Genomic DNA, 61,488 nt, shown 5'->3' with positions numbered 1-61,488 from the left:
GTTTAAATCCATTATACTTAAAATTTTAAAAAAAATTTGACTGACTGTTTTTGATATAATATGACATAATATTAAAAAAAAAAATTGACAGACTGTCTTTTAGTGTCATAAGATGCCTTCAAACTATACTGTTTTTTACATTTTAACTATAAATATTAATATAATATAATATAATAAATATTATATAATATAATATAATATTTTAAATATTAAATATTAATATAATGTGTTTAAATCCATTATACTCAAAATTTTAAAAAAAAATTGACAGACTGTCTTTTAGTGTCATAATATGCCTTCAAACTATATTATTTTTGACATTTTAACTATAAATATTAATATAATATAATATAATAAATATTAATATAATATAATATAATATTTTAAATATTAAATATTAATATAATGTGTTAACTATAAATATTAATATAATATAATATAATATAATATAATATTTTAAATATTAAATATTAATATAATGTGTTTAAATCCATTATACTCAAAATTAAAAAAAAATAAAATTAATATTAATAAATGTTTCTTTTGTTTGATTTAAGGGCAAATGAATTAGAAATATTTTCATAGAAAATTAATAAAGTTAGGGGTATTTTGGTAAAACGAACCGTTAGATTTTGACTCCCCGCAAGAAGAGTTTTGAGAAATAGGTTTTCTTGACTTCTTCATAAAGAGTAATTTCTTGCTCTTGCGCGGAGTAACTCTTCGAAAGAGTAGTTCATACAAACGCATCCAAACGACTTCTAACTCCCCGCAAGAGTCAGAAGTAGCCAAGGAGTCCTATCCAACGCCTACCTAGATTCCTAACTCCAGAAATAATTACCAGACACTTCCACGATTTTGCAGAACATATAAAAATATATATATTAAAATATATTCATTCGGTGACAGCCAAGATGATTTATTGATCACAACTCTCGCATTGAAAAGAAGCTAAAATTTATGGGGAGATTGAAGATGTCTTAGAGTAAAAGAAAAGCATAGAGACAAATAGAAAGCCTAAAGAAAAGCACGGAGACAAATAGAAAGCCTCATTAGTTATTTCTCTTGTATATATACGTAATCAAATTTCTCAAATAAATAAGTCGTACATTTACATTTTGGTTTGCCAAACCAATGAAAAAATTCAGCAACCACAACAATTGGGTTCGCAGATTTGTTGATGTGGCTCATTGTATTTCACAAACCCAAAACAAACTGTACTGAAAACCGGAGCGGGGTTCTGTATGAGGGTGAATTCAGTAATATAGTACCCAACCATTGAGTTTAAGGGTTTATATGTATATATATGTACTAATCCCAAACACAATGAACTAAATAAACAATCACCTGTATCCTTGACTAAAATTCAAAAGCACTGTGCTGAGAGCTTCCATAAATGCTACAGAGAGCGTAGCGGCCGATGCAACTTGTGAAGGAGAAGCTTCCTGGGCAAAGACATTTACATCGATATTTAGCAAAAGGAAATTGTTCACAGCTACCAAAAGTACAATTGGGATAAGTTCAAGCACAAGAAAGAGTCCTTTAACATTTTCATTTTCAAGTTGTTATTTTGCAATAAAAAATCACCATATACATCAAAATTGATGACAAATCATAAGATACAAACAATGACATAGTTATTGCTGGTTCTACAGTCCCTAGTGATCCTTATTTAATTATGAGGAAATGATATAATCAAGCACAATGTCATAAAGCCACATGGATTAAATACATTACAAAGACTGATTTTGCCTTGATGTCTTCCTTGTAATGCATTTAATGTGGCCCTTTGGAAAGTTATGTCTGGACATATCAATCCCCTACTTATATTTTGATGAACTATGAATCAATCAATAACATGTTTCTTGATTTTACCCAGTTTTTGTTCCATAAAGCACAGTTGGTCTGATAGATGTCTTGGAAAATTACTGGCATGGATCAATCTCAGAAAATTCCAGAAGTGGATGTCCACTTTAAAAAACTAGGTCTAGTTTCATTGAGAACATCCTATTCAACTTCTCATTCTACAAGGAAAATTGAATCTAGATAGGTGGAATTAACAGAATTTAGTGCCATCCATAGTCACCAAAGTCGCCGACTTTTTCAAAATATCGTGTTTAAATCACGATTTTAAAGACTGACAATTAAATTATGATTTTTTGAAAAAGACGCGATTTAATCCCTACTTTTTGAAAAAGTCACCATTTAAACACAAAATGTGATTTTTTTTTTTTTTTTTTTTTTGGTGAGACAAAGACCATTTATTCTTAAGTTTAAAATAGGATTTGATGATATAAATGATAACATCACTTAGTAGAAAAAAATATATACTGTCTTAACACTACTACAATTTTTTCCCCATTTTTTTATTTTTTCTTTTTCTTTTTCCGTTGCCGACTTATTCCCGAACCCCAACTTGGTGACTATGGTGCCATCAACTCAAGTCTCAACTGCCACCTCATATATTTGCAGGCTCTTTCTAAAGTTATATTGCTAGTACTCTATCCTGGTTCAACTTATTTTAAAACTTTGGTGTCTAATGTATCCTCTACCATATCTTTATCTTCACAATCACTCCTTATTCTTGTCTCTTGTTTTCCTCTTTCACATTCTTTAAGTTGTATCCCCTTACTTTGGAGGCCAGATATCTATTCCTCCATTTTCAACTAAGTTTCTAATATATATATTGGATTTTGTTAACGTGCAGCCTAAAGGCACACATTAAAGTGCAATAAATATACTTTGGAAATTAGAATCTAAGGGTATTTCGGTAAAAAGTAATTTTTTTAAGGGCCTTTTCGGTACAAAATTCAATTTCCAAAGTGTATTTATTGCACTTTAACGTGTGCCCTAAAGGCACACGTTAACAAGAACTATATATATATATATATATTTTGATGAAGACATTCAAGAGTTGTTATTTAGTTTTATGTTTAATAAGAGGGTCTATTTCAATAATTAGGGTTGGAATGTGGGCTTATTTTTATGTTTATTAGTCCATGATCTTAGTATTATGACTTTTTATAAGTTCATATGGGTTGAAAATTTAAGGGAGATAAAGTTACGATAATTTGGGTATTTTTTGTAATTTTCATCTTTATGTTAAGGTTAACTTAAGCATTTTGCTCTTTAGGATTTTGTTTGACTTTCAATATTTAAAGACATCCTTATGTTATTTTACAGAAGAGTGCTTAATAAAATTTATAGGATGTTCTCTTACCTCCATGGTTAGACTGCTTAGTGTGAGGCCCTGCTCCCTTGGTGTGAATCCAAGGTATAGAAGACTTAATAGTGTGATTCTAGGTAAATTTTCTACATATCTCATCTTCTTCTCCACATTAGTTTCTATTTTATCACCCATAAATTGTTGAACCTATTGGCCAAATCATCTCTAACTTTCATAGAAACAAACTAAACTTGTTTCTAAACCCTAAATCTATCTCTACACCTTCTTGCCCATCAAATACAACCCAACCGAACCCTGCATCCACTAGAATAGGCCCTAAATACTGCCCAAAGCAGCCTAAACTCAGCCACACCCTCTTACCATCCCAACACATAATTCCCAACCTATAACCCTAATCCTACTCCAACCCATAACCAAACCCTACTCCAGTGATGCAGGACGGATAAGAGGAGATAAAAAAATGGAATTTGATTTAGGTAAAATATGGGATTTAGGGAAATCTAGTTGGAGATTGGGTTAAGGATTTGGGTGGCGATAGGAGAGACAAGAAGATAAGAAAATGAATTTTGATTTTGGATTTTGGGCAAGTATGACCACAATCTCAATGAAAATGGTTAAAGGTTAAAGTTTTATAAGATTAAAGGTTAAGGTTTATTGGATAATGATTAAGGGTTAAAATAAAATGAGTATTAAGAATCAAAAAAAGGACTTCAAGAATCAAGAATCAAAAAAGTTAAGAGAAAATAATAAAAAGAAACAAATAAAGATTAGGAAAAAAAAAATAGAAATATAAAACATTTGAATCACACTAAGGGTTTCTTGGAATCACACTAAAAATGGTGGAGAACTCACTTCACTCCATTAAAGAAAATCATTTTTTATTCATCAAATTTTCATTGTTTATTCATTAAAAAAATTTCTAATAAAATTTATATAAAGAAAATAAATTTAAGAGTCCTAATCAAACTAAAACACCAAATAAATCAACCTAATTTTCATAACTTTCTCTCTCCTAAATTTCAAATCCTAATAAACTAAAATAAAATATCAAGTAGAATTACTAAACTACCCCTTAATATTAATACTAAGACCATGGGCCGATAAAACATCAAAATAAACCCAAAAAATATGAAGATAAAATCCTAAAACAAAATTCTAAATAAAAACTAAAATCTACTCTTTAAGATTTGATATCCCCATCAATCCTCCTTGGCTGGGGTTTCACCACTGGAGAAATAAAATTGTAGTAATTCTCATCATCAGTTGCGTTCCGCATTATTCCCCTCTGGTTGGAGAAAATTTGTCCTCGAGTTTTAAGACAATTTGTGGTTCATCCCTTTTAGCGAAGATTTGTTCCCATATCTTGATGTTGTATTGAATCATTTAACTTCAAATTATGATCTTCTATCTTCGCAGTCTCTATTATACCCACCTAAGATGATTAGGTCGGTTTGAGATAGTGATGGAACAACTACATCATGAACAAAAACCATAAATGTCTATAAAAGATCTTCCTTAGGCTTTTTTGACGTATTTTCCACTTCATGATCTTGTTCTCACGTTGATTCTAGAACTGTAGGCACAATATTCTGAACTTAATGTTTGATCTATCTTTTCTTCAATCTGCACTTAAACTGATGGTATCACAAGAGTTGATTTCCAAGGACATACCTTGAGTAGATACTGTCTATCTGAAGTAACATGTAAAATATTTCGCTCCACATCGAGCGTAGCTTATACATGTGAAATCCAACCTCAACCCAACACAACATGACAATCTTTTAAAGGAACCACCTTGCACTCAGCACCATGAATAAAACATCCCTAATGGAACTGAGCGATATAGTCGTAATCACGATAACCACAATAAGTCTTATTGTCAACATTCTGCAAAATCTTCTCAAAAAAAACTTGTGGAAATCAAGTTTTCCTCATATTCATCACTACATAATACCCTGAATGACTTCCCAAAAGGTAAAACAAATCTAGTTTTGACTTCCAATACCATCTCTATTTATTCCAGGTTCTTAGCTCTGATATCAAATTGATGCAAGACAGATGAGGGGAGATTAGAAAATGGAAGTTAATTTAGGCAAAATAGGGGATTTAGAGAAATTTGGTTGGGGATTGGGTTAAAGATTTGGGTGATAATAGGAGAGATAAGAAAATAGAATATGATTTTGAAAAAACAAGGGATTCAAGGAAATTCTAGTTGGAGATTGGGTTAAGGATTTGGGCAACGAGACAAGAAAATAGAATTTGATTTTGGATTTTGAGCAAATATGACCACAATCTCAATGAAAATGGTTAAAGGTTAAGGTTTTATAGAATAAGGAAAGGATTAAAGATTAAGACTTATTGGGTAATGATTAAGGGTTAAAATAAAATGGGTTTCAAGAATAAAAAATCAAGGATCAAGGATCAAGAATCAAGAATCAAGAAAGGGGTTTCAAGAATCAAGAAAGTTAAAAGAAAATAATAAAAAGAAACAAATAAATATTAGAAAAAAAAAAAAGAAATAGAAAGATAAAACCTTGGAATCACACCAAAAATGGTGGAGAAATCACTTTACTCCATTAAAGAAACTCATTCTTTTATTCATCAATTTTCATTGTTCATTCATAAAAAAGACCCTAATATATCGATCAAAAAAATAGAAAAAAAAAAGACCCTAATACAATCTAATATAAAGAAAATAAATCAAACTAAAACACCAAATACATAAACTTAATTTTCATAGCTTTCTCTCTTAAATTTCAAATCCTAATAAACTTAAATAAAAGACTAAGTAAAGTTACTAAACTGTCCCTAAATATTATCCATGGACCAATAAAACATCAAAATAAACCCAAAAAAATATGAAGATAAAATCTTAAAACAGAATTCTAAATAAAAACTAAAATCTACTCTTTAAGATTTGATATCCCCATCAATCCTCCTTGGCTGGGGTTTCACCACTGGAGAAATAAAATTGTAGTAATTCTCATCATCGGTTGCGTTCCGCATTATTCTCCTCTGGTTGGAGAAAATTTGTCCTCGAGTTTTAAGGTGTTTGACAATTTGTGGTTCATCCATTTTAGCAAAGATTTGTTCCCATATCTTGATGTTGTATTGAATCATTTAACTTCAAATTATGATCTTCTATCTTCGCAGTCTCTATTATACCCACCTAAGATGATTAGGTCGGTTTGAGATAGTGATGGAACAACTACATCATGAACAAAAACCATAAATGTCTATAAAAGATCTTCCTTAGGCTTTTTTGACGTATTTTCCACTTCATGATCTTGTTCTCACGTTGATTCTAGAACTGTAGGCACAATATTCTGAACTTAATGTTTGATCTATCTTTTCTTCAATCTGCACTTAAACTGATGGTATCACAAGAGTTGATTTCCAAGGACATACCTTGAGTAGATACTGTCTATCTGAAGTAACATGTAAAATATTTCGCTCCACATCGAGCGTAGCCTATACATGTGAGATCCAACCTCAACCCAACACAACATGACAATCTTTTAAAGGAACCACCTTGTACTCAGCACCATGGATAAAACTTCCCTAGCGGAATTGAGCGATATAGTCGTAATCACGATAACCACAATAAGTTTTATTGTCAACATTCTGCAAAATCTTCTCAGAAAAAACTTGTGGAAATCAAGTTTTCCTCATATTCATCACTGAATAATACCCTAAATGACTTCTCAAAAGGTAAAACAAATCTGGTTTTGACTTCCAATACCATCTCTATTTATTCCAGGTGTTTAGCTCTGATATCAAATTTGAAGCAAGATTGATAAGGGGAGATTAGAAAATGGAAGTTAATTTAGGCAAAATAGGGGATTTAGAGAAATCTGGTTGGGGATTGGGTTAAAGATTTGGGTGACAATAGGAGAGATAAGAAAATAGAATATGATTTTGAAAAAACAAGGGATTCAAGGAAATTCTAGTTGGGGATTGGGTTAAGGATTTGGGCAACGAGACAAGAAAATAGAATTTGATTTTGGATTTTGAGCAAGTATGACCACAATCTCAATGAAAATGGTTAAAGGTTAAGGTTTTATAGAATAAGGAAAGGATTAAAGATTAAGACTTATTGGGTAATGATTAAGGGTTAAAATAAAATGGGTTTCAAGAATAAAAAATCAAGGATCAAGGATCAAGAATCAAGAATCAAGAAAGGGGTTTCAAGAATCAAGAAAGTTAAAAGAAAATAATAAAAAGAAACAAATAAATATTAGAAAAAAAAAAAAGAAATAGAAAGATAAAACCTTGGAATCACACCAAAAATGGTGGAGAAATCACTTTACTCCATTAAAGAAACTCATTCTTTTATTCATCAAATTTTCATTGTTCATTCATTAAAAAAGACCCTAATATATCGATCAAAAAAATAGAAAAAAAAAAGACCCTAATACAATCTAATATAAAGAAAATAAATCAAACTAAAACACCAAATAAATCAACCTAATTTTCATAACTTTCTCTCTCCTAAATTTCAAATCCTAATAAACTAAAATAAAAGACTAAGTAAAGTTACTAAACTGTCCCTAAATGTTATCCATGGGCCAATAAAACATCAAAATAAGCCTAAAAAACATGAAAATAAAGTCATAAAATAGAAATCTAAATAAAAACTAAAATCTACTCTTTAAGATTTGATGTCCCCATTAATTCTCCTTGACTGGGAAGATTTCGCCACTGAAGAAATAAAATTGTAATAATTCACATCATCAGTTGCGTTCCACATTATCCAATCCCATACCAACCCTTTAACCTTATTACAACATATCTGTAATTGCAAAACTTCACGTTTAACCTTTTAACGTATAGCCAAAATCCCTTGGGCCTAATCTAATTCTTGAAAATCCTTGAAATGGTCAAGAGAATTTAAATTGGCTATTAAATTTAGACCCCAAGTTTATTTGGAAGTTCTATCTTCTTTAAGCTCCCTCATTTTAACATTTGAGAGTAGCCTTGTAGGATTGTAAATTAACTTAGGAATCATTTTTTAATTACTTATTAAATTTTCTTTAATAACCTCTGGTAGAATTAGTTTATTTTATGATTTTTTATTGTTTTGATAATTATTCTTTATCTCAAAATCACAGACACGCAAAGAGGATGATTGTGCCGGTTCCTCTGGTAGAATTAGTTTATTTTATGATTTTTTATTGTTTAGATAATTATTCTTTATCTCAAAATCACAGACACGCAAAGAGGATGATTGTGCCGGTAGGCATAAGCAAACTCTAGTCTATATATATAAGAAAAAAAAAACTATCTAGCTTGTTTGTTTGTAATATAATTGTACAAAAGGGAAAACACAAGGAGAAAAATGAAGGTAGCTAACAAATAGATTGAAAAGATGGCCTAGTAACAACACAAAACTACAGATGAGGAAGAGGGGCTGGCATTCAATGGGACCCATGTGGTTTTCCTAGTTCAAAAATTCCAAGTTGGATTGTTCTCACCATTTAGTCTATCCAAATCTTCTTTGGGTTTTTTGCCTTGTTTGTAATAACCAAATTAACGAGGTAGACTAGAACTTATCTTTACAATTATAATGAGAGAAGGTGGAATTAAGAGGTTCAACACCAAAATTTGAAAGACTAAAAATGCCCCACATTTGCATTTAACCTTACTATCATCAAGGTTATTTTTGACAAAACAAACAAACTTATAATCCCACTCCTAGAATCACGGTAGTTAGTTTTCTAAAAATACATAGATATCATTTTATTATGTTACCTTTGAAAGTTCCTTAGTTAATATTTTAAATTACAAAAAGGTTCTTGCAATATATTAAATGATAAAACATAATAGATAATTAGATTATCTCTTTAAAATTTTAAAATAATTATAAAAAAAATATTTAATCATGCATAGATCCTAGTTTTTGTTATACATGTGCGTTTGCACATGCCACCTACTAGTATCCGGTCAGGGGCAGAGCTAGTAAGGAGCTGGTGGGGGCCATTGCCCCCACAGAACTTGAGACACCCCTATATTTTTAACTAATTACATGCCCCATTTGTCGCCACTCCCTCACCTCTCTCCCCATTTGCCCCAACACCCTCGTCTCCCTCCAATTTTTGCCCCCACCCCCTCACCTCCCTCCATTCAAGTTCTTCAACTATATAACTAATCATAGCTTGCCCCCACTAAAAGAAAATCCTGGCTCCGCCCCTGTATCCGGTAACGGGATTGTCTTTTCTTTTCTCTTTTCTCTTTTCTCTTTTCTCTTTTCTCTTTTCTCTTTTCTCTTTTCTCTTTTCTTTTTTCTTTTTCCTTTTTTGTCCGTTAAGAGATCTCCCAAGACCCATAATATTGTGGTTCACTGCATCTAGCAGGTTCTTTAGATTTTCTCCACAGGAATCATTAACATTAACAAAACCACATTACTCAGTTCCACAAAACTGGTTTATTCTTATTTTTGGGAGGACAACCCACATTTTTAGGGTACCTAGTTATTCAAGTTTTCAACTAAATTGACAAGGAATAACAAAAGAGTCATTTTGCTAACTACATTTAGAAGTACATTGACTAATACATATATCAGACCAAGTATAAAGCCTAGGGGTGTCCAAGTACAAGGATCAAACATAAGCATTAATACTCTAATTCACATTACCTTGAACCCATCAGGGAGGACCTCAGCTACGACCATCCAGATCATACATCCAGCAGCGAAGCCCGTACAGAAGGGCAGGAACTTGTTAAATGCATCAGCGCACATGAACGAGGGAACTGCTACAAGTGGCTGCAACGATGAAAAAGCATTAGCGGCTAATGAGTAATGGAGAAGATAAGAGTTATGAGGAGAGATGAAGGAGAAAACATTACACCTTCAATGCTTTTCTCTATTCCAATATATAAGAACTTGGTTCATTTCAATTTGGGAGGTATAAGTATAAAACTGTAGATAGTAATGTAACAAGTGCACTCCATTTCTAAGAGTTCTCCATGTTGGACACCACATCATACTCATGCGTCAGCACATATTTGCAAACAAATCATCAGACTTAGCAGGAGCACGTTTTCCAAGCAAATATCATTTATGACTTGTGCTAATGATGATTTGTTTCAAAAACACACCGATACAAGTATGACACAGTGCCCCTCATGGCAGAACACATAGAAATGGAGAACTTGTCACTTAACTACTGTTATATATTCTTCACTAGGGGAATGCATGTGTTGTTTAATGGCATTGTTTCCTCTCTCTTTTTTTACTAATAGAGTTTTCTAAGCGAGAGATTTAAAAACAACAAAAAAATATTAAAATAAAAACAATGGAAAACTTGCTAAAAAGCTAAAATGGTAGGTAAAATAACTTATATCACTTTTATATACATCATGCAAACTATAAAAATAAAAAATAAAATAAAAAAAGGTTCCTAAGAGGATTATAGGAAAAAATGTAAAATATTAAAAATATATTTAACAATGAACATCAGCTTCAAGATCTCGGCAAGCGCTCTCTAAAGTATACAATTTTATGAAAAACCAACTTAGAAAAAAAAATCATTTTTTGATGGGTAACTCTAACTTAGAAATTGAAAGTCACGGCATTTTGAAAATATTCCACAAGAAGAAAAAAATACATTTTAAAGAGTGTGACACTAGGTGTAGTATGGTTGGGTGCAATTAAGTATCTAGGAAGTTTTGCAAATTTGGGTGATCAATGGTTGGTTTGGGTTGTCTCGTCTAACACAACAGTCTAAAAGAAGTTACAGAATTGCGTAGGGCATTTTTTAAAATGTAAGTGGCAAAAAAGCTTCACAAACACAAATGGTTCATGTAGTAGATATTAAAAAAGGTGGGGAGCGGCATTGGATTTATTAGTCGGGACCATTTTGATAAGTTCTTGTTTGGTGCATGGGATAGAAGGAACGGGCAGGATAGCATTTTCATTGAGCTTGAAGCGAGTGAGGAAGCTATTAAATTTGCAATAACAAGAGGCTTTTCATCGGGTCTTGATAAGTGCGTTGTATGCTATCCATTGCATTAAAGGGGAACAAGAGATTTCATGGAAATATGAAAGAATTGCACGTAGGATTAAGGGGAGTAGTAGGCAACTAGCCTTCTGAATTATACTGGAGAGAGGCAACTGTAGCGGCTGAATTCCTTCAAGAGCCTTATTGAGTATCCTTGATGAGCCGTGTAACCGTCAAGAGCTTGTAATTTTGAGCGATGATGTACCTTGTAATTACTCTCGCTTGTAATCGAGCTGGTTTAACGTTATGGTGGATCCCATTATAACCCCAGATTGCTGATCAAAAAAATATATATGTTTTTGTATACATCATTATTGATCGTAAAATATCTAGTTTCTAATAGGAATATCGAAGACCTATATTTAATATGTATCATTTTAAAGATCTTGATGATAAATTTCTAGTGGTATTACTTTTTATTACAAACCAATTTACAGATTGGCAATTTTGGATAATTATTATTAGTTGATAGTATGGAGCACTTTTAGGGTGGGGGGGAAAGGTGGCCACAGTGGTAAATGTCACAAAAGGTCCCTTTCGATCATCTATTGTAGATACGTCATTTTAGTTTATATCAGCCTATCTACAAAAAATTCTTACTTCATTGTATTCTTAATATCTAATCCATTAGGTGTTACCTGTGGTAAAGATGTAATCACACTCCATAACATTGCATTCTGAGGAGAAACCCCTCTTGTTGAAAGAACCATACTCACGGCTAATCCTTCTGGGATGTTGTGCACAGCTATAGCTAAAGTTACCAAAAGACCTTGAGAAAAACCTTTGGAGCCAGCAAAGGAGACTCCAACTCCAGAGCCCTCACCAAAAGAATGAAGAGTCATTATTCCAATAACAAGAACGACCTTACTGGCATCTGCACCTTTAATGTCCAACATGCTTACTTCCCCATATTGTTCAAGAAACTGCACATAAATAGAGATGATATGATATGGGATGTATTAGCACGGTTAGTGGTTCAGAATCACTCAAGCATATGTGGATATCATACTCAAGAAAATTTAATAAAATTCATTGATATGGAGTTCAGGCTGTACCACTGTTGTGAAGTACAGGATTAGGCCTGCTCTTCAATTGGACACCAACATTGGCAAGCTTATTTTTATTTTTATTTTTATTTTTGGCAACCTATCCTATTGAAAAACTTCAACAGGTTGAAGACTGTGAATTTAATTACAAAATTGGATGCTGCAGTTATATCAGAAATGGACATATCAATGTAACAAAAAAAGTTGCAGTTTACTTACCAAAAAAAGATGTTGCATTTAGGAACTCAGAACATATTGAGGGATATGCATAAAAATAAAAAGGTTCAACCAAATAACATCACACAACCACTTGGAAATGAATGATTAAAACAAACAATAAGATGAGGAATATCCATCTTAAGTTAAGCTTGTTTGCAATTAATTGAAAGTATTGACTTCAGAATAAGGTAAAGTAGCTCTTTGATGGGGAATTACTCTCGTTTTTACTCAATCAAAAACTCTCATCTGAAAATAGAAAGCATCAATCACACAATATCCTCATCATCATTTTTCTATCGTCCTATTTGTCATCATCATGTCCTATCCCAACTTATGGGGGTTGCTTTATCCTTCATTCAATTCTAACATGATTAGAGAACAAGCTTTATAACTTAACACAAGAACCAGATTATAAATGGAAGAAAAGTAAGTAGTTGAAGACATCAGAATTGAAGTATATCAAATACATGAGAACTCAAAAACATATTCTATGCAATCGGAATAAGAAATAGTCCGAATTCTATATAGAGGGATTTATTTGTTTGTTGAGAATAGATTTTCTTGCGAAAATCATACACAGTAAGTGATTAGTCGAGGAAATGATTTTCTCAAGAATATGGATTGGAAATGTTTAATGGACATAGAAAATCAGTTCCCACAGAAAACAGATGTTATTGCAATGCCGGAAAAACTAAATTTTCTCGGCTAAACGTAAAAAAGATGTACACAATTTCACATTTTCCCGAGAAATTGATCTCTTTTTTTGTTGCTTATTATGGGTATCCCCACCCTTCGGGTGAGACTAATCTCACAATCACACACACCGCATCAGAAAGTCCTATGCACAACTGGTTGAGTTGAGGGTCAACCAAACCCTGGAGGGTGGCCCCAAGGAATTCATTGCTACGCGGGGTTTCGGACACTTGACCTACCCTTCCTAAGGAGCTTATCAAGGTTCGGCTTGCCACTAGACCAACCCCTAGGGTTCCTGAGAAATTGATCTTACCAGCGGACTTTTCCAGCAAACAAACATACCCTAAAAGTAAAAAAGAAAAAACAAGGAAAGATCACCAATCACCTTCTTACAAAGCCAAATGAAAACACCTCCAGACAGAATTCCAATCACAACCCAGTTGCCACCACTACCATGGGTTTGACCTTCCTGCACAAGGTCAAAGCTTGCGGCCAACATCACCCCAGCAGCCATTCCATTGCATATGCCTGCCCATTGTGGATCAAGCTCCAGAAAGAAGAATGGCACCGCACCTAAGCCGGTTGCAGCAGCCATTGCCAAAGTAAACCATGCAACTGTGGACACAGAGACTCTATTACTCTCATAAGCATCCTCAGAACTGTGAAAGGTATCCTCAATACCAGAGCCATCTATAACACTACTTCCCAAATTCCTATGCGGAGCAGTCCTTGTCCTTTGGGTAAGTTCTTTTTCAGGATCAGCTAAGACAGAACCATGCAGCACTATAAAAACCACTGTGAAAAACAAAACCTGCTTGAACAGCAAAGCCATTGTCATTCATACAGAGTTCACCACAACAATCACACTAACTCAAACACATCAAAACCCACTTGACCCAGATCACAAGAAAACGTAATTTTGCTGAAGTTCGTTCCTCAAATAAATAGAGCCCATCTCAGAAAATTTCTGAAATAGATTAATCCAAGCCTCAATATCCTTGAATGTGGGTGTAATGATCCTGAGCGAGCTTGCATTTAATTATAAGTTTGAGTCCCCTGGAAAAAATCTGATAAAAAAAAAAAAAAAAATCGTCAGAAAAGTTAGATTTTCAAAAACTTTCAACAACAGTTCAAATTTGTCAAGAAAATTTTCTTAATGGATAAAAAAAATGCCTAAAATAAGCATAGAATACTACCTTTGCATATGACAAACTCAAGGTTGCTTAACAACTTTCAAGAGGCAGAGAGCAAGTCCATACATTTTCTCCAACTAATAAATCAATTTTTTCCACATGAAATGGTTAGCCTAGACAAAAGAGTTTAATATCTGAAAGTTTTTTTTGCACGAATCCTGAGCTGCATAAGATCAAACAAAAATCATAAAATCAAATTAAATTAAATGATTGAATTTGATTAGCACAACAAACAAGAAACACATCTCTAAACAAGATCGAACTAGATATCTCTTTAACAAAAACCAAAGGATTCTCGTAATAATGCAGGCTGATTTTTTGCAGGCAGAACTACAATTACAGAAAGATTTAACAATACAAGCTCATCAAGATAAGCCCATTCCCGCCACAAATAACATCTCCAAAACCCTAATTGAAGAATTATCTTCAAATACTGCGAAATATTAAGATAATCGATCATTTCTTGTCAATGCCGATTACAAGGTTAACAGAAGATCTCAACACAAATATGTCAAGGAACCCTAATTTCAATAAAGATTATTTCTTTTCAAATTCCAATTACATAGAACTGATAGAGGGCTAAAAGAGGAGCCCCCCCCCCCCCCCCCTTCTCTCAACGCAAAAAAGAGGAGGTCATGGAACCCCAATTCAATAAAGAAGATTCATGGAGAAAACTAGAAATAATGCGTTGGAGCTACCGATTGATAATAGAAAACTAACAACCCTAATCTTCCAGGAGAAACCTGAAAGATGGACATTTGATGAAAGAAAGAAACCCTAATCTCAATCAAAAAAACATTACTTGTCGATCATAAAAGTCCCAAGAAAAATACCTCATTTCGATACAAGAGGCACAGAGAGAGAAAGAGAGAAGAAGAGTCAACGAATAAACCCTAACTCAGATTATATAAAAGAAATAGAAACTAAACTGAAATGAATCCATACGGAAACCGTCGATGGGAATACAAAACCGCTTACCTGGAAGAGACGACCAGCTAGAAGTGTTATAAGGGGCGGAAACCCGATTTGACGCGGTTTCGAGGAGACGAAAAGCGGTTTTCGGACAAAGATAAAGAAACAGCGGATGTTTTGCTGGTCTTATCGATAATCACGGAAATGCCCTTCTGATTGTCAAATGGAAGCTTCTAGTAAGTATATTCTTACTAAATGGCTGTCTAATTGTTATTAGAGTCTGTTCTTTACAGAAGTCAGTTCCAACTTTCAAAGTTGGCTTTTGAAAGAAGTAAAAATTCAGAACTTGAAAAGTCACATTCAGTAAAAACTTATTCATTACAGAAGCACATAAATTAAAAAATTAATGTTTATTTGATAGTTTTTTATTGCTGGATTCTGATAAAATAATCAGAATACCTTTAATGTTGATAATGCACAACAAATGAGTAGGTAAAATAAAAGGAAGAATATATATATATATATTATAATTCTATCAAAATTTCGACATCATCTCCTCTTAAAAATGAACATATGAAATTTTTTAGATAAAAAAAATACCTGCATGATACACAATCCAACATCCACATAGAGATAAAGAGTGTTTTGGTAATAAAGTAGTGATAATAAATTGCTTTTGGTGTTGGTAGTAAAGATGAAGGGTATTTTGATAATAATTCCCTTTTGGAAGATGAAGGGCATTTTGATAATCCCTTTTTATTTTTCAAGGTTAGATTTGGTTGAAAATTTGATTAAAGATTAAGGATATTTTAGTAAAGATGAAAGATATTTTGGTAAAAATGATAGGTACTTGATAATTTTCTTTTGTTTTTTAAAGTTAAATTTGGTTGGAAATTTGATTAAAGATGAAAGGTATTTTAGTAAAAATGATGGGTATTTGATAATTTTATTTTTTTTTAAAAAGTTAAATTTGGTTAAAAATTTGATTAAAGATGAAGGGTATTTTGGTAAAGATGAAAGGTATTTTGGTAATTCCCTTTTATTTTTTAGGATTAAATTTAATTAGAAATTTGATTAAAGATAAAAGGTATTTTGGTAAAGATGAAGGGTATTTTGAAGGTTAAGTGTGATTGGAAATTTGATTAAAGATTAAAGGTATTTTGATAAAGATGATGGGTATTTTATCATTTTCTTTTTTTTTTTTAGTTAAGTTTGGTTGGAAATTTGATTAAAGATGAAGGGTATTTTGATAATTCCCTTTTATTTTTTAAGGTTAAGTTTGGTTAGAAATTTGATTAGAGATAAAAGGTATTTTGATAAAGATGAAGGGTATTTTGGTAATTCCCTTTTATTTTTTAAGGTTAAGTTTAGTTGGAAATTTGATTAAAGATAAAGGGTATTTTGAAATATGAAGGGTATTTTGATAAAGATGAAGGTTATTTTGGTAATTTCATTTATTTTTAAAGTTAAGTTTGGTTAGAATTTTGATTAAAGATAAAAGGTATTTTGGTAATCTCCTTGTTTTAAGGTTAAGTTTTGTTGAAATTTTGATTAAAGATGAAAGTTATTTTAGTAATCTCATTTCATTTTTTAAGGTTAAGCTTGGTTGAAAATTTATTAAAAATGAAAAGTACTTTGGTAACTACACTTGAACCGTTTTACATTTTTGGCTTTCCGCAAAAGCCATTTGAAGAAGTCTCTCTTGGACAACTTCTTCTAGGAGCTATTTTTGAGTTTCAATTAAAATCTGTGGGAGTCAAAAAAGTCCAAACGAACATTATTTATCTGATTTTTTCAGCTTAAAAGCAAAAATAAAGAAAAACTGACTCCTGAAGCTCAAACGAACAGTGCTTAAAACTTTTCCCACTAATTGCCCCTCATCTACATAAGATTTTTTCTAGTATTTCATCTGCAATGGAATACATCTTCTATAATACATAAGATTTCAACCTCTATTAAAAAGTCTAATGATTTGTAAAGACGACTAACAGTCTCCTAGACTTCCAACTTTAAATCCAAGAAAATGTGTTTAGGAGAAGCAAAAGTCTAGTAGGTATTTGGATACAACTCCTTGACTACTTCTGATTCTTGCATGGAGCTAGAAGTAGATTGGCGATTGTTTGGACAACCAACTATGCCCAAGCCTTTGCAGAAGAGCAAAATTTGTTCCTTGTGAAGAAGTCCAAAAATAGGGGTTTTCAATTTGATCTTGCGAGGAGTCAAATTTACACAATAAAATTATTGTCGATTTCCAAAAATGCCTTCGATCTTTTTCTCTTTTCTATGAGAATATCCCTTGTATGTTACCCTAAACAAAACCTTTCAAAGTTGCCCTAAACGCACAACAAAATCATTATTCTCCCTTGTATGTTATCCTAAACAAAACCCTTCAAAGTTGCCCTAAACGCACAACAAAATCATTATTCTCCTTTGTTTAGTCAACCCATTGAATTCACACATGAAATCAAATTATTATGCAAGAACCACTGTGGTTTGAGGCACTATTGGGTTCTCCCTGTTCGTAGTCAGCACACCAAGACCACTGGTCGTAGGGGGAAGACCGTTGGTGTCTCTAAGAAGTGCTGAGATTTGTATTTCATCTCATATTTGATTAATAATGTAGATGTTGAGACTACTGTTTCTTTCAAAAGTTCAAAAGTTAGAAAATCTTATAGAATGGTTCCCTTATTTTGTTCGATTCATAAAAATGCCTGGATTGTTTTGTAGGTTTGTTACTCAAATCTCATTTTGTTATTTCGTTTGATAACTAAATGAATATGATTTAGTGAAATCTAAAGAAAAAAAAAACAATTTTTAGATGTGGGAATTGCATTGCAAGGCATCTTTTTATGAGTTCCTAGTGAATTAATGTACTGGAGATTTTTTTTTTCTTCCATTTTTTCAATCATTTTTTATCTTTGTTATGAGACTTATGTACTCCCTGTTGATTGAAATGGTTGCTATGTCTTTCTTGTTCTTTAGAGGGGTTAATTGCGATAATAGATGACATGGTTCGGTAGTAGGGACACCACATCGTATTGAGGGTTCTCGCAATATAAGGAACAAGTTTTTTAAAAAAAAATCTTAAAAGACTACTCATTCTTCTTGTTTGTATGTTTGTGGGGAAAACATTTTCTTAGGAAAAATCAATTTCTATAGAAAATGGTCCAATGGAAAATCTTATTTCTTTTGATTTTCATTTCAATGTGGTGATTTCCTATCGACCAACCAGCCTACCGAACATGACCCATCAAAAGGAAACATACACTGATAGTTTGCAATCCAAAACAACCCAAACTTATATGTTTGTGCTGCCAACCAAAAACTTCTGAATTCAATCCTGAACAAATATAAATTGCCTTAACAGTCTGTTGTGTAATTTGTTAGATCAAGTATAGTATTAGGCATAAACCATCTTTCTAACTATATTTTCAATTATAAAAATAATTGCTCAAGAAGCAAAGTTGTGTACCATATAATCAACTTCAAATAAGATTGCAACAAAGGCAGTTAATGCCTCACCCCAAAGAATGGGCATATATAGGTACACACTAGCTAATTATACTAAGAAATATTTAGAAATACTACTTTGCAATACGACATTACTACAATTAAACACATTTGATTACAAAGTTGTGTAACATATAATCAACTTCAAATAATATTGCAACAAAATCAATCAATTATAGAATTGGGGATCATATAGGTATACAATCCCATTGTGTTAACCATTCTGATATCATATCAAAATAAGTCAACTTTTATTTGTGTCATTGAAAGTTGATTTTCTTCTAAAGCTTGATGCCTTTGATTTTATATGTATTTCTTCTAAAAATTTCAACATCAATTGTGTATAAACTATAGATTACACGTCAATGTATATAAATTTCAACATCAATTGTGTATAAACTATTTCAAATCTCTATTTTTTTGTATAAATAAACTCTAAATTACACATCTCACAAAATAAATTCACTATCATCTAAGTTTTGTGCATTGGATTTAATTAGTAATAGAAAATGTCTGGAACCCAACGTAAGGGGAAAGAGTTGACTTTCGAATTAGACAAAATAAAATTTATCTGGATACGAGAAATCCATAAGATATTTGTCGATATGTCTTGAATTGATCCAACAAGATCATAGAAATGGCCCCTACTGGATAAACTAAGTTGGAAAGACCTTGGACGAGAGCTTAAGAATATAACAAATGTACATATCGAATTGAAACAACTTAAGAACCATTAAAATAAAACTAAGCTTAACTGGAAGAGTCGGAATGGTTTGATGAATATGAGTGGGATTTGATATAATAGAGTAAGGAATGTCACTGTTATAGACGATGCTTGGTGGATTGATAGGTGATCAATGTCTCAAAACACTGATTTATTCGTACTTTTCCTAGGCATTTATCTTGATTTCCGTCCTTATTTTATTAGATTAGGTAAATATGTAATACCCCGAGTTTTTAACTCGTATCTCGAGGGAATCTAATAATAAAATTTTAGAAAAATTCTAAAAGAAAAACTTAGAGTAAAATACTCAGATTTTGTTATGTTCATTTTCAAGGAAAATCGATTCCGCTATTAGATTCAAAATGGTCGAAAAATATACATTAGCTTATAAACACGCTCGAATTCAAATTCAGATGAAAAAGTTATAAAATCCTTGAATTTCGTGTTAAGTGGGACCTAAAAGAGTGAAATATCGTTAAAGCGAGAATCAATAAATTTTGACATCACCATTAGGTTTGCAACGAAAAATTATTCGAAGTGAAATACTCATTTGTCATTTTTCGAGTCCGAATGGTCAAGTTACTGTTGAAAATAGAAATAAAGGAAAAATATAAAAATACCCCTTCTGCCTTTATAAAAAAACTAAGTCCCTCTTTTATTTTATTTTCTCCTCTCCAACTCACAAAGAACCAGCCCATTTCCCCACTCAAGGGTTTTGACCCATTCTCATTGAGATCCATAGCAATCAAATTTGTGTTGGTCGTCAACGAAGAAGAAAAAGTCGTCGACATCAACGAACTCCACATTTTCACCCCATTCAATCTTCACTTTCTTTTCTTTATCTTGGTCTCTCACCAAAAATAGTGTGTGGGTTTGATACTACCCACTTAGAGTCTCATGTATTTAGAGGAAAGGTCATTCATCGTCATAGGAGGAGGAAGAACACCTTCACCGAGGGTTTCACAATCAACCCGATCGTTGGCACCCAAATTCACCTAATTTCAAGTTCCGTACTGCCGATCCTTGACTTCCGAGGTAGCTCATCATCTTTAACAACCATAAACCAAGTAGGGGACTCTCAACTCTTACAAATAGCCGTAGATTTTGAAAATGTGCATTTAGATTTTTAACAAAACTTATTGTGTGTTTAAATATCGTAGAATGTCATTTCATTTATTTCAAATTCATGCTAGAACCTTCGTGTTTGATGTATTTTGTCGTGATTTAAACATTTGATTTGTAGATGGGTTAGTAGAATTGAAGAATGAGTAAAAAACCTGAAAAAATGACGAAAATTCACGAAGTTGCAACTTACTAACGGTTCCACCCTACCTTGAAAAAGTTTAACAAAAACTGCTTTATGCTTTTGTTTTAAACTCCTCTTCACTTATACATGTATTTTTATCCTTTATTTCATTAAAAACATTTAAGTAAATGTCCTCTTTAATTTTTACCCCCCATTTCGGAATAATGAGAATGGTTTAAAAATCCAAATCTTGAAACAATGAGAATGGTTTCAAAATCCAAGTTCTTTAATGAAATTAAGGTTTTACCCCCCATTTCGGAACAATAGGAATAATTTCAAAATCCAAATCTCAAATGATCAAAATTCAATTTTTGATTTCAAGAACAAAATGTAAATTTCAACATTTTCGTTAGATTTTCAAAATCAAATATCTTGTGCATTACTTTGAATTAAACTATAAAATTTGTATGATGTCAAATCTCGTGTTCAAAACTTTCATTTTCAAAAATTCATTTTCAATTTCAAGAACTTTGAAAAATTGAGTTTTCGACACTTAGCCAAATTTTCATCAACTTTTCTAGTTTTGGCAGTTTGATTTCACTCACTTATTGGGACTTGATTTTAATTAAAATTGGATAATTTTTTGGTTGAATGATCAAAATGAATTTGAAAACTTGAAAAAGAAATATTTGAAAATTTGAAAAGTGAAAATACCGAAAAGATGAGATGTCACACCCCGTGCACGTGCCGAACTGGGCCTGTGATCAACTAGGATAGCGGTGTGATAGTAATGTTACACATGGCAGGCTCTATGAGCTGACACGTGACTGCAGGATTGGAAATATGGCCAAGAGGTGATGTCTGCATTTTATGTTGTTGTGTTATGTGTAGGTTGGTGAAGGGATATCTAGGGATAATGATATTAGTTGCATGTTTATTTAAATTCTGTTAGTACAAGGCACTGAGTTATATTTCTATTTTGTTATTTATTTTAAGCTGCGTGGCCATAGTTGTCTGGTAGGAAACTGGATATCCATTCTCAACCTTGTAATTTTAATTTCCCTTTTGTTTTTAAAGAAGAACGATATATATATATATATATATATATATAGTTATTTTGTTAGCTGTTAAAGAGTTTGTGCATGCCTAAAAGAATAGTACGTCATATCATCTGGAGTTGTGTACTATCCTAAGATATACGGTAGGGACAACCAAGCTCATACGTGGTATAGGACACGTATGAGAGTGGAGTCACAACTGGAATTCGGGTCCATTCCTCTCTATCTTTACTAGTGAACTTGTATTATAAAGGTGGTTGTACATGAATGGAGTTGTATATTTGGGAATCACATGTACGCCTGATAGGCATAGATAAAAATGATTAGTTAGTGATCACTAATAATCTAGAGTAGTCGAACGTTCTGACACATCGAGAAGAGACCCATTGCTTACGGTCACGTCAACAACCCGCCTGAGTCGGATAAATGATCACTTAAGGGTGGTAAACGCAACGACCGATCACAAAATCAGGAACTAAAAGTCAAAAAAATGTTGTAACATCATGTTCTAACTGGGAGCGATCCAATTGTGAATCCCAACTCTCTAATTCTATTATTCCACCATTATGTAATATTTATATGTTGTTCTATTTTGAATTATAAACTAAAAAGTATGCCTGTCATTTAAATGTTGTCAATTATATTTGTATAAAAATGAGAATGTATAGTGAGTACTGATGATTGATGTTATATAGAATTTTAAACTGTTTAGTTGCTCATTCCTAGCTATATATACCAGTTAATCGTAGTTTAATTTATAAAGTTTTACATGTATTGAAATTATTCAGTATGATTCTTCGATCACTTTAGGTAAGGTTATTAGTAGGAATTGTTTGTGGATCTACTGGATAGCCATTGTTACTTACGCTTTACTCTTTATTTTTTTTAGTTATAGAACCTGTTGTAGACATGAGAATATTCATCTTTGAACCTCAATACTACGTTGTTTGGAGTCGCCACCATTCTTTTTTGAAAATGTGTGTGAATGGGTACCCGAATCGATTTTTTAAAAATCATTTTTTCTATGGCATTGTAGTGACTCTCATGTATTGGAAATGGCAAGGTCTACATAAGATCTAGGTAAGGGGATTCGGTTAGAGAATGGGGAAGGTGTTAAGCACCCCATTCTCTCCACCTATGGTGGTTACCTTTAGATTTGGTCATTTTTAAAAAGATTAACAAAACAAGTGATATGCATGAAGTGGGTGGGTGCACATAGTGTGTATGCACCCCTTTGAAAGAGGATTTAATGTTTGTGTAGACATGAGGAATATCCTATAGGAGAGGATATCCCATAAAGTCATCACAATTTTACATGAATTAGAATGTTGGTTTAGGATTTTAGAGAAGTTCCATGAATAGAGTTTCCTTTAGATCCACAACCTTAATGCATGCATGCTTAGCTAGAAACTTAGTGTTTTAACCTCATCAAGAGAGTTACACATTTCTTCATTATAGCCAAACATGTGTGAGGTGTGTGCATAGTGTACATTATGATGCATGATATGAGAATGAGTTAAAAATGGCTTCAACCTCCATCCTTTCGATCAAATCGCCACAAGCATTCCATGCCCAAGGTTGAGGTTCAATCTACTTGAAATGAAGGAGGATTTTCCATCACATCCTAAAGATTTCTAAAAAGAAAAAGAGAGGGATAGAAGAAGAAGATGCAAGTTAAAAAATAAATAACAACTACTATACCCACCTTGTCCCCTTGGAGGTCTTGAATGAACTTGAGCTTGAGAAATGAACTTGAGAGTTGAAGGATGTAGTTGAGGGTTAAGAGAGTTGAAGGTTGAGAGATGAGTAGAAATTTTAGTAGAGTTTTAGGTTGAAAGATGGGGGCTTGAGAGCATGGATTGTTCATAGAAAATGAGGGTATTTAGAGTTTTTGGAGAACTTTTGGAGATAAAGTGGTCTAACCCTAAAAATAATGAGAATTGACATAAGGTTTAGGTTATTTCTTTTTGGATTTTTTATTTGTTTGAGGGCAAAGATGACATTTGTGAAGAAACCCTAAAAACATTCTTTGATCTTTGGTTTTTTGATAAATAGAGGTGAGAGAACAAAAAGTACTTTTGGGATGATGAATAAGGGAGTGACATGTGTAAAGGTGGAGTGGTAGGTGAAAAGTAGACCTTGGTTCATTTGTAAATAACTCATAAAGCAAGGGTGGAAGTATAATTTTGAAATGGACCAATGGGAGAACAAAAGTACTTTTGGGAGGGTGAGTAGGAGAATGACATGTGTAAAGGCGAAGTGGTAGGTAAAAAGTAGACCTTAGTTCATTTGTAAATAATTCATAAAGCTAGGGTGGAAGTATAATTTTGAAATGGACTAATGGGAGAACTCCATGTATGTACTTGAAGATTCTCACATTTGAGGGTATGATTGGAAGCTCTCTCAACTTTATAAATTATTACCAAAGATCAAAGTATCTTTTTGATTTGACTAACCTTTTTGGAAAGGGCATTCTTGGATTTTCACAAAGAAGAGTTGACTCTCCAATTAGATAATGCATTGGGTATTGAGGGCTTATGAGAGATCAACACGTGTCATCTTTTGGGAGGTATGAGAGAATGGACTTAGAATGGGCTTAGTGTTGGGCTTAGAATGGACTTGATTTTGGGTTTAGGATATGAACTTGGGTTTGGGCTTAGAATATGGACTTGGGTTTTGGACTTGGGTTAGGTTGGAGAATGGATATAGGTTCGGATCCGATCATGGAAGTAAGTAGAATTGGTTTGGATTAGGGACAAGGTATGGGTATGCAAAAATAATATGAGATGATGCATGTATGCATGTATGCATGACTAATGTTACCAAGTGGCAATGCGGATCCGTTGAGAGGCTCGAGTTCTAAATCAAAATTAATTCGAGGAAATTCGGATTTTTCTAACGGGTTCGTGCAAATTGGGGGGTCTACACCTGCCCCTCTTTGCAGGAGTTGCTTGCAAAGAATAAATTAGACCCTTCATTTGCACGAGTCTGAAATAATTTATTACATGATGATTAAAAATGTCGGATGGATTGAAGATTTTTTTTTTGATTGTGGCTACCCAATCACGGGGTCTGACAGGGTTAACCTTTTTGAAACCCTTGATTTCGTGGTACGGAGCTCGTTTGAAATCTTGGATATAATTTTTTGAAGATTTTTGAAAGTGATTGACGTTTTAAATCATGCAATGCAATTTTGAGATATTTTTCTTTTTCCCTCGTTAATTCCAAATTTCGAACTTCCATTTTCCCTTTTCATGGAAGTTACGGGATCATCTTGAGAAAACTTAACGTAGCGTGATCGTCCTTAAGAGAGACTTGCATGATGGTATGATATTTGAGTATTTGGTCTGTCGTCATGCCTCGGATATAGAGAGAATCATCGTTGACCAAGCTGCTCAGATCAAAGCCTTAGAGGATGATTGATGCCTACTACGCTTTCTAGGGAAATGCTTGAGTGGCTCTTTGCCCGTTATTCCTTATTGTACCCTACTTTTAATGAGAATAATGTAGCACTATTTGAAATGAATGAAATAGGTTTTTTACGTAGTGGCCTCAACTATATCTACTGTTTTAAAAAATTCTTGATTTTAAGAAGAGTCCTAGATTTTTCGTCATAGGCCAAAAATAGTAATTTTGATGATGCATTTTTTTTTATTTTTTTGTTTTTTTGTTTTTTTTTCTTAGGTTTTAAAAGATTGCCTTTGTCGAATAATCTATGACAGACTGTGTTTGAAAACTCTGAAAGTTAACGATCATGGTGCCTTTGCCAAATGCCAAGGATACAAGTATCAGCTAATCCTTAGCCTCTTTAGAGTTATCCCCGAGACTGAGAATTTTGACTGAGTTATCTTAGTTGTATCTGTTGGAACATTGAGGACTTCGAGATTTTTACCATTCACAGTTTATACTCTTGCGGGCCAGGAGTTGTGTTTTTTTTTCTTATTTATTTATTTATTTTTTTCATTTTTGCCCCTGACGCCAGTTACGATTTTCACCAGACCCGATTTCCACATTGTTGCGCATCGACGCCCTTTTTGGGTTTTCATCGTGCCGGTGGTTTTGATCTTGCCATAGACTGATTTTTTTACTTACAGTGTCCTAGCGGGTTTTCACCATGCCCTTTCAGTCTATGCTTACTTTATAGATTTTCACTTTGAATACCTTCTCGGTTTCTGTGTGCCCCTTGTGGCTTGGTAACTTAAGTTGAGCTGCGAGATCGAACACTCTACTCTTCTAGTGGCGCTCTTTCTTGAGTAACAGATCTGGACTCCCCTCTTGAGTTCCTCTGACGATTTTCATGGTGCGGTGACTCAAGTTGAGCTTCAAGATCAATGACTCTACACTTTGAGTCGCTCTTTTTTTTCAAATATTCGATCTGACCTCCCCTCTCGGGTCTTCCAACGACTTTGGCGGCTTGAAATCCGATTTGAGTGGCAAGATCGACTGCACTTGACAATATTTCTCATGACATGCTTCCACCGTAGTTGAGTTGCCTTGAACCATTCCCTGATCTAAGAGGACTTTAAATAGGACGAAACGTAGACTTAGGTTAGGGTTATGGAAGAATAAGAAAGGCTGGATCTAGATTTATTTAGGTAAAGGATGGACATGGGGTTGGTCTATTTTTGTTTCGAAAATATGATCTATGTCTCCTCCCAGCGTCTCACGAACTCATTTAGGTACGAGATTTGGGTCGAGCTTAAGATCAACTATTCGAGATTTTCGACTTTTTGATTTTTTTATACTTTTAGCCGTTCACAGTTTATCCTCATGCGGGCCAGGAGTATACTTTGATATTTTTGTTTTGACTTTTTTTATTTATTTTTATGGTGGTGACTTGCCCTGGTCCTAGATTAAGAAATGAATGTGATGGCTCAAAAAAGGGTTAACTAAGGGTCGATAATTGTTCAGGTAGTAGAAAGATGGCCTCTTTTCATTTCAAGGAACGACTTTAGGCGTAATATTTTTTTACGGTATCAGCGTTGATCGGTTGTGGAAAGACTTCCCCATCCATCTCTGTAAGGATTAGCACCCCTCCGGACAGTACCTTTTGGACGATGAATGGCCCATCGTAATTCGGACGAAACTTCCCTCTCACATCTTCTTGTATTGGCAAAATCTTCTTCAAGACAAGATCTCCTAACGGGAACTTTCTAGGTCGAACCTTCTTGTTATAAGCTCGTGCTATTCTCCGTTGATAAGTTTGCCCATGACAGATTGCTGAAAGTCGTTTCTCCTTTATTAAGTTCAACTGATCGAATCGGGCTTGGACCCATTCTGCTTCATCCAATTCAACTTCTTTTAAGATCCGAAGGGAGGGAATCTCGACCTCAACGGGCAAGACTGTTTCCATTCCGTAGACCAGTGAATAAGGCGTTGCCCCAGTCGAAGTTCGGATTGACGTTCGATAAGCATGTAGAGCGAAGGGTAACATTTCGTGCCAATCCTTGTAAGTAACGGCCATTTTCTCGATGATCTTCTTGATATTTTTGTTGGTGGCTTCAACTGCTCCATTCATCTTTGGTCTATAAATGACTGAGTTGTGATAGGTGATCTGAAAATCCTTGCACATCTTAGATATGTCTTTGTTCTTAAGATTTTTGGCATTATCGATTACTATCCTGCTTGGGAGGCCGTACCGACATATGATGTTGTTCTTCACAAACTTCAAGACATTGTCCCTTGCAACATTGGCTTAAGATGCTGCTTCTACCCACTTTGTAAAGTAGTCGATGGCAATCAAGATGAAGCGATGCCCATTGGAAGCTTGATGATTGATCTGTCCGATAACATCCATGCCCCAGAGTGAGAAGGGCCAAGGATAGGTCATGTTGTGCAACTCTGAAGGTGGTGCATTGATCTTGTTCCCATAAATTTGACACAAGTGACACTTCCGAACATGTTGGTACCCGTCGCTCTCCATGGTCATCCAGTAGTAATCCATTCTCATAATCTTCTTTGCGAGCATATGTCCATTCATGTGAGGTCCGCAGACTCTACCGTGTACGGTCTCAATTAAGCGTTGAGCTTCTGCTTCTGTTACACACCTGAGGAGGACCTCGCGGTGAGTCTTTTGTATAAGACTCCACTACTCAAGAAGAATTGTCCTGCCAATCTCTGAATAGTCTTTCAGTCGGTTGCTGTGGCATCGGGTGGGAAAGTTCGGTCTTCTAAAAATGCCTTGAGGTCTGCATACCATGGCTTTTCCTCAGACTCTTCAATTTCCACTGGTAGACAATATGTTGGTTCGTCTTGGATACCAATCTCAAGGGGGTCGACTATGGTATTTTCGGAGATGCTGATCATTGAGGCTAGAGTGGCCAATGCGTCTGCAAACTGGTTCTTAGTTCTTGGCATATAAGTAAATGAGATCCGGACGAAGTTTGAGCTTAAATCCTCGAGATACTCATGATAAGGAACTAGCTTTTGCTCTCGGGTCTTCTATTCTCCCGTTGTCTGGTAGACGATCAGACTTGAGTCTCCAAATACATCTATTTCATCCACTTCAAGGTCGATTGCTGCTTTCAACCCCACAATACACGCTTCGTACTTGGCTTCATTATTGGAACACTGAAACCTTAATCTGACTGTAATGGGGATATGCGTTCCGTCTGGCCTAACCAGGACTGCCCCAATTCTATTTCCCTTTTGGTTTACTGCTCCATCGAAGTACATTTTCCAACTAGATTCTTCATCATCGATCTCGGCTTCAGCAAATAAAATGGCTTCATCAGGAAAATTTGTCCTTAGTGGCTCATAGTTGGGCAGAGGGTGTTCTGCTAAGTGGTCAGCAGTAACTTATCCTTTAATGACTTTTTTAGTGACATAGGTGATATCGAGCTTAGATAATAATAGTTGCCATTTTGCGGTGCGTCCCATTAGTGCTGGTTTCTCGAAGAGATATTTCAAATGATCCATTCGAGCAATGAGCATAGTCGAATAGCTAAGCAAGTAGTGGCGTAGTCGTTGTGATGCCCAGACGATGGCACAACACGTCTTTTCAAGGGTTGAATAGTTCGCCTCGTAACTTATGAACTTCTTGATAAGGTAATAGATGGCTCACTCTTTTCGACCTGTTTCATCATGTTGCCCCAGTACACAGTCCATGGAGTTTTCTTGTACAAAAAGATACATCAATAGAGGTCGACCTGGTGTAGGTGGAACTAAGACTGGTGGATTAAGTAGGTATCTCTTAATCTTGTCGAAGGCTTCCTGACAGTCTTCATTCCATTCTTTCGGCTAATTCTTCTTCAGTAGTTTGAATACTGGCTCACAGATCGGAGTTAGTTGTGCGATGAACCGACTAATGTACTGAATTTTCCTTAGGAATCTCCTAATCTCTTTCTCTGATTTGGGTGGCTCCATATTTATGATGTACTTCGTTTTAGTTGGATCGATTTCGATACCTCTTCTACTGATAATGAACCCCAATAGCTTTCCTGACATGGCCCCAAATACACACTTTGCCGGATTAAGTCTTAAACTGTACTTCCTTAATCGATCGAACAGTTTCTTCAAGTTTACCAGATGATCCTCATTGAGATTGGATTTAGCTATCATGTCGTCCACGTATACTTCTATCTCCTTGTGGATCATGTCATGAAATAAGGCCATCATGGCTCGTTGGTAAGTTGCCCCAGCATTCTTGAGACCAAATGACATAACCTTATAGTGAAATGTGCCCCAAGGTGTGATGAACGCAGTCTTCTCTTGGTCATTTTCTGCCATTTTTATCTGATTATAACCCGAGAAGCCATCCATGAAGGAGAACATACCGTGTCCAGCTGTATTATCAACCAGAGTGTCGATGTGTTGTAATGGAAAGTCATCTTTAGGATTGACTCTATTCAGATCACGGTAGTCCACACACATGCGTACTTTCCCATCATTCTTTGGTACATGGACGACATTTGCGAGCCACTCACGGTAGGTGGATACTGCAAGAAACCCTGCTTGGAACTGCTTCATTACTTCGTCTTTGACTTTAAGTGTCCACTCTGATTTCAACCTTCGTAATTTTTGCTTGACTAGCTTGCTTCCTGATTTGATAGGTAACTTGTGGACGACTAGATCTGTGTCTAACCCGGGCATGTCTTGATAGGACCATGCGAAGACATCTTGGTATTGTTGTAAGAACTTTGTTATCTCTTCTTTCTGTTCAATAGTTAATAGGGCTCCGATCTTAACGATCCGTGGGTCATTTTCGGTGCCTAGGTTTACTGAGTTTGTATCCTCTATATTTGGCTGAACACCTTTCTCGTGACGTTCCATGAGTTCTTTGATTTCTTTTGGAGGATATTCAACCTCTTCCTCAATCTCCATGAGATCAAAGTCGAGTTCGAGGTCAAAGTCGTATTCATCTCTTTCATACTCTGTTCTATCACAAGATTCATTCAGTTGAAGAAATTCTTTGAAAACCCTTGGTATTTTGAAGATTTCTGATTTTTGATTTTTTTGAATTTTTTAAAATATTTGATTTTTTTGAATTTTGCAGAGTTTTTGATTTTTTTGAATTTTGAAAGATTTTTTTATTTTTTTGGATTTTGCGGACTATCTGTATGCCGAAACAAGACGAAGAAAAATCATGCAAATTCATTAGCGACCAAGGTGAGCCTCCAAAATAGTCTTGCTCCGAGGACGAGGGATCATTATGGTCCTCGGGCAGACGAGATTTTGCTAATGGCATTTTTTTTGAGGTCGTAGGGATTCTGGACCCCATGGCGGCCTCATAAGTGATTGGGTATTCCTCCCAATTCTTGAAAACTTGCCTTTCTTCTACAGGGTAGATATGTTGGGAGAGTGGCTCCCTTGATGGTTCAGATATGACCATCACTTCCGGATGACTGTCGTCAAGTTCGGGTACTTGTAGGCTGGGTGAAATTACGACAGATCCCCAATCGATTTGAAAGGGGAACAATGATTTTTCTTTTTCACATATCGCGACTTCCGCCTTAGCGGGCTCTCTTTCTTTTTCCTCTTGACTCCGTTCGGAATCCCCTCCGAACAAGATGACCATGCCATCTATAAAGGAATATGGGGACTCAACGAATGAGTCTTCTTGCAATTGAATGGGTTCGATACTTATAATACTTGGTTCTTCTGTGTGGTTTGTCGGTGGTAGTTCTGATAAGTCATCTGGTCTTTTCCAGGATTGTGGGAAGCTGATGCTGATGTGTGGTACCCTGCTCAAGTTTCATACGTTAGGCTCACGATTCTGTCTTCGTGCAAGTCGAAGCTCCCTCTTTTTATCATTCATATCAGAGATGTCCTTCCTCGTAGGCTTGAAACCAAGACCAAAGTCGGGAGTGTGTTTTTGCATGTTGATCAAAGTAGCTCTGCCTTTTCCTTTAGGCCCTAACCCTTGTTTCGGACGATATCCCGCTTTCTTCATCACTCGTCCGATCATCAGATTTGTTTTTGACAACTCTGCCATTGTCTTCTTTTTCCCCCTCTAGATATGATCGACAGATGTGAACTGAAAGGAGTGATACCCCTCATTTTTCCTGGTCATTTCTATGTCAATATATGGTACATCCGGTGATAGATCGACTGGTATGAGATTTTCTGCGAGAACCGATATCACCCTCTGTCCTATGATGAATTTGACTCTCTAGTAAAATGAGTGTAGAGCCATCAATTGAGGAGCATCTGATTGGTCAGATTGACTACTAAAGTCCGCTACCTGGTGAGTATTGGAACTACTTCCACTAGGAGTCATTTCGTTCAAGAGGTGTATATAGTTTTTGGAGTTGAGTAATGGTTTATGTTAGAGAAAGGATAAATTTTTGTAATCATGTATATTATCACCTTTTGTACAATTCTGATATAACTTTATGCTATTTAAAATTTATCATCTTTCGCATCTCGTATACTTTTGGTACATTTTATATACCGGATTTGTTGGATATTAGCTTATCAGGTTTTCGAATTCCGTGGAACGCTAACATAAACAGAATGAGCCATGTCCAAATTTCGAGGTGCCACCTTAGGATTTGTGTTAGCATCTGGCGAGGCACCACAAAATAAGTATGTTAAGCCTCAATTGATCACATTTTATGTATATCATGTTAATTAAGCTTAATTGCATAAAATAAATGTAATTATTGGAAAATTGATCATGTGTGTTCACTATATAGGTCAATGAACACCATCATTAAGATGAATACCAAATCAATCAATCAAGAGTGTATTATAATCATGAAGGCCAATCAAGTACCATACAAAATTGGAGATCAAGATGTCTCCAATCAATATGGCGTAATGTAAAATCAATGTGGCGCAGTATACCTCGAATGGATTGTCCAAAAAATTCTTCAGTATACTTCGCACGCGAAATTATATGCAAGAGTGATGGCGACTATTTCTGGATCCTTCCAGAGTATCTCAAATTATAAATAGATTATTTTCCCAATTAAGAAAGAGTTTTTGGGCTCTTGTCCCTTATCTCTTCTCCCCCCAATGCCCTTGGCATTTTCTTTGTAATTTTCTATTTTTTTAGATAGATTTTATTTCAACAACTTTCTATAATTTCTCAAAGAATGAGATAATGTATATTGGTTACTATATGAATATAAGTGTTGTTTCTATGACTTCTTCTTATATCCTTGTAATGACCGTAGGCTAAACTCCTTCTATTAGTGAGAGGAGAAAGCCTAGGAGAAAGTTTTAATTTTGTGTTTCTGTCTTTATCCTTCCATGTTTTTTATGTTGTTTATAGGGTTCTCTTTAAGGTTTTATCTAACTACAATGGATAAAAGCTTTTAGATGAATCTCTAGACCTCATATGCTTAACTTTGATGTTTTATACTTAGATAAGATCAAGATAAAACATGTTTAATCTAGATCTTTGGTAGTACGGACTTTACACATTAGTGAGGTCCTAACTATAGTTTTACTTCAAGCTTCATGCCATATCTTCCAACCAAAAGAGCTTACACCAAGCACTTGAGGTTGAGTGCAAAGAATGATAAACATAAATATAATTTTATTTGTTAATCAAAGGATACTCTAATCACAAATGGCTTTATTTATCTTATTTTCTTAGTATAAATTTTCTTTCTATTGTTTTATTTTCCAACAACATTTACTTTCCATTTTGTTTTACAAAAATACAAAAATAGATTTTAAATTTGTAACTTAAATTAACTTCATTTTTGTTAACTTGATAACATCCCCCCTTTCTCTTGGGTTTAATCCTTTACTTGTCCACAAGCTAAGGAGAGTATAAAAATATTAATTTCTGAAAGACAATGATTAATAGCTTTAAGATAATACTCTAACCTAGCTTATCCAACTTATTGGCATTTGTTCTATCAAATATTTATATTAATATTTTTTTTTATAGACCCATTCAACTAAAAGTAAATTTCGTTTAAAAGGACTCAAATTTATTCATGAATTGGAGCTTAGATTCGGTGGGACCACATCCATTGGTTCTCATGTAAAATCTTGAGTTTTTGATTCGTATCTCGAGAAAAATAAATGTGAAATTTGAGAAAAATCCTGAAAGTGGGACTTAAGGGTAAAACTTTAGGATATTTCTGATCATTTTTAATGGAATCTAACCTTATCATTAGATTCAAAATTATCGAAAAATATATTTTATCCTGTAAGCACGCTCAAATGCGAGTTCGAACAGAAAAGTTATAAAATCCTCGATTACCGAGTCGGATCAAGCTAAAATAATGACTTTTTACTAGAGAAAAAATTGTTAAGATTCAATCATAACATTGGATTTGTAATAAAAAATTATTAAACATGGACTAGTTACTTACCATTTTTTTAGCCCAAAAAGTCGAATTATCGTCAAAAACGAAAATGACGTCAATTTTAGGGTCACATTGGGCCAAAAATGTAAATTTTTGTTAGAGACAGAATTTGTAGAAATTAACTACACCATTAGATCCGAAAAAATTAGACAAAATAAAGTATTCATTCGTCACTTTTGGAGTCTGGATGGTCAAGTTAGCATAAATTGAAACAATAGACAAAATACCGATTTCATCCCAAGATTTATATAAATAAATAGTTTCACTATTCACCTTCGTTTTCAACGACCCAAAACCAACCACGGATTTTTAAAAAAAAATTGTTTTTTTTTCAAATTTTCAAACTCAGATCCCTCGCGAACGGGCCGTCGTTGACTTTTGCGGCAGAAGGAAAAAAGGTCTGCATCCTCGACATCTACAAAACCCACCCAAGATCTCTTCGTTTCACTTTCTTTTTCACCCCATATCGTCAAAAATCAGTCGTATTTGTATACAGGATTCCGAAACTTAAACCTTGATTACTGACTAATCATCTTCATCTATGCCTATCAGGCGTGCATGTAATTCCCAAATATACAACCCTATTCGTATACGACTACCTTTACAGTACAAGTTCATTGGTAAAGATAGAGAGAAATAAACCCGAATTCCAGTTGTGACTCCACTCTTCTACGCGTCCTATACCATGTATGAGTTGGTTGTTTCGACCGTATATCCCAGGATAGTATATCACTTCGAATGATATGACATACTATCTCTTCAGGTATTCGCAAACTCTTTAACAGTTCACAAAATAGCTACATATATGTATATATCAATTCTTTTATTTGAAAACAAATGCCAAATTAACATTACAGTGTTGAGAATTGATATCCAATTTCCTATCATGCAACAGTGGCCACGCGGCTTAAAATAAATAACAGAACAACATAAAATGCGCCTCGCGCTACAGAAAGTAAATAAACATGCAACCAATATCATTATTAGTGTATATCCATTCACCAACCTACATACAACACAACAATGTAAAATGTAGACATCACTTCTTAGCCATATTTCTTACCCGTAGCCACGCGTCAGCTCATAGAGCCTGCCATGTGTAGCACTGCTTCTACACTGCTATCCTACCTGATCACGGGCCAGTTTGGCACGTGTACGGGGTGTGATATCTCATTTTTTAGTGTTTTCACTTTTCATTTTATCATTTAAATTGAAAATTTACAAAACTTAAATCAAAACAGGGTCCGAGCAGTGCACAGAACCCTATTAACAGAAATAACCTGGTGAAATGTCCTACCCACGAATAATTTGTTATAAAATATAATTAAACACATCAAATATGTAGGTCCTGGCATGAATTTGAAATAACGATAATAATTTTATGTTTTTGAATTACAAATTTTTTTTGTTAAAACCCTAAATGCAATTTTTACAATTAGCGGTTACCAATAGAAATTGAGGGTCCTTACAATCTCTTTGCGATAGGATCGAAGCACATGTACAAAAATCGAGACGATCGACATAAAAATTGAGGTGGATCGGACATCAAGACGACTGATTTTTGAATCTGGCCTGATGGTTAGGAAGATATCGATGTCGTTGTCCTTTCTCCCTTCTACAACGGAGAACGATTTAGCCTCAAAATAGATGGAATCCGATGTTTAAAAATCGAAACCCCCGTATCACATACGATTGATTTTCGATAAAACAGGACGAAAGAGAAGATGAAATGAAAAGAAATTGGGTGGGTTTTTTAAAGGTTGAGGCTGTAGACGTTTTTCCCTTCTACTTCGAAAGTCGACGACGACCTGTTCGCGGCGTATCTGAGGTTGAAAATTGGAAAAAAAATCAATTTTTTGTTTAAAAACCTTCGGCTGGTTTTTGGAAGAAAATAAGAGATGATGAATAGTATTTTCGTTAAGAAAAAATTATTTATATAAGTAATTGACGAAATCAATATTTTTTATATTGTTTCATTTGACGATAACTTAATCGTTCGGACTCTAAAAGTGACAAATGAATACTCTATTTTGTATAATTTTTGGTTTATGATCGAATGGTTTGGTCAAATTCTACAAATTATATCTCTAACAAAAATTTACTTTTTCGGTCCGATGGGACCCTAAAATTGACGTCGTTTCCATTTTGATGATAATTTGACTTTTTAGGCTCCAAAAATGATAAGTAAATAATCCATTTTCTATAATTTTTTGTTACAAACCCAATGGTGTGATCGAATTTTAAAAATTCTTGTTCTTGCAAAAAATCATTATTTTAGTCTGATTTGATCGAAAATCGAGGATTTTGCAACTTTTCTGTTCGGACTCACATTTGAGTATGTTTATAAGTTAAAATATGTTTTTCGACTATTTTGAATCCAATGATACGGTCAGATTTCATTAAAAATGACTAGAACAAAATCCTAAAGTTTTATCCTAATTCTTACTTACAGGATTTTCTTAAACTTTCACTATTTGTTTTTTTTTTATGTACGAATAAAAAACTCGAGATTTTACGTTCTCCCCCTTAATAAAATTTGTCCTCGAAATTGAAGTCATACCATATCAAATTTCGTCATCACCATACTAATACAACATGTATAATAAACGATACCTACCCTCAATTATCATCTATTCTTGGTTCTAAGGCAATCTCATTTTCAATTCATAAACCTTATGTCACCTATTTTTCATTAACTCAATACATCCATCAATTAATCATTCGAAATCACTCTCATATTCCAACTAATCTATTATTTGTAAACCCTAAGACAACAATCAACTTACATTATACCGATTCCCCATAATACACATTTCCATATATAATGTTCTTTTTTACCTTACTTTACTATGCATATTTCATCAACATTTTTTTGCCTCATACTACCTCAATAACTTTTTATCAATCATAGTCTCCTTGTGGTGTAGATAATTTCATTACTCAAATCGTGTCAGTAGTTTCTAACTCTAGTAAGTGTACAAAATCTCAGTAGAATTATATGATTTAAAGGAATTAGTATTGAATAGAACTCTAATTTCTAATATTATAATTAAAAATCATATTTTCCAAAATTTCATTGGAGATAGGTACTTTATCTTGGGTGACAGCCCCTACTCGTAACTGTGATAAAGGGCACTATATCCTGATATGTCCTACTTGACCACATTGTAACATGTCAACGATTTTGTCTTCGTAGATTTCTGTGAAGTAGGCAGTTGGTAGACTGGGGTCTGTAAGCTCGAAACCTGCCTTATTGGTTCCTTTGGCCTTGTTGGCATTATTGGAGCCCCAATTGTTTTATGACTTGGTGAGGGGGAAATTATGTAACTTGATAGTGAAGTAGTTCTATACTGTGGGTTCATTGAGCCGGGAGAGATCGGCCTCGACTACATTGGCCTCTTGGCTGGGTCTGATCTGGAAGGAAGATAGGTCTGGAGTTGACTGGTTTGTCCCTGGGATATATGTAATTCTATTCCCTTTCACTTTCGACCACTAGTTCGGTCTGTTTACGGTAGTATAAGTATGTCATCAATCTTGTTAAAATCCAGTGGCCTTATTGTTCCTTGAGTTGGCCCATCTAACATTTTTTTGAGCCATGCATATTTAATCTATTGACATCGACCCGAACATTGCTCCCCTTTATGTCTCGATTTGCCATATTCATAACATACCACAACTCTTTCTTTCGACTAATTTAGTAGTATATGTTGTTGTTTCTTATCAAAATTTTCAATCCATTCAGTTGGTATGTTTATAATCTTACTCCTCATGTATGGTTATTTTTCTTATGAATTTGTTAGTTTCGTAATTGTTTGTCTCTTATTAGATATGAATTGCATTCCTTCCATTTGGCTTCGAGGTGGTGGTGGTTGTATTCTTCATATTTTCTCTCTGAACTTGACATGAGACTCAGCCATCTATCTCATAAATGACATTAACTGTGCTATCGGGTCAATAGTCTGGTCTAGAATCTGTCTCGTTTCTATTTTATTTCGGCATCTGCTTCGTCCACTCTTCTCGCTTGTGTTTATCTGTAACAAGACACTTATTAGAATAATGCCAAAACCACTCTTATGTAACTATGAATTGCTATCGTAACATAGTAATGGACACCATTTCCATTACAAACAGAACAAACCTAGAATCCTATCCTGAGTTTACTAGGCTTTATATACTTTTAGACACGGAAGAACTCGTAATTCTAATATGGAATTACTAATAAGCTCGGATACTAAATTTCTAGTGATACTCTATGATTATCACTCTAATATCTGTGGTATCAGGTAGGGGTGCAACTTAATTCGGTTCAAACCGAGAACCAAACCAAACCGTGGAATTTGGATTGGTTTGGTTCGGTTTATATTTATATCGGTTCGGTTTTTGGTTTTAAAAATAAAAAATCAATAAATTCGGTTCGGTTCTCGGTTCAAACAATATAAAAAACCAAACCAACCAGAAAACCGAATCAATATTTATTTAAAATAAAATATTAATTTAATATATATATATATATATATTTGTTTTTTTTCATTTTTATTTTAAAAAAAATAAAATCGAACCCTCGTCTCTCGTCTCTTTCCCGTCTCTGCTACTGGCTGCCATCGGCTAAAGCCCCTTATCACCATCTCATCTCTCTCTCTCTCTCGTCTCTCGTCTCTCTAGTCTCTACGAGCGGTTGCCACCGACTAAAACCAAACCCTCACTATCGTCTCTACGACTGGTTGCCATCTGCTAAAACTCCTTATCTCTCTCTCGTCTCTTTCTCTCCCTCGTCTTTCTTTCTTGTCTCTACGAGCGGCTACTGCCGACTAAAATCAAACCTTTATCATCGTCTCTACGACCGGTTGATCTCTCTCTTGCGGTTGCGACCTGCAATAGGTTACCCTCTCTCTCTCTCTCTCCGGCTACGGCTTACGACGAAACCATGGATCCGAATCGAATCAACCAAATCGAAAAAGCTCGGTTTGGGTTGGTTCAGTTCTAGAATAATTTGGTTCAGTTTTGGTTCTCATATGATGGAACCGATTTTGATCGATTTGGTTCTGATTTTGCTCTAACGTCAACCAACCCGAACCAAGTTGCACCCTTTGTATCAGTCAACTCCTTTAAACATAGTAGATTTGTATCCCATACAGATCTAATGCTATGTTTTGATACCATCTGTGATACCCCCTTGAAACATTAACACAAAGTCCCATGTCAGATCTCGAAGTACTAGGTTGCACTTCAAAATTTTGGCATGATTTCCTCTGTTTATGTTAGCATTCCAAGGCGGTCAACCTATTTCACTTGATAAACAAAATCCATATTATCCTGTATATACATACAAAGATAGAATAATAGTGGAAATCGATACACATCTAGCCACGTAAGGTAGATCAGAGTGCGAAAGGATAAACAATATACAAGATTCTATTGAAAATGCTCACTCCAATAAAAATCCTAACGCTCAATACAAAATCTATAATACTCCTGGACAAACCGACACCACTAGGGGGTATAGCCCTAGTACTCACCAGGTAATGGACTTTGGTCATCTATCTGACCCACCAGATGGTCTCTACTCACTGGTTCTACACCCGTCTCATCAACTGCAGCCTTTAAAGCTAAAAGAATATAAGAAAGAAAGGGTGAGTAATAATGGTTACTCAGTAGGAAAGCAAACAATTTCTATTAATAACCTCTCCTAACATGAATGAATAAACATACTGAACTATTTGAACATATGCAAAATTTTAAAAAAGAAACTACAATTAATTGGTACATATAGTCAGGGATTAGCAACTAAATATTTTAAAAACTTATATTACATCAATCAACAGTACTCACTATAACATTTTCTATTTATACAAATCTCATTTATCAAATGAAAACATTAACCATTCATTTTATTTTATATATCAAAATAAGGCAACAGATACATAATATACAATGGTGGAGTAGTGGAATTAGAGAGTTGGGATTCATGACTAGATCACTCCTAGTCGGGATGTGGTGTTACAATTCTTTACTGGCTTTTAATTCCTAATTTCGTGGTCGGTCGTTGCACTTACAACACTTGATTGGCTATTTATCCGGCTCAGGCTAGCCGTTTGACGTGACTGTAAGCAATGGGTCTCTTTTCGATGTGTCAGAATGACTAGTATAGATTGTTAGTGATCACTGATTAATCATCTTCGTTTATGCCTATCAGGCGTGCATGTGATTCCCAAATATATAACCCTATTCGTATACGACCACCTTTACATTACAAGCTCACTGGTAAAGATATAGCGAAATAAATCCGGATTCCAGTTGTAACTCTACTCTCATATGTGTCCCATACAACGTATAAGTTTGATTGTCTCGACCGTATATCCCATGATAGTATATCACTCCGGATGATATGAAATATTATTCCTTCAGGTATTTGCAAGCTTTTTAACAGTTCACAAAATAGCTACATATATGTATATATCATTTTTTTTATTTGAAAACAAATAAGAAATTAATAATATAGAGTTGAGAATTGATATCCAGTTTCCTACCATGCAAATGTGGCCACGTAGCCTAAAATAAATAGCAGAACAATATAAAATGCGCCTCGCGCTACAGAAAGTAAATAAATATGGAATTAATATCATTATCCATGGATATTCGTTCACCAACCTACACACAACACAATAATGTAAAATGCAGACATCACTCTTTAGTCGTATTTCCTACTTGTAGCCACGTGTCAGCTCATAGAACTTGCCATGTGTAGCACTGGTTCTCCACCACTATCCCAGCTGATCACCGGTCAGTTTGGCATGTGTACGGGGTGTGACTTCCCATCTTTTCGGTATTTTCAATTTTCATTTTTATTAGTTAAATTGAAAATTTACAAAACTTAAATCAATACGGGGTTCGAGCAATGCACAGAACCCTATTAATTGAAATAACCTAGTGAAATGTCCTACTCACGTATAATTTGTTATAAAATACAATTAAACACATCAAATATGTAGGTCCTGGCGTAAATTTGAAATAACGAAAAGAATTCTATGTTTTTTAAATACATAATTTTTTTTTGTTAAAACCCTAATGCAATTTTCACAATCTACGATTACAAATAGAAATCGAAGCACGTGCGCGAAAATTGAGACGATCAGCATGGAAATTGAAGCGGATCAGACATCAAGATGGTTGATTTTTAAATCTGACCCAGTGATTTGGAAGATCTCGATGCTGTCGTCCTTTCTCCATTCTAGGGTGAAGGATGGTTTGGCCTTAAAATAGATGAAATTCGAGGTTTAAAAATTGAAACGCTCGTATCACATACGACTCATTTTCGACGAAATGGGGTGAAAGAGAAGAGGAAATAAAAAGAAATTAGGGTGGGTTTTATAGAAGTTGAGGCTGCGGACGTTTTTCCATTCTACTTCGAAAGTTGAAGGCAACCCGTTCGCTTATCTGAAGTTGAAAATTGGAAAAAAATATATTATTCATTTAAAAACCTTCGTCTGATTTTTGGACGAAAATAAGAGATGATGAATAGAGTTTTCATTTAAAAAAATTATTTATATAAGTTCGGGATGAAATTGATTTTTTTTATATTATTTCATTTCACGATAACTTGATCGCCCTAACAACAAAAGTGACGAATGAGTACTCTATTTTGTATAATTTTTTTGTTTTGGATCTAATGGTGTGGTCAAATTTTATAAATTATATCTCTAACAAAAATTTACTTTTTCTGCCCGATGGAACCCTAAAATTGACGTCGTTTCTATTTCGGAGTTCTATTCAATACTGGTTCTTCTAGCTCATATAATTCTACTGAAAGTTTGCATACTTGCTAGAGCTGTTCTTCCCACTATTCATTATTCTAGTATATATTTGGAACAGACTAAACAACCAACCTTTCTCCTACTACTTTCCACTTTCTATGTTATCATCACATCCTCATCTTTAACCTCATCATTTTTTTAGCAATTTGATATTTATTATAATTTGGAACTGTAAAACTTCTGGAAGTGGGCGGAGTAAAAACTACACAATTAATAGTAAGGGGGTGAAGGAATGAAACTAATTTGAAACTAGAATGAAAAGGTGCAAGCTTATAAAAAAATAAAAAAAATAAAAAGCTAACCGTGAACCAACTAGACTGCGTTTTGATAATTGATAGGTATGTTTTAGGTGTAAAGATGGTTGTAAAGTGTGAGAAGGCGAGTACGATTTATAAGACTAGTAATGTGACTATATACAAAGTGAAGGTATGGGTAATAACTAATACTTTATATGGTTGAGTTGAGGAACTAGTGAAATTTGAAAAAGATATGATATAATTTTGAAAGAGCATGTGGTATATAAAAGAAAAGAGATTTAGTAGAGTATAAGTTAGGAGGTGGGTTGATGTAAAATGTGGGAAAGAATAATCTTGTAACAATGGTGCATTAATAGTGACTTAATGGAATTGTGAGAAAAAAGATGTAGGATTTATCCTTTCGAGTAAGATTTTAAATTATAAAAGGTTATAACAGAGGTTTTGAGGAAATATCATAATAAGTAGAAATGTAATATTGAATTGAATATAAAGATAGTGGTGTGTTTGCAGTAAGACTATGCATTGAGGACTAATATTCATAGCAAGTATGAGTAAAACATAATAGATAGTGTAATTCATGAGAGAAATAAAGATAAAAAATAGCGAGGATGTAAAAGAATTGTTGTTGATAGACATTGGTGGGGAAGTGATACAAGGTGAATTGACTGTTATCTTAGGGTTATACAAATAATGGATTAGTTGGTGTATGAGTTTGAATTAGAGTGATTAATTAATGAATGTGTTGGGTTGACGAAATATGGAAGACATAAGTCTACGAGTTATAAATGAGATTGGCTTGGGACTAAGAATAGATGGTAATCGAAAATAGGTGTTGTTTATTATACATGTTGTATTAGTGAAATCGCGACAAAGCTCGATAAGGTATAATTGGAAGACCAATTTTTATTAAGGGGGGAGAATGTAAAACCCCGAGTTTTCGATTCGTATCTCGAGGAAAAATAAATAATAGAATTTTGAAAAAATCTTGAAAGTAGGACTTAGGGGTAAAACTTTATGATATTTCTGATCATTTTTAATGGAATTTGACCTCACCATTAGATTCAAAATGATCGAAAAACATACTTTAGCCTGTAAGCAAGCTCAAATACCATTGGGTTCGTAACGAAAAATTATTGAATATGGACTATTTATTTATCATTTTTGGAGCACAGAAAGTTGAATTATCGTCTAAAACGAAAATGACGTCAATTTTAGGGGTCACCTCAGACTAAAAATGTAAAATTTTGTTAGAGATAGAATTTGTAGAAATTGACTATACCATTAAATCCATAACAAAAAATTAGGCGAAATAAAGTATTCGTTCGTCACTTTTGGAGTCCGGACGGTCAAGTTATTGTTGATCAAAATAATAGGTAAAATACCGATTTCATCCCAAAAATTTATATAAATAAATTCTTAATTTTTTTCACTATTCATCTTCTTATTTCATTAAAAACCAGCCATATTTAAAAAAAAAATTATTTTTCTCTCAATCTTCCAACTTCGATTCATCACGAACCGTTCATCATCGACGTTCGACGTAGAAGGGAGAAACGTCCGCAGCCTTGTTCTCTACAAAATCCACCCAAATTCCTTTCGTTTTCTCGTCTTTTTCATCCCGTATCGTTAAAAAATAGTCGTATATATATACGAGAGTTTCGAAACTTCGACCTCGGATATCGCCTATTTCGGGGTCAAATCATCTTCCGCCGTAAAATGGAGAAATGACGACGGCATCAAGATCTTCAAAATCATCGGATCAGATTCCAAAATCAGTCGCTTCGAAATCCGATCCATCTCGATTTTCATGCCGTTCACCTTGATTTTTGCGCACGCACTTCGATCATCTCGCATAGAGATAGTAAGGAACTCTCAATTTCTATTAGTAATCGTTGATTGTGAAAATTTCATTTAGGATTTTATTAAAAATTTATAGTAAGTTTCCAAAAATATAGAATTCAATCGATTATTTCAAATTCACGTCAGAACTTGCATATTTGATATTCTTAATTGTAATTTTTTACAAATTAAATGTGGGTAGGATATTTCAACGGGCTATTTTTGTCAGTTGGGTCCTGCGCACCGCTCGGACCCCGTTTTGATCTAAGTGTTGTACTTTTTCAATATTATTGATGAAAATGAATTTTATAATTGGAAAAAAATAATTTAATATTCAATGAATTGAAATTGAGTTGATGAATATCAGAAAGTTGATATTTTATTTAGAAGATTGAAAACGGTAAAAATCGAAAAAAAATGGTATGAAACGGTAAATTGTCAGAGTCATACCCGAGGGGTGATGTCTGCATTTTACATTGTTGTGTTAGGTGTAGGTTGGTGAACGGATATCCAGGGATAATGTTACTGGTTGCATGTTTATTTATTTTCTGTTAGCGCGAGGCGCAGTTTACTTTTTCGTTCTGTTATTTATTTTAGGCCGGATGGCCACACTTGCATGGTAGAAAATTGGATATCCATTCTCAATATTATATTGTTAATTTCTTTTGTTTTCAAATGAAAATAATATATATATATATATCTATATATGATATATATATATATATATATATATATTATTATATATATATATATATATATATATATGTATATACATATATATATACATATATATGTATATATATATATATATATATATATATGTTGCTATTTTGTGAGTTGTTAAAGAGTCTGTGAATGCCTAAAGGGATAATACGTCATATCATCTGGAGTGGTGTACTATCCTGAGATATACGGTAGGGACCACCAAGCTCATACATGGTATGAGATGCGTATAAGAGTGGAGTCACAACTAGAATCCGGGTTTATTCCTCTCTATCTTTACTAGTGAACTTATAATGTAAAGGTGGTTGTATACGAATGGTTTGTATATTTAAGAATCACATGCACACCTGATAGGCATAGATTAAGATGATTAGTCAGTGATCACTAACAATCTATAATAGTCGAACGTTCTGACACATTGAAAAGAGACCCATTGCTTACGGTCACATCAAACGGCCAACTTGAGCCGGATAAATGGTCCCGCAAGTGTGGTAAACAGCGACTAGCGACTAGCTACAAAATCAGGAACTAATACTTTATTATGAAACATCATGTCCCGATTGGGAGCGATCCAATCGTGAATCCAACTCTCTAATTATATTACTCCACCATTGTGTATTATGTATCTGTTATCTTATTTTGACATATAAAATGAAAATGTATGTTTAATGTTTCCATTTGATCAATTAGATTTGTATAAAAAAAAGAATATTATAGTGAGTACTGCTGATCGATGTAATGTGAGTTTTAAAATGTTTAATTGCTTATCCCTGACTATATGTACCAGTCAATCGTAGTTTATTTTATAAAATCTTACAGATTTTAAAATGATTTAGTATGCTTATTCGTTCATGTTAGAAGAGGTTGTTGACATAAATTATGTTCTTCTTTACTGGGTAACCATTGTTGTTTACCATTTCCTTCTCCATTTTTTTAGTTTCAGATTCGAAGCTTTGCGAGACTGGTGTAGAAAATGAGTGAGAATCATCTGGTAGGTCAAATAGACAGCCAGAGTCCGTCACTTGGTGAGTATTGGGGTTATAGCCTCTAGTGGTGTCGATTTGTCCAAAAGTAATATAGATTTTGTTCTGAGCGTTAGGACTTTTGTTAGAGTGAGGAATATTTGTATAATCTTGTATTCTGGTTATTCTTTTGCACTCTGATCTTTCGTACGTTATTAGATGTATATAGGCTTCAGCTAGTATTATATTTTGTATGTATATATATAGGATTGTATTTCGTTTATTAGGTGCAGGTTGAATGCCTTGGAATGCTAACATAAACAGAGGAGACAATGCCAAAATTTCGGGATGCCACCTAGTACCTCGAGATCTGACATGGGGATTTGTGTTAGCGTTTGGCGGGGCGCCATAGATGGTATCAGAGGATAGTATTAGATCCGTATAGGATACTGATCTGCTATGTTTATAGGAGTTGGCTGGTACCACAGTTATTAGAGCGATAATCATATTATTATGAATTCGTTATCTGTGCTCATTAGTAATTCCATATTGGAATTACGAGTTCTTCCGTGTCTTGAAGTCTATAAATCCTAGTAAGCCTAGGATAGGATTCTAGGTCTGTTCTATTAGTAATGGAAATGAAGTCCATTACTAAGTTCCAAGCTATAGTAGCAATGCGGTTTTGGCCTTATTCTGATAAGTGCCTTGTTACGGATAAATACAAGCGAAGGTACTGGACGAGGCAGAGGTCGAAACATAACAGAGACGGGACAAATTCTAGATCAGACCACTGACCCGATAGCATAGCTAATGTCATTCATGGGATAGGTGGCTGAATCTCATGTCAAGTTCAGAGAGGAATTACGAATAATATAACCACCACCATCTCAAAGTCAAATGGAAGTAATGTAATTAATATATAATAAGAGACAAACAATTACGAAACTAACAAATTTATAGGTAAAATAACTATACGTGAGAAGTGAGGTTATAGACATACCAACTCAATGGATGAAATAATTTTATAAGAAACAACAACATATACTATTAAATCGATTGAAAGAAAGAGTTGTGATATATTACGAATGTAGCAAATTGGAACATAAAGAAGAGCAATGTTCAGGTTGACGTCAACCGATTAAGGATGTGTGGCTCAAAAAGATGCTAGACAATTCAATTCAGAGAACAATAAGGTCACTAGATTTTAATAAAATTAATAACGTACTCGTGCCACCCCGAACAGACAAGACTAATGATCAAAAGCGAGAAATGGTACAAGACTTACCATGATTGCAAGGTGCATCACTAAATCCAAGAAATGAGAGAGAGGTGGACCTCTTCGCAAGAGGCAAATATTATTCCACCTCAGGGACCACTACCACAAGTCGTGCCTTTGAAGAATGAGAAAATTCCCCAGCCCAAAAGACAGGTAAATCCAGGGATGTGGATGTAGAATTTCCAATGATTACGTCTATCGAGATTTTAGAATTTTTTTTTTCGATCGAGTTGAGGTCAATGAATGGGTTTTGAAGACCTGAAAGATTTTGAGTGCCATGTAATGTCGGAGAGATCAATTGGTGATGGTGATTACATTCCAGTTGGATGGGGATGCTAGTTATTAGTAACGTTTTGATAAGAATATATTGAGATAGATTGTTTGAGTGGGTAAACTTCAGAAAGATGTTTGTTGATAGATTTATATCTGAGACTTCTCGAGAAATCAAGCACTAGGAATTTTTAAGATTAGTGTAGTATAATCTATCGATTATAGATTATGATATGATGTTTACTAGGTTGTCACGATATGTACTCAAGCTTATCTTGACAAATCTATAAAAGGCCCGTAGATTCTTTAGAGAATTATAATCTTACATAAGGGCCAGGCGGTCGATGATTGAGACTACCAATTATAAAGATACGATGAGTCGAGCTTAGAAGGTAGAGCGAGGGGAGATGGAGTTACAGACCTCCAAAGGGCAAATTAGTCGACCTTAGACTTCTTTTCCTCCTAAATCAGATTCGGACAAGAGGCCGATATATTCGAGGCCAATCTCCTCCGGATCAGTGTATCCATAATATAGAACTCCTCAACTACTGAGTTGTAGAGTTTTCCATCACTAAGTTAGAGAGCAGTTGGAGCTCCAATGATGCCAACAGGGCCAAATGAATCAACAAGGTAGGTTCAGAGCCTACAGACCCCAGTCTACCAACTGTCTACTCCATAAAGATCTACGAAGACAAGATCGTTGACATGTTCACAAGTGATCAATTGGGACATATCAAGAGAGAATGTCTTCTATCACAGGCGCGAGCAAGGGTTATGACCCAGGAAAAAGTACCTGTTTCCGATGAAGTTTTGGAAAGTACGATTTCTAATTATAATATTAGAAATTAGAGTTCTATTCAATACTGGTTCTTCTAGATCATATAATTCTGCTGAAAATTTGCATACTTGCTAGAGCTATTCTTCCCACTATTCATTATTCTAGTATAATATTTGAAACAGACTAAACAACCAACCTTTCTCCTACCGCTTTTCACTTTCTATGCTATCATCCCATCTTTATCTTTAACCTCACCCTTTTTTTAGCGATTTGATATTTATTATAATTTGGAACTGTGAAGCTTCTGGAAGTGGGTGGAGTAAAAACTACTCAACTAATAGTAAGGGGGGGTGAAGGAATGAAACTAATTTGAAACTAAAATGAAAAGGTGCAAGCTTATAAAAAAATAAAAAAATAAAAAAATAAAAATTAAAAGCTAATCGTAAACCAACTAGACTGCGTTTCGATAATTGATAGGTATGTTTTAGGTGTAAAGATGGTTGTAAAGTGTGAGAAGGCGAGTACGATTTATAAGACTAGTAATGTGACTATATAGCAAGTCAAGGTATGGGTAATAACTAATACTATATATGGTTGAGTTGAGGAACTGGTGAAATTTGGAAAAGAAATGGTACACTTTTGAAAGAGCATGTAGTTTATAAAAGAAAAGAGATTAGTAGAGTATAAGTTAAGAGGTGGGTCGATGTAAAATGTGGGAAAGAATAATCTTGTAACAATATTGCATTAATAGTGACTTAATGGAATTGTGAGAAAATAGATGTAGGATTTATCCTTTCGAGTAAGATTTTAAATTATAAAAGGTTATGACAGAGGTTTTGAAAAAATATCACAATAAGTAGAAATGTAATATTGAATTGAATATAAAGATAGTGGTGTGTTTGCGGTAAGACTATGCATTGAGGAGTAATATTCATAGCAAGTATAAGTAAAACATAATAGATGGTGTAATTGATGAGAGAAATAAAGATAAAGAATAGAGAAGATGTAAAAGAATTGTTGTTGATAGACATTGGTGGGGAAGTGATACAAGGTGAATTGATTGTTATCTTAGGGTTATACAAATAATGGATTAGTTGGAGTATGAGTTTGATTTAGAGTGATTAATTAATGAATGTGTTGGGTTGACAAAATATGGAAGACATGTGTCTACGAGTTATAAATGAGATTGGCTTGGGACTAAGAATAGATGGTAATCGAAAATATGTGTTGTTTATTATACATGTCGTGTTAGTGGAATCGTGACAAAACTGGATAAGGTATGATTTTAATTTCGAGGAAAAAATTTTTATTAAGGGGGGGGGGGAGAATGTAAAATCCCGAGTTTTCGATTCGTATCTCGAGGAAAATAAATAATAGAATTTTGAAAAAATCTTGAAAGTGGTACTTAGGGGTAAAACTTTAGGATGTTTCTGATCATTTTTAATGGAATCTGACTTCACCACTAGATTCAAAATGATCGAAAAACATACTTTAGCCTATAAGCACGCTCAATACGAGTCCAAACATAAAAGTTACAAAATCCTCGATTATCGAGTCAGACTAGGATAAAATAGTGACTTTTTGCTAAAGAAAGAATTATTAAGATTCGATCATACCATTGGGTTCGTAACGAAAAATTATTGAATATGGACTATTTATTTATCATTTTTTGAAGCACAGAAAGTCGAATTATCGTCTAAAACGAAAATGACATCAATTTTAGGGGTCACCTTAGGCCAAAAATGTAAAATTTTGTTAGAGATAGAATTTATAAAAATTGACTACACCATTAGATTCAGAATGAAAAATTAGGCAAAATAGAGTATTCATTCGTCACTTTTGGAGTCCAGACGGTCAAGTTATCGTCGATCGAAACATTAGGCAAAATATCGATTTCGTCCCAAGAATTTATATAAATAAATTCTTAATTTTTTTTCATTATTCATTTTTCCATTTCGTTAAAAATGAGCCATGTTTTTTTTTTTTTTTAAATTTATTTTTCTCCCAATCTTCCAACTCCGATTTGTCACGAACCGTTCACCGTCGACGTTCGACGTAGAAGGGAGAAACGTCCGCAGCTTCGTTCTCTACAAAACCCACCCAAATTCCTTCCGTTTTCTCTTCTTTTTCACCTTGTATCATCAAAAAATAGCCGCATATATACAGGGATTTCGAAACTTCGACCTCGGATTTCGCTTATTTCGGGGACAAACCATCTTCCATCGCAGAAGGGAGAAATGACGACATCATCGAGATTTTCAAAACCACAGGATCAAATTAAAAAATCAGTCGTTTCGAAATTTGATCCATCTCGTTTTTTGTGCCGTTCACCTAGATTTTCGTTCATGCGCTTCGATCATTTCGCATAGAGATAGTAAGGAATTCTCAATTTCTATTAGTAATCGTTGATTGTGAAAATTTCATTTAGGATTTTATTAAAAATTTGTGGTGAGTTTCCAAAAATATAGAATTCAATCGCTTATTTCAATTTCATGCCAGAACTTACATATTTGATATGTTTAATTGTAATTTTTTTACAAATTATACGTGGGTAAGATATTTCAACGGGCTATTTCTGTTAGTTGGGTCATGTTACACCGCTCAGACCCCATTTTGATCTAAGTGTTGTACTTTTTCAAATTATTGATGAAAATGAATTTTATAATTGGAAAAAAAATAATTTAATATTCAATGAACTCAAATTGAGTTGATGAATATCAGAAAGTGGATATTTTGTTTGAAAGATTGAAAACGGTAAAAATCGAAAAAAGGAAAAAAATGTATGAAACTGTAAAATGTCAAAGTCACACCTGAGGGGTGATGTCTGTATTTTACATTGTTCTGTTGTGTGTAGGTTGGTGAACGGATATCCAGGGATAATATTACTGGTTGCATGTTTATTTACTTTCTGTTAGTGCGAGGGGCTGTTTACTTTTCCATTATGTTATTTATGAATGAAACTGTAAAATGTCAAAGTCACACCCGAGGGATGATGTCTGTATTTTACATTGTTGTGTTGTGTGTAGGTTGGTGAACGGATATCCAGGGATAATGTTACTGGTTGCATGTTTATTTATTTTCTGTTAGCGCGAGGCACTGTTTACTTTTCCGTTATGTTATTTATTTTAGGCCGGATGACCACACTTGCGTGGTAGGAAACTGGATATCCATTCTCAATCTTGTATTGTTAATTTCTTTTATTTTCAAATGAAAATAATATATATATATATATATATATATATATATATATATATTATATATATATATATATATATATATAGCTATTTTGTGAGTTGTTAAAGAGTCTGTGAATGCCTGAAGGGATAGTACGTCATATCATCCGGAGTGGTGTACTATCTTGGGATGTACGGTAGGGACCACCAAGCTCATACGTGGTATGGGACGCATATGAGAGTGGAGTCACAACTGGAATCCAAATTTATTTTTCTCTATCTTTACCAGTGAACTTGTAATGTAAAGGTGGTCGTATACGAATGTTTTGTATATTTGGAAAACACATGCGCGCCTGATAGGCATAGATTAAGATGATTAGTCAGTGATCACTAACAATCTATAGTAGTCAAACGTTCTGACATATCGAAAAGAGACCCATTGCTTACGGTCACATCAAACGGCCAACTTGAACCGGATAAATGGTCCCGCAAGTGTGGTAAACAGCGACTAGCTACAAAATCAGGAACTAATACTTTATTATGAAACATCATGTCCCGATTGGAAGCGATCCAATCGTGAATCCAACTCTCTAATTATATTACTCCACCATTGTGTATTATGTATCTGTTATCTTATTTTGACATATAAAATGAAATGTATGTTTAATGTTTCCATTTGATCAATTAGATTTGTATAAAAAAAAGAATATTATAGTGAGTACTGCTGATCGATGTAATGTGAGTTTTAAAATATTTAGTTGCTCATCCCTGACTATATGTACCAGTCAATCGTAGTTTCTTTTGTAAAATTTTACAGATTTTAAAATGATTTAGTATGCTTATTCGTTCATGTTAGATGAGGTTATTGACATAAATTATGTTTTTCTTTATTGGGTAACCATTGTTATTCACCATTTCCTTCTCTATTTTTTTAGTTTCAGATCCGAAGCTTTGCGAGACTGGTGTAGAAAATGAGTGAGAATCATCTGGTAGGTCAGATAGACAGTCAGAGTCCATCACTTGGTGAGTATTGGGGTTATAGCTCTTGGTGTCGATTTGTCCAAAAGTATTATAGATTTTGTTCTGAGCGTTAGGACTTTTGTTAGAGTGAGGAATATTTGTATAATCCTGTATTCTAGTTATTCTTTCGCACTCTAATCTTTCGTACGTTATTAGATTTATATAAGCTTTCGTTAGTATTATATTTTGTATGTAAATATGCAGGATTGTATGTCGTTTATCAGGTGCAGGTTGAATGCCTTGGAATACTAACATAAACAGAGGAGACCATGCTAAAATTTCGAAATGCCACCTAGTATCTTGAGATCTGACATGGGGATTTGTGTTAGCGTTTGGCGGGACTCCACAAGGGATATGTAGTATACCATGCTATGTCAATATGTAATGGAAGCCTATTGGGGGCCATTAAAGTTACTTTAATTATGGGTAACAATTTTAATTTCTTTACAAGAATATGGTGTAGGGATAGGTAGTATATCATGCTATGTCAATATGTAATAGAAGCCTATTGGAGGCCATTAAAGTTACTCTAATTATGGCTAACAATTTTAATTTCTTTACAAGAATATGGTGTAGGGATATGTAGTATACCATGCTATGTCAATATGTAATGGAAGCCTATTGGGGGCCATTAAAGTTACTCTAGTTATGGCCAACAATTTTAATTTCTTTACAAGAATATGGTATAGATCTTACTTAATTATTTTATTTTTACTCCTCAATTTATCATGGTAGGTTTAAACCTTATTGCTTGTTATGTTTTTTTAATTAGGAGACCAATTTTTTAAACCATGCATATAGGGCCCCATACTCGATCAATTATTGTAAAGTGGTGCTCTTTTTGAATTTCTGTGGCTGACATTATTTATTAAACTGTATAGGGCAACTATATGATTTGTATGAAGGGTTGGTTAAATCTGCCTTAGGCAGCCTAATTTAAATGTTGAGAAACCTTTTGTTTCTTTATTTCCCCTATTTCTTCTTTTTAATATAATTAATAGCTTTTAGGTGACTGAAGTCTTTTTTGGGTCTATAAGACACTATGAAGTGGTTCAAGTCTAATATATCAACAAATAAACAATATGAACTGTTTTAGGGAAATGGTTTTATTTATAACATGTATTTCTAATCAACAATGAAATTTATTGAGAAGGAAATATTGAAGAAAGGAAAATTATAGGATCGATAATAGTTATATGGAGCTTAATAGTTTCTTTGGACTTAACAGATACCTTTGTGCTATGTTTCTGAGGCTGTTTATAAGACATCAATTGATTGGATTAGCAAGAGATCTCATGAGGCATTTGGTTCCTTTGCTTTATGCTCATTGGACAACATCCTAGTTGACCTAGCTAATCAACAAGGCCCTGTTAAAGGCTCCAAAAAGGTGGCTCAACAAACACCATCAAAGGTGTAGATATGTGGTTTTCATCCTTACGATGGCCACATATACTACGATTTGGAGTCGCCACCATTCAAATTGTAAATGGGTGTGAATGGTCACCCGGTGCATACTTTTCAAAAAATTACCATTTTTTGGCGTTAGTGACTCGCAACGGATAGGGAACTAATCAAACCTAGAGGTTCGGACAAGCGGCTCGATTGGAGAAAAGGGAAGGTGTTAGGCACCCTTTTCTCCCTGCCAAATGGCGGTAACCTCAACACAATTCGGTCATTTTTTATTTTAAAGAACCTTGTAAAATAAAGTGCCACGTGGGAGTGTTTGTACCCTCGATAGGGGTTCACTTTTGGCTTGGTCGTAGGGTTATTTCATTGATGGAAATAATCCTTTTAGACCTTTAGCCATAAGGTCCCTTCATGTTCAACCTATTTAAAATAAAATGAAAAGAAGGGGGATGATAGAAAAGGAAAGAGGAGAGAGTAGAGAGAGAGGGGGGTGTTTGTTGTACCCACCTTGTATCCTTGATCATCTTTTCTTTTTCTTCTTCTTCTTCTTTGAATCCTTTTGTCCTTGGTGGAATATGAGAAAAATTACTTTCTTTTTTAGAGGGTGGTAGGAGAGAGTAGTGGAGATAAGTAGAGAGAGTAGATTTTTTTTTAGGGAGACTTGGTGAAAACTTTGTAATACTTGGTCACCCTTTTTGGAAGGAGGGAAGGGGGTATTTATAGGAGTTGAGAGGAGGTTTGGGGGTATGATGGGGTTAAATTTTGAAAGGGATGATAATGGCATGGGTTTTAGAGGTGAAAGGTTTGAAATTTGGAATACAAGTGAGGGTATTAGTGTAAAGGATGAAAGTGGGTTGTGTTTTAACCCAAATGGTTTGAATTTTACCCAAATCCATTTGGATAGAGTGTTTGGTAGGATGAGATGAGTGATGGTTGATGGGAGGAGTGGGGTGTAAGAGAGTTGTTTAGAGAAGAAGTATTAGGTTGGTTGATAAGGTGAGATGTGTAGATTTTGGAGAATGGGTTGTGTAAGAGGTTGTTAAATTGATTTTTGGGAGGAGAGAGGGGATGATGCTATGTGGCAATCATGATGAGAGGGTGAGGTGATGAGATTGGTTGATTGGTTGATGAGGGTGTTTGATTAGAGAAAGGAGTATGAGTATGGGTAGTTGATTGATGATGAAGGAAGTATGGGTTGAGGTGCTTTGTTGGAGTGTTTTAAGGAAAGTGATGGGTTGATTTGTAAGGGATATGGGTGATGATGTGGGTGGTTGATGATGTTAGAGAATGGTGATGGGTTAGGGTATGGGTTGAGGTGTGGGTGGTTAATAATGTTAGAGAATGGCGATAGGGTAGGTTGGGGTAGGTATGGGTTGAGGTGATTTTGGAGAGAGGTGATGTGGGTTAGATGGAGTGTTTAGCGAATGGTGATGGGAGTGGGTGATTAGATGCGGGAGGTGAAGGGTGGTGATGACATGTGTCATCTTTTGATATTGAGGGGTTGATTGGTTGATGTGGGTAATGGGTAATAGGTTAAGGTTTTATGGTTAGGTAATGAGTTGGATATGGGTAATAGTTAGTGGGCTTTTAAGTGTTTGGCTTGGGTTTAGGAGGGTTGTGGGTTATATAAGGTTTGTTTAGGGTTTAGGTGATATAGGATTAATTTTGGGTTAAGGGTAAGGTAAGAAATTATTTTTAGGAAATGAGTGAAGGTTTGTGGGCCTCAAAGGGGCTTAGGGTGTTTGCGGATCTCGAGGTGGGGTGGCGGGGGGTGGCGGAGGAGATGAGGGGTAGGTATCCCATGTCTCACATTTTTATTTTTTTGATTTTTTTGAAAATTTTGAAATCATTGATTTGATCAAAATGTCATATGTTGACGAATCGGGTTTTTTGGGCTCGTTTGAAGGATTTTATCGATTTTTGGATGTAAGCGTGGAGCGGTGATGTTGAACACGTGTGGGATGGGTCACAACCCTTCTTGTTGGTCCCTTAGACCATTGGGTGGTCTTAGGGATCTCGGTTCAATTCAAAATGTCATTTTTAGCGTTTTGGGCCTTAGAGGCCCGTTGGCCTTTTTGTTGGAAAATCGACATTTTTCATGGAGCGGGGTAGATGTGAGCTTATCGCATCCCTTTGGTGGACCTACTAACCCATTGAGAGGTGTTAGAGGCTCGAATTTTGGGCTAGAACATCACATTTTAATGCTTCGGGCCTTCGAGGCCCGTTGGTCAAATTTATCGGGAAATCACTATTTTTGGGCCCTTTCGAGTGAGGGTCCGTTCAAATTGGGGTGTCTACAGCTGCCATTCTTTGCAGGAATTACGTGCAAAGAACTACAAAGAATAGACTAAACCCCTATTTGTACGGGCCAGCCGAAATTTTGCGAAACACGACTTTGAATTACCGGTTGAAGTGATGTCTTTTGTAAAAAATGGTAACTCAAGCGCGGGGTCTGACAGAGTTACCTTATTGATTCCTTGGTCTCGATGTCGCGGAGCTCGTGTGAGACCTTGGATTTGATAAAGAATGGTGAATTTTGAAATTTAGGTATTTCTCGGTCGAGTTTTAACAAATCGAAATTGAGTGCAACTCGAAAGATTTTTAAAATTCTTTTTTTTTTCGATTTTTTTTTCTTTTTTTTTTTTTGATTTTTTTGTGTATATATTTCTTTGATTTTTTGTATTTTCTTGATTTTTTGTATTTTTTTTTTGTATTTTATTATTAGTATTATTTTTTTTTTGTATTATTGATTTTTTTTTGTTTGTAAAAAGATTTAATAGGGTTTAAACAAGCTGGTGCTCATACTCTCCTTGCCTAAGGTCCCTTTGCGATGAGGTTTGATCGAGGTTATGTTGACGTGTTGGGTTCTCGAACCCAACATTTTCCAATTTGGGCAACACGATATGACTCCCACCATTAAGGAATTTGAAGTGTTGTTGGGGCTTGAGATATGGGGCTCAGTTATGATTCCACCATTGCGTGATGGGTACCGAAGTGAGGCTTCCGATTTCTTGGGGATAAGTCGCAAGTTTTTGAAGATTTCGGATGGTGGATCGGTTTTGAAGACAATATCCAAAGTCTTTCTTGATTAAACGCCTCATGGATCCCTCGAAGCCATTGATTCGCTTTAATGCTCTCACTTTGATGGTGGTGAGTCAACTCCTGTTTCCGGGTGGTGGAGACATCGTAGATCTTTCTATCATTCACGTGATTCAACAAATCCGAGAAGGATGTTGACTAGCACCGATGCTTTTGAGCGAGATGTTCTAATCTCTCACGGCTTGTTCATCTGGTCGTGATCGAATTTTCCGAGGATGTGCCCCACTCCTGCAGGTAAATTCCAAACTTACCTTAGTTTTTAAATTTAACCTTGAATTTACTAGTTTCCAAAGTTTAGAATGTTCCTGTTATTGTAGTTTTGGTTTATGGATCATCTTGCTTCGACTGAAGTGGTAAATCGCCCATTTTTCGTTAATGCCGATCTTGTACTCATGATGTCGAGGCGAGTTGCTCCCGTTATCTCGGGTAGCAAAGAAGAATGGTATTTCTTTATTGGTAACCTTGATGATGATGAAGTGAGATGGGTTGGTGCCTTCCAACCTCGAGGGTCACCCGTGATAGCATTCGATGGTGCCCGTTTTCTCGTTTTGATTGGTCTTCACGGGGCGACACATTATGTACCCCTTCGGGTTCTTCGCCAATTTGGTTATGATCAGGGTGTGTTCATTCCCGAGAATTTCAATGAGTTGGTTGGCCATTTATCGACTGCACTTTTGAGTTGACTTGTAAAAGAATGGGGTCAGGTTGAGGTTCTGAGTCGGCCCATCTTTGCGGCACACCAATTCCCGGCATACTTGCATTAGATTTGGGAGCTCGTATTTGAGAGACCCTCGGTGTCGATAGTTCCCCGAACACGTCCTAGTGCTTCATCCTTCTTTGATTATCGAGATCGAGTGGAAGAGTCTCAGATTGATCATCGTCGAATTCAGGCCATTTGGCTCAAGTTTGAGAAGAAGATGCAGAAAGAGATCGTTCGGTTGACATCTGCCCTTGTCCAGTCTGGATCTAGTGATGGTGGTGAAGTTGCTGAGTTGAGGGATCGACTTGCCCAGTGTCCTCATTTTGAGGATTTTGCAGCATATTTGGTGAGCGTGATGCTTCAGATACCGAGAAAGTGATGATGAGTCAGGCTACCCGGATCCGTACTTTGGAGGAACGCCTTGACTCTTTTTTTATTTCTCATCATGACGTTTGATTGATTGTGTTGTATTTGCACGTTTTGTATTTTCTTTTCATTAACTGAATGTATGCAAAATGTTGGAAGATTAATGCAAAGAAAATAGGTTTTGTACTTACTTGGCCTCAGGTATATCTATTATTTCTAAAAATGGAGATTTTGTCGAATGAGTCATAGATTTGTCATCATTGGCCAAAATAGTAGTTTTGAAATGCAATTTTGTGAAATGTCTTTATCAAATGAGTACGATAAATTCAGAGTTTGTAAAATCTTTGGTTATGACGATTTTGGTGTTTTTGCCAAACACAGGGGATATAAACGTCAATTGTACTTTTGGTTCCTTTAGAGTCATCCCCCGTGCCCTAGCATTTGGAAGGCTATCCTCTGTTTGGGTCTTGGGATTTTGGATGGATTTCGCTGTTCACAGTTTATACTCTTGCGGGCCAGGAGTTGTTTTTTATTTTTTTATTTTATATAGTTCACCCTTATTGCCCTTGGTGCCAGTTACGGTTTTCACCAGATCCGGTTTCCACATTTTTGCGCATCGACGTCCTTTTTGGGATTTTCATCGTGTCGGTGGCTTTGATCTTTCCATAGTCTGATTCTTTTACTTATAGAACCCTTTCGGGTTTTCATTATGCCCTTTCAGACTATGCTTGTATTTTTAGATTTTTTACATTACGATTCTGCTCGGAGTCTCTGTGTCTTTGTGGCTTGGTAACTAAAGGTGGGCTGCGAGATCGGCGACTCTACTCTTGTAGTGGCACTCTTTCTTGAGTAATTGATCTGGATTCCCCTCCCGAGTTTGCTGACAACTATTCGTGGTTCGGCAACTCAAGTTGAGCCGCGAGATCGGTTACTCTACACTTCGAGTACTCTTTTTTTTTCGAATATCCGACCTGGACTCCCATCTCGAGTCTTCCAACAACTAATAAGACTTTGGAGGTCCGGACCAAGACGCAAGATCATTGGTGCTGTCATTGTCATTGTGTTTGCCCTGGAATATCCCCTGATCAAAAAAGACTTTTGTTGGGACGAAACGTTGGCTTAGGCTTATGGTAGTGGAAGGTTACAAAAAGGTTAAGGTCTGGATGTATTTAGAGTGGTTCAGACGTGGGGCTTGTCTATTTTTGTTTCGGAAAGGTGATCTATGTCCCCTCTCAGCGTCTCTCGATTTTATTTAGGATGGAGATTTGGGTCGAGCTCAGATCAAGTGTCCGAGTTTTTGACTTTTTGATTTTTTTGTATTTTTAGCCATTCCCAGTTTATCCTCATACAGGCCAGGAGTATGTTGATGCTTTCTTCTTGATTCTTCTGATTTTCTCTTTGATTTTCTTTTCTTGTCACTTTTTTTTTTCGGTATCGTTTTGTAGTTGTTGACTGGCCCTAGTCTTAGGTTAAGAAATAAACGTGATGGCTCAAAAGGGTTGACAAGGGTTAGATAGTTTGTTTGGGATAGCAAAGATGGCCTTTCGTCATCTCAGGGTCAGATTTCAGGCGTAATATTTCTTGACAGTGTCAGCATTGATCGGTTGCGGGAATACTTGTCCGTCCATCTCCGTGAGGATCAGAGCTCTTCCTGTCATTACTTTCTTCACGATGAATGGTCCCTCGTAGTTTGGTCTGAATTTTCCTTTGGCGTCTTCTTGGATTGGCAGGATCTTCTTCAGTACGAGGTCTCCTGGCGAGAAATCTCTGGGTTTGACCTTCTTATTATAGGCACGAGCTATTCGTCGTTGGTAGATCTTTTCGTGGCAGATGGCTGTAAGTTGTTTTTCTTCAATTAAGTTCAATTGATCAAACCGAGCTTGAATCCACTCAGCTTCATCCAACTCTGCTTCTTTTAAGATCCGGAGGGAGGGAATCTCGACTTTTACAGGTAAAACTGCTTCCATTCCGTAGACCAATGAATATGGAGTTGCCCCAATTGAGGTTCGAAATGAAGTCCGTTAAGCATGAAGGGCGAAAGGCAACATGTCGTGCCAATCCTTGTAGGTGACTGCCATTTTCTCGATGATTCTTTTCATGTTTTTGTTGGCCGCCTCAACTGCTCTGTTCATTTTGGGCCTATATGGTACAGAGTTGTGATGAGTGATCTGGAAGTCTTCGCACATCTTGACCATGTCCTTGTTCTTGAAGTTATTGGCATTATCAGTCACTAATCCGCTAGGAACCCATATCTGCAGACAATATTGTTCTTGACAAACTTCAGGACATTACTTTTCATGACATTGGCGTATGAAACCGCTTCTACCCACTTGGTGAAGTAGTCGATGGCCACTAAGATGAAGCGATGCCCGTTTGCAGCTTTAGGTGAGATTGGCCCGATGACGTCCATCCCCTAGAGTGAGAAGGGCCAAGGCGTAGTCATGTTATGCAATTCTGATGGTGGAGCATTGATCTTGTTGGCGTATATCTGGCATAGATGACATTTACGGACATGCTGATAGCAGTCACTCTCCATTGTCGACCAATAGTACCCCATCCGCATAATCTTATTTGCTAGCATATAACCATTCATGTGAGGTCCACAGACTCCACCATGCACAGTCTCGATTAATCGTTTTGCTTCTGCTTCTGCTACGCATCGGAGCAAGACCTCGTGGTGCGACTTCTTATATAGAATACCATTGCTGATGAAGAATTGCCCTGCCAATTTCTGGATGGTTCTGCGATCATTTGACGTTGCATCCGAGGGAAGGGTTCGATCTTCGAGATATGCCTTGATGTCCGAATACCAAGGCTTTTCTTCGGATTCTTCCACTTCGACAGGGAGACAGTAAGCCGGCTCATTCTGAATTCCAATCTCGATTGGGTCGATGACCAGATCTTCTGAAATACTAATCATGGAAGCAAGCGTAACTAGTGCATCTGCGAATTGATTCTTAGCTCTTGGTATATATGTAAATGAGATCCTGTCAAAGCGTGAGCTTAGTTCCTCTAGATACTCGTGGTAAGAGACCAGTCTTTGTTCTCGGGTCTTCCATTCTCCAGTCGTCTGATAGACTATTAAGCTTGAATCTCCAAAAATATCGATCTCATCTACCTCGAGATCTAGTGCTGCTTTCAACCCCATTATGCATGCCTCGTATTCAGTTTCGTTGTTAGAACATTGAAATTTCAGTCTGATTGCGATCGGTACATGGGACCCATCTGGTTTAATCAAGATTGCCCCTATTCCATTTCCTTTCTGATTGGCTGCTCCCTCGAAGTATATTTTCCAGCCTGGTTTTTCGTCATCATCATCATTTTCAATCTCGGTAAATAGTATGACTTCATCCGGGAAGTTCGTTTTTAGCGGCTCGTAATTAGGCAACGGGTGCTCGGCGAGGTGGTTAGCAATGACTTGCCCTTTGATGGCTTTTTACGTGACATAGGTGATGTTGAACTCAGATAACAATAACTGTCATTTCGCTGTGCGGCCTGTGAGTGCTGGTTTTTCGAATAGGTACTTCAGGGGGTCCATCCTGGCGATAAGCATAGTTGAGTAGTTGAGCAAATAATGACGCAGTCGTTGAGATGCCCAGACTAACGCACAACAAGTCTTCTCAAGTGTCGAATATTTTGCCTCATACTCGGTGAATTTCTTGCTGAGATAATAGATGGCCTGTTCCTTCCGTCCTGATTCATCGTGTTGCCCTAGCACACACCCCATTGATGTTTCCTGCACCGAGATGTACATCAGTAGAGGTCGCCCTGGCGTAGGAGGGACTAAGACTGGGGGATTGAGCAGATATTGCTTGATTTTGTCGAATGCTTCCTGACAGTCTTTGTTCCACTTCTTCGGCGTATCTTTCCTCAGTAACTTGAATACCGGTTCACAGATAGGCGTCAATTGTGCTATAAACCGACTGATATACTATATTCTCCCTAGAAAGCCCCGAACGTCTTTTTCTGTAACGGGCGCCTTCATTTCGAGGATATATTTAGTCTTTGTCGGATCTATTTCAATGCCCCTTCTGCTGACGATGAATCCCAGTAGCTTGCCCGACGTTGCCCTGAACACACATTTTATCAGATTTAGCCTCAAGCTGTATTTTCTGAATCTGTGAAACAACTTCTTCAGATTTACCAGGTGGTCTTCTTCAATGCCAGATTTAGCAATCATATCGTCTACGTAGACCTCCATTTCCTTATGGATCATGTCGTGGAATAGTGCGGTCATTGCCCGTTGGTAAGTCG

At 35.2% G+C, this 61,488-nt stretch overlaps 1 protein-coding gene across 3 annotated transcripts; it reads right to left on the bottom strand.

The window, feature by feature from the left end:
• Window positions 1-920: 920 nt before the first annotated feature.
• On the bottom strand, window positions 921-15,471 carry LOC147386627 (putative zinc transporter At3g08650). 3 transcript variants are annotated; one of them, XM_086422722.1, is made up of 7 exons: window positions 15,314-15,471; window positions 14,339-14,498; window positions 13,528-14,209; window positions 11,823-12,107; window positions 9,819-9,947; window positions 1,345-1,442; window positions 924-1,237 (listed from the first exon to the last, which is right to left on the bottom strand). In XM_086422722.1, exons 3-7 carry the CDS (start codon window positions 13,978-13,980, stop codon window positions 1,195-1,197), a joined length of 1,008 nt encoding a protein of 335 aa, XP_086278848.1. In that variant the 5' UTR covers window positions 13,981-14,209; window positions 14,339-14,498; window positions 15,314-15,471; the 3' UTR covers window positions 924-1,194. The 3 variants fall into 3 exon arrangements, with proteins under 3 accessions (XP_086278850.1, XP_086278848.1, XP_086278849.1); XM_086422723.1 differs by lacking the exon at window positions 15,314-15,471 and adding an exon at window positions 15,169-15,301; XM_086422724.1 differs by having other exon boundaries at window positions 921-1,442.
• Window positions 15,472-61,488: the final 46,017 nt, after the last annotated feature.

This window comes from Akebia trifoliata, chromosome 14 (assembly GCF_017979445.1).
Source record: "Akebia trifoliata isolate Shusen 1 chromosome 14, ASM1797944v1, whole genome shotgun sequence".
NCBI classification, from domain to species: domain Eukaryota; kingdom Viridiplantae; phylum Streptophyta; class Magnoliopsida; order Ranunculales; family Lardizabalaceae; genus Akebia; species Akebia trifoliata.
This window is presented reverse-complemented; position numbering and strand designations above follow the sequence as displayed.

Bases quoted from the DNA above. Each gene is read 5' to 3' on its own strand.
- LOC147386627 (XM_086422722.1), bottom strand. From the start codon at position 13,980: ATGACAATGGCTTTGCTGTTCAAGCAGGTTTTGTTTTTCACAGTGGTT. The intron at 1,443-9,818 runs GTAATGTGAATT...GTCTTTGCCCAG, and splicing joins TCCTCCCTGATGGGTTCAAG to GAAGCTTCTCCTTCACAAGT. The intron at 1,238-1,344 runs GTGATTGTTTAT...ACCCTCATACAG, and splicing joins AATTTTAGTCAAGGATACAG to AACCCCGCTCCGGTTTTCAG.